This window comes from Paralichthys olivaceus, chromosome 4, assembly GCF_024713975.1.
Source record: "Paralichthys olivaceus isolate ysfri-2021 chromosome 4, ASM2471397v2, whole genome shotgun sequence".
NCBI classification, from domain to species: domain Eukaryota; kingdom Metazoa; phylum Chordata; class Actinopteri; order Pleuronectiformes; family Paralichthyidae; genus Paralichthys; species Paralichthys olivaceus.
In genome coordinates, this window is record NC_091096.1 from 19,411,251 (window position 1) to 19,483,339 (window position 72,089).

The following is a 72,089-nucleotide window of genomic DNA, read 5'->3' on the forward strand; positions in this document are numbered from 1 at the left end:
TTCATTTATTTAGAATTAGTTATGTTTTTTTCTGTGACAACTGTTAATATTTCCATACTCAACATAAATGCTTAGTGAAATATTAATTTAGATATAACTAATCGCATAATAAAAACTGACAATTAGTTTAGCTGCATTAGGTTTCTGTGATATTTCCTTCAAAAACTGCGCGCAATTATCTTAGTTCTGAACTTTTACGCATGATTCACGTGCAGGCTCATAATTTCCTTTTTTCATAAACCATTAATGGAGTCTGTGAAAAAAATCGGATTCCACATCCCGTGGTGCACATCACTTCTTTCTGTAAGAGTGATTACAGTGAGTGAGAAAAGTCTAATCGAAACCCCAGCAGACACTGATCCAGCCTGCAGGAGAGTGTGTGCGCGCGTGTGCGTAATGGCGCATTATAGGAGGTGTCTCTTACCTTTTCCGATGGATGCAACAGTTCTGCTTACTTTGACACTGTTTCACTTTGGGGACCGTGTGCACCTCCGTCTGAGGCGCACACCTGCTGCAGCCTTATACCGGCCGAGGGAGGGCTCGTCACGCGGAGCCTCATTAAAAGCACCGCGGGCAGAAAGTTGGCGGATTGATTTATTGAATGAATGTTTGATGTCCTCCTTCACACACGTGACCCGGCCAATAAGTGCTGAATGAACCGGGGGGGAGGGAGGTGGAAGGTGAACAGGCTTAATGTGTGTGTGATTTGAAAATATATTGATTATCCTGTATTGATGGTGTTCGGCTCATAATAATGCTGCTTAGCGGGGAGATAATCCAATATTAGTGCGAGGCGGAGGTAATTGACCCCATGCTGATAGAGGAGGAGAAGAGGAAAAGCCGGAGGTGGATGACTTCATGACTGGCAGGTATGAACCCATCTGAACACGACACATGTGCTCCAACGAAAAATAGAAGGATTTCAGCATTCATAATGTGCCTCTATGTTATTTCACCATGTGTATGATGGTTTGATCCTATTTCTAAAAAACATGTGACTGTGAAATGTCTTCTGTATCTTTAGACGACAACTTCTGCTGTTCTCCCTCTGACCGGCAGGGGGCACCACCAACAGCCAGCCTTGTGTTTTCCAAATTGGGCTACAGGTCATCGCCTTGATCACAAAGGACGTGAATGACACGCACGCACACACACACACACACACACACACAAGGACTGAAGGTAGCTATAGATTCTGTGTGTATAAAAGCTATAATTGTGTGTTGCACACAATTTACATTATACATCATTCAAGCGATGCATTTAATTTCTGTCTAATTTTAAATATATTGTGATAAATCTTCTGAGATGTAAACTATGATTATTCTTTGTTTATTATATTTTAAGCTATTATTATTATTATCATTATTATATTATTATATATTATGCTATTGATATCGTTGCTGCCACGTCAGCAATCTCAGTCTTGTGCTACAGGCATGTCTACATTCTCTTATTCAGCAGCGTGTTATTTAATATACTTTTGAACCTATAATTCACAAATCCTCCACATAATCACATAAATCAACGTGCACATTTATTTCTTATACGTTTCCTGACCACACATCTCTGAGTCCTGCTCCATGTCCACTCTTCTCATTCTGTCTGTCCTGGGCCTTGATTGTTTGGTCCTGTGTTGTTTTAAGGAGCAGATAAAAATCGGTCTCTTCCTGCGGTGTGACCCGCAGAGCCCCGCACATACAGTCCCATTAGCAGCCCTGTAATTTCACACAGGCCGGCCTCAGTGCACGGTATTCCTCCGCACATTTACACGCCACTTGACAAAAACAAATGTGAAAAAAGAATTCCTGCAATTTAGTGAACAGAGCCCGTGATGCGCATAACCTGTGTTTTTTGATTTTATTATTATGTATTTTTGAATATGTGAAAGATCTTGTCAGCGCGTGGATTTACGTGACTTCGCACGAGGGCTCGTTTCCCGCAGATCAACCTGATCAGTTGCTGATCCGCCGATAAATAAGATGAGATCTACAGCTGCTATTCTCCTGCAAAACCCACGGAGCCCATACACGATCCTTATACTACTGTTATCATCATCACTGGAATCATTCGAGGTGTGATCTGTATTATCACGGTGGTTCTTTTCTTCCCTGGGCTGAACACGGTGCAGCCTGCAGAGCGGGGCTGCGGTGGTTGGCCTCGGTGCGGGACAGGCCGCTGTTATCGCCGCTGATCGCCAGGTGCATCAGCTGAAAGGAGGAAAGCAGCTTCCACCAGAAACAATACACAAAAGAGCAAAGAGGAAAGAAAGCATGCGGTGCTGCAGACACACACACACACACACACACACACACACACACACTGTAGACTGTGTTATCTCACTGAGAGACATGTAATTCATGATGAGTACAGAGGTTTATTTGTTTATGTCTTTTTATTATTTAGAAGTTATTAAAATGTTTCCAAATAATGTGTCAAACTACCAGAACGTGTTCAATTATAGAGATGGGAATTAAATTATGGTTTAGTAACAGGTTATTATTATTATTATTGCTGTTATTATTGATAATTTAAAAAATAATTATGATAATAATAATAATAATGTTATTATTATAGCACCGTCGTCAGGGTCAAGCCAGGCCTCTGTGAAATATCATTTATCTGCCTCTCGTCTTCTTCCCAGTGCGTGTGTGTGTGCGTGCGTGTTGTTATTGGACTGCACTGTACTCTGCTCCAATAGCATCCCAATGGCGGTGAATGGGGAGGACTGAAAAAAAAAAAGTGAAGCCATGCATGCAGGAGTGGGAGGATCCATCCACTCGCTTCAATCTCGATCTCAGACTTTTTAGCAGCGACAGGAGCACAACCAGCCAACCAAGCAACCATCCGCCTCTGTTCCTTCCAAAGAGTTAGAGCCGGGACATCTACACACACACACACACATACACACACGCGCGCTCCTATATCTTTGGATTTGTTGTCAACTTTTTCCTCTTCCTCCGGCGCGTATGAGTGTGTGCTTTTTTTTTCACTCTCCCTCCTCCTTGACGAGACTCTTATTCCGTGAAGACATTTTCTCTGCAGCTCTCCAGTCTGCTCGAGGACGCCGAAGATAAAACTCGCTCGGTTCCTCTGATCATACAACAGGTGACTGACTTCTTTCTCCACGCGTATTGTTTGCTTTGCCTGTGACACGCAGGGATCAGTGGAGCCGGCTCACACTCACTCTCGCCTCCCAACTGTTGCCAGCATCTGACTCCACTCGTGTTTTTTCGCATCAGGTCTAGTTGTGTTGTTCTCCTGCCCCGCGTGTATATACACATTATATACATACATTTATACAGCAGCTCGTCCTCTCGCTGTCCCTCCACACAGCTCTCTGTGTACCGGGGACTTATCTGACCGTCTTCTTATGGATATTGCAACAGGTCTGGTGTCACTGCAGGAGCGACTCTCCGTGCGAGAACAGTCCGAGACTTGCATCATGCTGGACGGCATAAAAATTGAAGATCACCCCCTGCGATCGGGACAGGCCACGCTGGGAGTTATGCTCGGTAAGTCTATTTATTTCATATACTTTATTACCATTATTATTCACCAGTCGTACCTCTGTAAACCACTCTGAGATCACACTAGACTGCTACTCCTGCTTGCATGGAAGCCATTATTTCTGCATGCATGCCCACTTGCTGCTGATTTAGGTCATATTAATGCATTCAATTGGATAAAATGCCACATGTATTAATGTCAAATGTAGTTTTATGTCCATGCTATTGTCAAGGAAACACACACTGAGCTATCCAGACATCTAAATGCTGCATGCGTGATGGCCTCACATTACAGAAAACACTAAATTCCTCCATTGAAGCATGTTATTTTTTTATTCAAACTGACTCATCCACTCGCTCCAGCTGATTTTTTTGAAGCAGCCAGTGTTGAGGCCTTTAGTTTTCAGTCACACGACGCAGTCCTTGATTCAGGCCTCCTCTCTCTCCTCCTCTCCCCCAAAACACTCCTCATCCGTGTCCACCACGCAGGCTCCGAGTGTCACCACCCGTCCGTGTGTGAAGGATGCCAGCGGCCCATCTCTGACCGCTTCCTGATGAGAGTCAACGACTCTTCGTGGCACGAGGAGTGTTTGCAGTGCACCGTGTGTCAGCAGCCCCTCACCACCAGCTGTTACTTCAGAGAGAGGAAACTTTACTGCAAACACGACTACCAACAGTAAGCTCCTCTCCCTGCCCCGTGTTGTCTCCTCGCATTGCTTCGGTTGCTGTGCAGTGATTTAAAAAGAGTTGTTGTGTGATGGCTGTGGCTGGTCTGAAGGCCTTCAGTGTGTGTGTCTGCGTGTGTGTGTGTGTGTGCGTGTGTTTGTGTGTGTGCGCGTGTGCGTCACTCAGCCACTGTGTAGTCACATTTTCATTTAACATTTAATCAAGTGGAAAAAATATCCACCAACAATTAGATTTTTACATAAATTAACCTGTTGTTGCTTTTCAGTTGTACATCAATATTTACACATTTAATTTCTTAAATAAATAAAAGAGCACAATCAAAAATAAAATTGAAACATCATTTTTAAATTGTTTTAGAAAAATAAAATAGAATAATCTTTTAATAGTGCAGCTGAGGGATGTAAATATTTCCTGTGCGCTCACACTGGCTGGAGGACGCACGCATTGGTGTGTTATTATTGTCATACGCTTGGTTTTATTATTGTCACAGTGGCTCTCGATATTTCCACCTCTGTCTGTGCGGAAGCAGCATTTATTACTCGCACACGCAAAATAAGATGTGATCCACGCAGGCCCGTGAATGTGCGGGCGTCTGTGGCTTTGTATCCCGCTCTGTGTCATGTGTTTCCCGGCTGCACCTCGTGGCCTTCGCCCATGTATCAACCAGCACTTTCACACTAAATATGGAATAAGGTGATTTCAGCAGGTTTCTGGAGAAACTCTGAGACTTCAGCGCACTTTCACATTCGTTTTCCGAACAGCTTTTATTCTCTTAAGAAATAACATGACTCCATTCACCGTAAATATTTATTTCTTATTCATTATCTTTATTTAGCTTTTGCAGCTTTATATTTTTGATTTAAAAATTTGTGTCCAACCTATTTTAATTTTATCGTAGGTATTTTATTTTATTGGATATATGACGTGTTTTATTCGGAATAGGAGTCACTGCAGGAATTTCACGGTTCATTGAAAAACAATCTGCGCCTTTTTTACTCCATAGGAATTCAGTCTGAACCTGCGAAGCTAAAACGCGTTCACGTGGATTTATAATGACTGATAATTAAAGGTTCAGTCGTTTGTGCACGCGTGACTGACACACAAACACACACGCGCACGCAATCAAAGATAAACACTCCGGCCCAGAGGCATTCATAATTAAGTGTTAAATTACAAGTTACGCTTCTCTGAAAATATAAACTTATTGTGAGTCAAAATGCTGGGGTGCCATTACAACAGCAGAAAATATGATAACATTTATATTTGATAATTTGACAAATTCACACCAACACAATATTATTTATGTATTTATAAAAAAAATAATATAATATATATAATTAATAATACAACCATGAGGAAAACAATAATTTTGCAAGTACAAATAAATACAGAGGGAGTTGAGATTTGGCCCTTCCCTGTTTGTGTTTTGAATGGATTACAATAAAGTTTTACATTCAAAATCAGGCCTATATGTAACAACAAATATTTGAGTAAAATAAATTCAGTGGCACTTGTTACATTTTAACAATGAAAATATTTTCAGCATGACAGTTGTTATCAGAGCAGTGGTATAAATGTGTAAATTGAATTAGTGAATTATCACATAAACCCTGCAGAGATGGCAGATATATAGTGAAGCAAATATTGAGGCTATAGTGACACAGTGTGAAGCAATGCTGAGGGTTGCTGTTTGGCCTGCGAGGACCCCGGGGTGCCCCTGTGTTTCTCATCGCTTGAGCGCTTTTCATGCTTGTCACTAAATTTTCAGCTTTTTGTGTGCGACCTTTTTAACAATTCTACTTCGATTACCGACACATTATGGCTCTCGGCTAGATACCTTGCAAGCAACAAAGAGTTACATCTATCGCCATGCGTGCCATTCATCCAGCTTTGTGGCAGGAGTGTAGTCGACTGATAACAATGGAAAAATTCATAGCAGTAACCAGGGGATACCAGAGTCACGGCGTCACGGCTCAGAGGTGGCTGGAAGCTGAGACAGTCCGGCAGGGAGAGGGGAGAGGGAGAGAGAAGATCTCGTTCTCATGCCTCACTTAGCACTGTCCATTTTTTTTTTTTTTTTTTAATTTGAGAGAAAAGGACAGAGATAAACACGAGGAGAAAGACAGGATTTGTTTCGCTTCCAAATAATACTCTTTCCTGGCATTTTCTCTCTAGTTCCATATTTGGGTTTTATCTCACCATTTGCCCCAATTCTCTTTGCTGTGAGCCTGTGTGGCAGGTCCTAACACCCTGGCCAAACACAACAACCTGCTGGGCGCTGTTTCACTCTCACACACTGTTATTCATCACATCTTTTAATTCTTCTCCATCCATCCTTCTGCCTCCTCCGTTTTTTCGTCAACTCCTCCCAACTTGAAAAGCGTTAACAGGAGTATCCCTCCATCGCACAGACACAAGTATTTCTTCCTTTTTTGTTTGTTTATTCTATTTGCATTGATGGGATACTTTAAGATGTAATTGGCACCTTTTTGACTTTTATGACATCCATTTAAGATGCATTTGTCAGCCCACAAACTGCTTTGGGCTGTGAAGAGAGCTCCTAGCCATACAGAGGTCTACGTGCCTAATTACATTCCTACAGCAACTGATTCATGCCCCGTAATCAGCTCTCACTTAGCTATAATAAATCAAGGAATTGGCAAGCAGTCTTTTTTCACACCTTTGGACCAGGTTTAAGTGCAGACGGGGGAAAAAAACAATTGTGTACGAGTGTTATTAAAACTACCACCAACACGGTTCTACACATCCTGCTCCATACAGTGCAGTAACAAGATTGGATTGTATGAGGCTTTATCTCATATTTGCCTCATTTGATTTCATGAGAGCTGAACCCTGTTTTGATATAAAACAGGTATTTTTGTGAATAATTTCTGACTACTTAAAATTTAGGGGGCCCAACACATTCTCAGACAATAGATGATGTATTTTAAAGAGGGGATAGTACAATTCAATCTGTCAGAAGAGGATAATTTTGAGGAAATGGTTAGGAATATTTCAGAGCCAAGCTTGATTAGAAACAACTCGGCAGAGGTGTCAGTTGGACGGGAGCCGTAGCCGTAGAGGAGGAACAAGCTCGAACGAGACGGGTGGTATGTAAAAAGCAGAGTGGAATTACACCACCCCGAGAGAGTTTGTTGTGCCCTGGTGTTTGGAGGTCAATTATACATCATTAGAAAGAGGGAGATCTTTTCCCCAGAGGGACCTTTCCTCTAACCAAGCAGATGCTTTGAAAGCAACCATGTAATAAGGCCTATCACTCTACTGAAGTGTTGGACAACACCCCTGTAATGGACTGCCTTGTTAGAAACTGCCATGGGCTCCATCCACAAAACATAACATTAACTAGTATTGTATAGTATACACCATTCTGACTACACTTATGTTTTTTTTTCTTTCCATGCTCTATAAAGTTTTACTGTCTGGCAAAATGTACTTCTCGAATATTTTATTTGTAACAAATCCATATATGCCAGCATTCAGATTTGTCCAGATTTTCAGATTCACGTGCCATGAGCAAAATGAAATTCAGGTCACGGCAGTACGAGCAGAGAAAAACAACAGCAGCGATGAGGCCATAAAACCAGAGCTCCCAGAACCCGTCTCACCCTCGGTGAGTGCTGGACGATCCCCCGGTGTGCTGAGAGGTGCTTTTTAGAACTGTTTGGAGTGCCCTCCTGTGAAATTGTTGTTTTTTAATTAGCTGTGCTTGGGACGGTGCAGCAGTGTGTGTGCCGGATAGGTGCTGACGACTGGGTTTCTGTGTGTGTGTGTTTTTACTCACTCTAGGACACTCCCGCGTGGCCTGGCACTTTGTGAACGCTCATGCGCACTAAAATAAAAAAGAGAAGAAAGGGAAAGGAAAAAAAACTAGGATGTACTTTATGTTGTCGATTCCAGTCGGGTACTTTTTCAGCTCACCGTCCTCAGTCCTGCTAAAGCATTTCAGAAGCTGCTCCGTGTGTCGACGTGTGGGTGTACGCTCCTTTGTGGAAGACTTTCTAACTTTCAGCTACTTTCTTCGTCTTTTTGAATTTAAATTTTCCCTAAAAAGGATAAAATGTGTCTTTAGCCACTACGCTTAGGTAAATAAAAGAAGACCTCTACAGAGAGACAAATCTAAAGTTAGAAACACTAAGCCGGATAATATTGCTTCAGCTTGCTGAGATTTTTAGTGCTCGGCAAGGAGCTAGCTGAAGTTGGCCTCGTTCCTCAGTAAGGAAGTATTGGATTTTATGTCAACATGGCTCGGCCTGTCCCAGCAGCGTACTAGGATGCATCATCTGTCATCTTATGGTTTGCTAACTGTTCACTCCCCGGTACATTCAGACCCATTAAAAGACCTGTTGCAGTGCTTTTTTATTTGCACCACGATTCAAGCTGTTTATTGTTGGTACAATGGTGTGAAAATCCCATCTTGGCTTTTCTTGTTCCTGTGTCTGGTTCCCACAAGTAGCTCGGAGTGATAAATATTTGATTTAAACATATCGTTTACATGTTCTCTTCTGCGTGTGAATTCTGTCGTTATACATTTTACACTATGCGTCAGTAAAAGGTTCAGTGTATCCTGCTTTGTGTGATGCTGTCAATAAATCCTAAGAGAAAGTAGTTACATGATTAAATCAGGTGATTTCATGGAGGTTTATTTCCATATATTTAAACTTCAGTGAGGGGCTAACTGCATACTGGTCAGTGTGTGTGTGTGTGTGTGTGTGTGTGTGTGTGTGTGTGTGTGTGTGTGTGTGCGTGTGCGTGTGTGTGTGTGTGTGTGTGTGTGGCAGCAGTTGCAACACAAAGCACTTTGCAGGACGCTATGGGAAGCCACAGAGGCTCAGCCACGGTAATGCCCATCACCACTTTAGAAGCCAGACTGGTGGCAGGGGATGTGGAAAGAGGTCTCTGTGGCTTTGTGTGGGGGAGCTGTAGTGCAGGGGAGGAGAAGGATCTGCAGAGGGATCTGCCTCGTGTGCTCACATTACACTGGATGATAGCGGAGGGGTGCAGAGGAACTCAAGCATGCAATTTGTTGGTAGCCACAATTTAACCTCATCTCCTAAAGCCGGCTGTTAGGCAGCCAGTGGGACATGTCAGTCAATCGGGAATGCTAATCAGTGACGGTGGAGAGAAAGCCCTCGGCTCGGCAACGCAGTGATTTTCATTACAGGCTCCAAGACCTCGGGCCTTCAGGTTTATTTTCACAGCATGACAACTCTTCATAACAAAAAGGGAGGCAACCACAAACCATTAAATGCAATTTACAAATTAGATTTTGGCTTAATCTTTGAAACACTGCAAAAAGGCCTTTTAAAGTAGCCAACCGAGAAATACAAACACTCAGCAAATGTTTTCAATTTCAATTTGCCAGATTACACGTTAAAATCAGGAGGCTGAACATTTTCAGTGGTTGGATTTTTGCTCCGCTGAAATTATTCATTTCAAATATCATCTATGACGTGTTGGTTTGACATTCACTAATTAATTCCTGCACATTTTCAGTATTTTTTTAATCCTATTCCAGATATCTTTGTCTCCTTTTGCATGTGTCGTTTGCAAATAGCCCACACTTGTTTCTTCAGGCAGCCTGGTCAAACGTGCATGAGAAATTGAGACATGGCCTCTGCTGCTGGCTCGCGGTATCACTGCTGGCCCCAACTGTGTATATGTGATCCCTCTCTGGAATGTTTTTCCAACACGTAGGCTTTTCACAGATACACTAGAGAGGACTGGCATCATAGTGGCAAGTGCTGCATTCAGACTGTTGTGTGCCCAAGGCTTACTCTCACACTCTCGTCACACATTCTAGCTCTACATGGGAATGGGCAGAGTTGTGCGTTTGTCTAAATACACCCAAGGTTTTTGTGAGGGTGTGGACACGTGTATGTGAGTGTGTGCGTGCATGCGTGTGTGTGCACTTGCTTCCTCTCTCTGCTCCTTACTTTCTTTGTCTCTAATCCGGGCTCTTTCCATTGCTTCACATTCACTCTCTATATTTTAGGATACATTTCAGCGCCTCTTCCTCGTCACCACTTGTCAAATCCGTCTGTCTGAATTTCAGCATTACAGATTTTTGCACAGATACTACAAAACGCATTTCTTTGTCTTTTTCTTTCTTTACCCCTTTTAATCTTCATCAAATGAGATTAGACCCCAAATACTGGTATTCCTGCCCAAAGTGACTGACAGAGATTTGCACTTTTATCATTAAGTGTGACACTAAGCTGGTCAGAGCTTTGTCTTGAATGGAGGGTCTGACGGAAACAGGGGCTCCTAATCCTTTTATTTGTGTCAGGCCCAGAAAGAGGGAAGAATGGGGCCAGGGTAGGATGGGGCTGCAGAATGCCACGGCCCTTAGTCCCCTCCAGACCCGGCCTCCACAGCCAAGTGAGCATGAGACTCATCTTATGTGGTCTATGCACTCGAGCGGGCGCATATACACCCACACGGGCACAAACAGGTTTTTGCATCTAAAGTACAGTTTGCCTAAATACTCAATTGCATGCTCCCAATCATAAATGTATGGTGTCTTGTGCTGGATTGCACATGTTCGTCCACCAGTGCGTTCAATGAGATAAACACGAACGTGGACAGTGATTTTCCAGTGTGTACCAGCTCACACTCACAACAGAGCATGCGTCCATCTATGAGTTCATGGACTCCAATGGCAGGAGGTTGAGTCTAGGATGAGATTAATAAAGTTTGCCGGTTCCCTGGTCGAGGTCCAGCGCCGGGCCTTTTGTCTGCGGCTCATATCGGGTTGTGGGGTTCTTGGCTCCTTTTGTGTGTGCACCCTTGTGGTAATCCATCTCCAGCGGGAGTCCCCCGGGGCACTTTATTTACTCATTCAACTGTTTGGAAGTCTGTTAGACTGCAGATCAGATGCAGTGAGACCAATGTGATTACTTTAACCAGCACTTGCAGATTCCTGCCCAGCATCTCCTCTCACCCTGAGCTGGTGAGCTCTGCAGGTGGGGAGGGAGGAAGAGGGAAGGAGGGAGGGCCTGCCCAATATTCTCTGTTATGAAAATTCAGCATTAGGTACTGAAACCTCCTGTGCCCACACACCGTAGAGCTGACTCCCTTCTTTTTCTATCTGGGTGTTTTGGAGTTTGTTATTTTCTCCCTTGCATTTCAACAATACAACTTCTAAAAGTGGGTCCTGACTTTTTTCGCATTTGCCAGATCTCTCTCTCAGCAGATCGTAATTCAGCACCATAGCAAGTGTGGTGTCACCGTCTAAAAACATGTATGTTTTATTGCAAACAATGAGATGGATTTGGTTATCCATCCATCAACATAAAGCCAGAACTATGTGTTTTGGGCTAACCCCCATGTTAAACCACTGCAGGCTGTCAGCCTCTCTGAATTTACTCTCCATCTCTTCTCCCCCCTGGTGTAGCGCTCTGAATATAGTTGAGATCAGCTGCCAGCACCGGCATCTACAGCGAGAGCTCCCTGAACTGGCTGTTTAGAACCCGCCGCTGATTGGTGATGGCTGTCTTGGCAGGAAAAATAACGCCGTATGAAAACAGTGCAGATTGGGTTTCTGTGTGTCTGACTCACTCCCGTCATCTCTGCCGGCCCCCCCACGGCAAGTCAGCATGATTTGTGCATGAGGTCCCGTGACCCATGGAAGCTTCAAAAAGCAGCGAGGGGAAATATTTGGATGATCCTGATGGGGGAGTGGAGACGTGGGAGGGAGGCAGAAATGATGGGGGGGCTTGGTAAGAGCAGGGCTGAGAGCGGTGTAAGGCAAAGGCAGATGTGGAGAATCTGCAGTGCAGCCGTGATGACAGGGGAAGAGTGTGTGAGGAGAACACGCCTGCCCATCCTGGACTCTCAGTCCCTGGCTATCACCCATGCACTCAACCAAACCCAGGCACCCTCAGCCACCAGTGTCACTCAGGAGAAAGACACAGGGGCTTGAAAAGAGTTTGCAATAGTAGAGACATTTTATCTTCAGGTACCATGGCATGATACTGATCGTCTGTACCCCACCCCCCTGCTGCACACCCCCGATCCCTTCTCCTCTCCCTTTACCTTTCTGCAGGCTGGATATTAATATTTCCCAGAAAGCTGCTACAATTCGTCTTCTTGGGAAATTCCACAACTCCTGAACACTGCAAAATGATCTGGTGTCTATGAAAGGGATGGATAGGGGGATAAAACATAAAGATTTTTCAAAGTGGGTTTTTTCTGCGCGTGAGTTTCTAGTGCTCTCTAGGTGGATATTTCTATTCGGTTGTCCTGATAAGAAAAATGTGTTGCTCCAGGTGAAAGCCGAGTTGTTTGCTCCATTCGTCTAAATTTTCTCCTCTCGACTATTGTATTGTTTCGTGGCCTCGTGGCACATTATTTATGCACAGAATCTGCCTCTGGTGCCAGCTCAATGGAAACCCCATTGAACAGAAATGGCTGCAGCAGACGAAGGCTTAATGCAAAACCCAAACTCAGCAGTTAAAAAAGCAAAGCTGTGGTCGGAGGCAGCTTTAATCAGTCTTCGGCCTCTGTGCTTGTCGCTGCCTCCTCCTGAGAGTGGGTGGGTTGCCTGACCCCCTGGGTGTCTGTCTGCCTTAACGTTAGCCCTGCAGGCTTTGCCTCACAGGGGTGCGCCATCCCAGCCTCAGGCCAGAGTTGTGCTCTGAAACCAGAGATCCAGCTCTGTGTTGTGATCCCAGCTGGAGAGACAGCTCTGGCTCTGAGCGGAGCCCTGGCGCAGCGGGACGCCGGGGTCACCAGTGGCCTCTGAACCTCCATCACTCCGCTGTGCTTCTGCGCAGCACCGACCAGGACTGTATTATTTATTGAACCGCAGTCTGCGTTTCTTCCAAGACTCGGTCTCACAACAAATATCAGAGAACTGAAGTTTTGATGAGGTCATGTTATCAATTACATCGAGCTGCAGAGGTTAAACTTCCCAAATTGTTGGTTCTGTCTCCGCAATTTTCAAGATGAATGTTTCACATGACCTGTGCTGTCAGTAATATCACGGTGCCAAAGAAAATACAATGAGGCCGTGATCTGTTATGTCTATGTTGGATAGTTTCACTCCTAAACTTTAATCTGTAAAGTAACCAGAAAATCTGAGCTTCGGAAAAATGCCACTCTGAGTGTTTGTGGTGTGAAGTGTCTTAATGTCTGTGTTTTTGCAGTTTCTTAATACAGCATGTTTATCTCATGGCATCTTACACGTCCCAGCTTTACTTTACATTTAATCGAATTTTTTGCATTCCTGCGTGAATAATCCTGTGTGTGTGTGTGTGTGTGAATGTAGTGTGCCCACTTGGCGTGCGTGTATTAGGTCTGTCACTCCGCCAAGCATCGGACACGCTGTTGGCAGGCGACACAGTCTGTGGATTCTCCTCTTGGTCGCGCTGCTCCGGAGGCAGAAAGCGATGCGTGCCACCCAAACCACCAGTCTCCCCCCACCTCTCTATCATCAGCCGAGCGGCCCACTCCCTGCTCTCCTTTTCCTGGGCCCCAGTGCCTGAGCTGTGGCCTGTGGATGAGTGCTACATCCTGGCTGTCAGCACAGGGGTTAGCTGGGGATTGGCCTGTGGTGGAAGTGCAGTATCGGGCCCTGTCTGTCAGCTCCTCGTTCCACTTCCTCCCGCCCCTCAGCGAAGGCTGCCGTCGGTGGTGCAAACACACGGCGAGCTGTGACTGACTCATATCGCTGGCTTAAAATTGTGAGGATCGCCCTCAGAATAGGCATATTCATAGTCATGCCAATGAAAAGGGGTTGTTTAAAACCCTTTAAGTGCTCGGGTGTTGTGTTTTTAAACAGACCGCGAAAGCTTTGACAGATGGTTTACTATTTCGCCCAGTATTTCATTTCAGGTACTTTTAACTGTCGCTTTTTGACTCCCAAGGAACAACTACTCAACCACAGTTTGTATTTGCATACAGTTCCAGTTCCATTGAAAGCCTTTTTTTCTGGAATAAAAAAACTTTCCCATTCATCATATTGATAAATGTTTGCAAGATGTCACTCAAGATATATATAAATCTTGTGGGTCATATATTTTCTGCAGAGATGCTGATTTTATGCACATACGTGGAGCCATACCTCCACTCTGTGTGTGGATCGCATTATCTGGTACACACACAGGTACATACATGCTTACACACATGGACACACATCTGCAGTGCACATGGTCACAGGCAGGCCTACACATGTTGGGGGATTTGCAACTATAATCAGATTAATTGGTCCATCTCTCCTTGGAAACATCACATATACCTACGATGGCCTCTGGTAGCTTTCAGCTGGATGCTGCTTACACTAACCAGAAGCCAGGCAGCAGGCGCAAGGTCGGCAGGGTCACAGCATGCTCTCTGGCATCAGCATCTCTTTATGGCTTACATGTTAGAAAAATTATTACAGCACTTACAGCCTCGTTGGGTCTGACAGAGAAGGAATTTCTATCTGCTCCTCCTGAGAGTTCCTCTTTATTTAAGCAGCACTCTCTTTTGGTTAAATTTGACAGAGAGAAAGTTTTTTTTTCTTCACAACATAAACATGAAAGTTAGTGTTGCTTGGCAGAAGCTTCTGCCGCTTCAAAGACGGTGGCAAAACAAGCTTGGCCTTTGCAGCGAATATTATAAGTACATTAACTATAATCCTCAGTAACATTCTCCAAGCTGCATGCAGGTCGAGCGCCTCAGTGTGTTTTTCTTGTTGCCCACAAGTATGTCTATGTGAGGTACTATCAACACACATGCTGCCATTCATGATTTTATTGTAGGTTTTAGCCTCAATACAGCTCATACAAAGGAATATTTAATTCTGTAATCTCCTGTTAATAACTTCTGTTTACATATGTTTTAATAACTATCAGGCCACGTGGAAAACTAGGGGTCATCATTACCTGTGGCTAACAGTGTTGACGGTCATGTTATGGAGCTTTAAAGCAGTGATTTCCAACCAGGGGTACTTCTGCAGTTGAGTTACCATATGTGGAAAAATGAGACTGTCCCACCATAAAAAAAACAACCCCATAGGTCATTTGTGCAAGCAGATTATTACGAGCCGTAGTTAAGTTTTTACTGTCAGGCAACCTCCGGCGGTGTGTGTGTGCGACGGCATCTTTTCAGGAAAAAACCCAAAACAACACGTTTATGTTCACAAAGCCCTCTGGTGGCCATAATAATTATGACGTGGCAAAGTCAGCATAGGGGGGAGGTTGCAGTCAATGGATGGGTTGAATTTTCAAACAGGAGACCACTGTTTGACCAACTGTGTTTCTTTTAACCATCACTGTATTACCTTAACTGTATGTTTATTACTGTAATCACCATTAAGGTCCTTTAACTCTAGTCACTGCTACTTACTGCTAGAGCATGATCTTACCCAAACCTTATACCTAACCAAGTTATTCTGTGCCTAATCATAAGCAAGCCTTTATTATAGCATTGTAACATTCATGGAAGTGATATTTAACAGCTTTTCAACTTCAAAGAAAGTGGTGGTCAAATGGATTATTAACTTAATGTAGTAGATAAACAGCTGATACAGAAAGCTGAGTGAAGCACATGTGTCCAAACAGATGTGACGGAAATACTAAAAATACTAAAAAATTGTTGAAATAGCTTTTAAACTTAACCAAACTAATCAATTGTATGCAGAAAAAAACCCATCCACTATCATATCCACTACCTTCTACTTCTATTAATTTGATTAATTGAAAAATGCATTCAAATGAACATAGCAGGTAGTGTCAACACAGGATTGCATAAGGCTTTGTTAGTACATCAGACAAAAAGGGTTGTTCACCCCGGATGTACAAGTTTGAAATATGATATTTACACACATAAACCATGTTCATGTGCAGATAGTGTTACGTAAACTGTCATTCACAAATTAACCTTCACATGCTTCCTTATGATGCTCCCAATTTTCTCTCCGCTGGCTCTGCCTAATGTGGTAAACCCTGGGCTGCTGGCACTTAAGCCAAGCGAAACAACCCATTAAACCATATTTTGCAAATACTGCATCACCCAGTGCTGGTTTTTTTCACACATTCTGGTACTAATAAGCCCTGACACACCCTAAACAACCACACTCTCAAAGAGCACATCGAGTGTGGAGAGGCGGTTTGGTGTCCTGGGGAAGCCTGTGGTTCTGGAGCCAGAGAAGGAGTCGTGCCCTGCCGTCCCACAGAGATGACAGGAAGATAAGAGAGAGAGGTGGCCTCTCAGCACAAAAACATCCCACCAGGAACTAACCCTAACCTGGGGGAGAGACAGAGGGCTTCAAGACTCGTGTCAAAGTCTATCCTCACTGAGTGAAAAGGCTCAGGAAGAAGAAAAATAAACATTTACTTCTTCATCACAATGAGCAATAGTGAACAACTTCGAGCATGAATCACACAGTAGCCATCAGAATCCACTGTTAGATGTTCTTGTGGTATCACAAATATCCATATCGAGTTTATACTACAACAGCATGCCTCCCTGTGTCACAACTTTGGCTTTCTGACGTGCCGTCTCTTTATCAACTGCCACAGAAATAAAAGGGGGGAGAAGAACTAAGTATAGGCGACAGAGTCTTGGCAGACAACAGCCTCTGCAGTTATGACTTAGAAAACCGCTTATAGTTTGCAATATCTGAGGAGGCAAAGAGAAAAGGTGGCAATTTCTCCTTCACGATGCGTAATGAGGGAACCATAGGGGAGGAGAAACGGTGAGCGGTTTCTGGAAGCGGCACTAACACGGGGATCAGCGGCATTAAAAGAGATTTACACCCTCAACCCTCAAACAGTTTTCTTGTACTCAATGGTTCCTCTTTTACAGATATTTCAAGGAAGTAATAAACTGCACTGACAAGCATTCGAGTGGCTTTGAAACATCCCTCATGGGCAACAGAGCTCCATCACTTCTATCACGGTGCCTCGGCTCAACATCATTATATCCTGTAGCACTCGGCCTGTTTCTCAGCATTTGGCCTCACCATGGATATTATGATCAGCTTGTTGTTGTTTATATCAAAGAAATGTTGTATAACTAACTGTAATACCTCAAGTATTATGCTCTCCCCAAGGCTAAGTCAGTTAAGCATTTATCTCATTGTGAGTGCTGCTTTTGTCATGTGGTTAAGGCCTACAGACGGTTTTTCCTGGCGATTAAGTTCTTTTGAAGCTGTCTGCATGGTCCAGAATGAGGCCCTGCACAGTGTAAGATGTCATACTCCCACTGTGCTGACCAGCATACTCTGTGGGCCTTGATGTGCCCATAACATTTAATGGTACTTTGGCAAATGCTAATGGAAACTCTTACTTTGCCTAGCAATCACATTTCGTTTCCTTTCTTTCTGGTTGCTCTTTATTTTTATTTACCATAATTATTCATCTGTGTCTTTGATATACTTAAGTATGAACTCATGGCTGCGAGAGAAGAGTGGAAAGAATAATGCATTATCTGCTAATTATTAAGATTAAGGGTGGGATAAATAAACCAGAACTAAAGGGAACATTTGTCTTTAGTAAGACACGGTTCCTGGCGTTCTGCTACCCCTCAGCATGCATTTCTTTCTTTAGTCTAAGATGGCAGAACATCACAGATTTGGGATTTGGATCTGGGAGCTGGGTTTGGTGAGGTACTCAGGAGGAGGAGGAGAGGTGCAGGTCGTGCCGTGGCACGTTCGCCTCTCGGTGTGGGGGTGAGGAAACATCTCGACCTCAGGTTCAAGAAGAAAGAGCCTGTTTCTGATTAGTCACTCTAATGTGCAGTGATAAACAATTCCTGTGGTCTCCTGCTCACAGAGACATCACTGGCAGCGATTGAGTGTTTGCGGTGGTTTGTGTATTTGTATGTTCGCTCAGACACGCCGGGATTGAATGTTTTTAAAGAATATTTTATCAAAAATAGCATGTATTTTGATTTAGCTGGTTAAATATGGCCATCAGATTTATTTGTATAAGCTCAAACTGGAATAATGTGATGTTCCTATGGTGCAGAATGACATCACATTTGTGATTTGAAATTCAAAACATGAGGCTTTGTGGTGACTTTATTAACTATAGTAAGATAGTCACGTGTTTAAATGGCAGACTAGATAAAGAAGACATGCATGATACCTCTTGCCAAGTCTGCAGCCCACAGCAGACAGAAACCATAACCAGAGGGTGATGGAGCAGTTTGAAAACATTTAACTCAGAGGGTCTGGTGTCCTCTCTGCCCTCGCTGGTAACTGGCAACTTTATCTGCTGTTGCACTTCCGTGCAGATGCTTGGCATCGAGCCTCGAGGGTGATAAAAACGTCTTCAGAAGGTAAGTGTTTATGGTGAGAATCCATAAGGTTAGCAGGATCAAAGCTCTGTTGAAAGGACATTAAGCAAAGAAACAGGAATAATAAACAAAACAGCCAGTTAGTCATACACTCAGATTTATGACATCAAGAGACCATGTCAGGGAGAGGCAGATCTCTGTCAGGCTGGGCTTTTCTTTTCTTTTTTTTTATTGCTGTGAAAAAAAACAGCCGTTAAGTCCAAAAAAACAGGCCTGTAAAGCAAAAGAACAATGTCAGCGAGGAGGAGACATTTCACATTTAGCAAATGTACTTTAGGTGTCTTTTTTTGGGCACTTAATATTCTTATATTATTTTCTCTTTCGTGTTCACGATTGAAATGAGAAACATGAAAACCGTGTTTGACTCTCTCTCCCTCTGTGAATTTGTGTGAGGGTGGAGGAGGAGGAGGGGTGGTCGGCTGTCTTACAAGGAAAAGTATTCTTGTGTGTGTAGCTCAGCTTGGGCTCTACTCTGGTGCTCGTCGAGCAGGAACGGCTGATTGAGTTGACTGTTTTAGCTGAGTATGTTCACACAAGTGCCCCTTGAATACCCCCCAACCCCACGCTGCAGCACCATATTACACCGGGGGCAAAGGTAATAAATCAGTTTCACTTTTTGACCTCAGGAAAGTTAAATAATATATTTGTTGTTGTTGTTGTTGTTGTTGTTTTGATTTCACATTCCAATCAGGGACAACAATCAATTTCACATTTTTTTGCCATGCACAAGTTAAATTATATATATATACAAATATATATATATTGTTTAGTTTAGTTTTCTCATGTATTCATGTTTGTAAAGGGAGTGCACCTGGGCCTGCCACTCTCGCTCCGGCCGGTCATTTGCTGCAGGCTACAGCTTTAAGTGGGAATTATTACTCGGGAGATAAGTATGGAGATAAGCTGGTCCTTGCCTGCATGATGTATGAGGTGTCTGGACAGTGTGAGAGGTGCACCTGACCTGGAAATGAATAGTGTGAAGGTACAAGTGCAGCGCATGAACCTCCTTTTTCATGCGGCCCCTGTCTCGTAAGCGCAACACCCCAGATCACGACAGAGATATCAGAAGGTGCAGACGGGGTTGTATTTTGGGGGGATTGTGAGATTTTATCTGGTATTTAGGTAAAAACATCCGTACTTTGTATATCGTAGCGATAAAGCTGTAAGTAATATTATATTAAATTACTGGTGCAGGGAGGGAAGGTCAAACTATTTTTTTCCATTTTTTTGTACTGCAATAATCACCCTGTAATAACCATAGTATGTCAAAGGAATGATCATTTTCAACAATGTCATTTAATTATTTTCTTAGTATTTCATTTGCACAGGAACATTAAAATAAAACATAAATAAATGCTGCCCTCCCCTTACGCTTGCAAAGAAGTCTCCATTTAACCAAAAAATATTTTAAAAAATACATAACACTCATTCATTTTATTTTATCTAAAGCTGTTTCCTTTATAGATTGTGAAATCTGAACGTTTAGTTCTTTAGCTGCTTTAAATGCAGATAGAATTCAATGGTAATACAAAATGCACAAACACAGAATTGGAAGGGGATTTTTTTTCATGAAAGAGAAAGTGATTAGGTTGCTGCTTCACTAAGGTGTGTGGGAGAAACATTCCTCCTGCCTGGTATGTTAATTCACAGCTCCAGGGTTTGTACCTTTCCTCCTTCTTTGAAGTTTCTCTTCACGTTGCCTCTCTCGCCCATCAGGTGAACTATTGGCTGCTTAACCTTTTTATTTATTAGACAATCCTTCACATGTAAAAGATGATAAAGTTGACACGTTACATGCAGCCGTTTTGCACGTTGAAGAGCGTGCTTTGTTAAACAACCCAACAAATTTGAGCTTTAAATTCGATGACAGTTTACATGCCAAAGGAGTTTGCTCATTGGATGGCTGCCAAGACTGCAAAAAGAATCCAGACCAAATCATCATGATCTGACTCACAGTGTCAGGGAAGCAAAGTACAGGATTATTTTGTGTTTACCTATCTCCGTCTCTTCTTTTCTATTTTGTGACCTACAAATCCCTTCAATTCATTTGAGTCATTTTACAACTTGACGTGTTTCAGTAAGTGGGAGCACATTTATGCTGGTTAGCTCCCTGGAACATTTCCTCTCATCTGACAACATTGGTTTTTATTTCCTTCCTCTTCTCTCTACTAAGACTCATAATCAGGCCTTGTACTAATGTCCAGAGAGGTAACCCGCTGTTATGATTGAAGCGAGCACTGGTGGTTCAACCCAACGCACAAAGAGTTATAGGTGGCCGGTCAGCTTGTCAGTCACGTTGGGTGGTTTTTTAATCATTTCATCTTTGCTGGGGGGCTCTCCTGAGACCCCTGCAACGTTTAGCAGTCTGCAGCTCAGGACCCCGGGGCTCGTCTAAGCCCTGCCTGTATCCGAGCTGCCATTATTAGCTCTGCTCTCCAGAGCACGCCGCTCATCTGTCCCCTGAGAGGGCTGCTGAGAAATGAAGCACGCTGGCTGGGCGCAGCAACGGAGGGCCAAAAGCCCGACATGGAACAGTAATTACTCCATTGATATTCCTCACACAATAACACTGTCATCTCTCATTTGCATAACCTTGCTCGGCTCGCATCGGCAGATGAATGCATATGATCTCGTCAAGAGGCAGCAGCGGAGTTTTGATGGCACATGAGCGGAGGGGTTTTTTAACGTCCGTCTAGGTGCAAGTTTTATTTCAAACATATGGGATAAACTGTTTGATTATGATTGAGTTAGCAGAATGGAAACGGAAACCACCTTTCTACAGTTCTGCATGAGCTCTCTGGCTCAGCTGTCTTTGTGGTTTTGAAATATAAAGAACAAAATGGAGAGAGGAGGCTGTAGCAGGGTACGTGCATGTGTGAGTCGGCCTGAGAGGGGGATGAGGGGGTGGGGTGTCAGTAGTAGATGTCATAGGGCCCTGTCTCAGTCCTTGGTTAATGGCCATTGGTCATAGGCTGTCTCCCCTTTATTTCTTTTGCTCTCCTGCTCTATCCTCCCAGGTCTCCCGCTGGAGCAACGCCCTCAGGCACCGCATCATTTATTGCTGTCAGGAGTCACAGGGGAGAGGTGCTGGTGCTGGTGGGGAGGGGGGTGGTACAGGAGGAGGGAAGACAGGGAGAGGATGTGCTGCAGAGGGAAGCCAATGGAGGCGATGGGGAGAGGCAGGCACGCTAGACTGTCAAATCTCAGTCGTTGAATATTTAATGGAGCCTGGAGTGTTTATTTAGTTAGCCTGTCGATTTTTACCGCTCTGTCAATAGCAGCTCCTGTGTAGCCTGCTGATGATCTTTAGTGTCTCTTCCCCCAGGAGAGGCCAGGCACTAAATGCAATTATGGATTTTCCTGCACCGCAATGTGTTTGATATTTTTACTGATCTAATTTGCAATCTGGTAGTTTATTGTTTGGCATTTTAGTGGCGCTCAAGTGGCGAGGCAAATTTGATTTCCCCTCATAATTCTTTATAACTTCATTAATGCTTTTAGCACATTGGCACGGATCTTAAATAAAGCTAGAGAATCATCCCATGGATGAATGCATTCCTCATTTTATTGTCTCCATGCCCCATTCTTTTTACCGATTCTGGTTCTAATTAAAAATCATCCTAGTGGTGTACTGTCTTTGTGAAATATGAAATCATAATCCTATTTGAATAGCTCCCTTCACAGAGGCATGCGTATTTATCCCATACACCCAGATCTGTTGTTGGCAGAGGGAAACGGGATCAAAACAACTTTCTTTCAGTGGCACTCGGCATCGTCAAAGACAAATGAGCATATTAGCACCGGAGCAACAGAAGTAACAGGAGCAAAATAATGCGGGTGATTGTCTCTGAGAGACACTGTGGTTTCATGTGTTCCAGTAGAGCCGTAGGATTTCTAGCCCTATGACGGATGTGTTAGTTAGAGGGGCAGCATTAGCCGTAATGCTGTTAGCATGTAGCCGTGTGAGTGATGTGCTAGTTAGATGCCCAGCAGTAGAGCTAATGGTGTTAGCGTGTTGAGCCTTCAGAGGGATGCAATCGGTTAGGCTGTGATGGATGAGTGTCATGCCGCGGAGGCCTGCAAGCCTCCTCATTCGCCAAGCTGTCAGCTTCTTAAGTGGACGTGCACAATTAGCGCTGTAATCAGAGACTGCCTAATCTGATGGTAGGCTTAGCATAGAGTTGGAAAAAAATGGCTCATCTAGCTAGTGGTGAGTGAATGATGACCGCTATAAAAAAAGGACGAGTCAAAGCAGTGTAAGGGAGCCGACGCTGATATACATCTTTCTGAGCCATTCAGTATTCCCACAAATGTACAGTAAGTCGGTACATGATGCTGAAACTTGATCCCGGTCGACAATGCACTGACAGAGGAGGAGCGTTACTCCACAACACAACTTCCTCTCTGTTTCAGGTAAAAATAAAATTACCCTTAAAAAGGATTGAGTGATCTGTCATCAGCGTAGTTCTATGCTGCCGAATGACGAATGCTGTCATGTGTCATAGAAAGCAGAGAACACATTCCACTTCTGGGGTAATGAGCAAGGCACATCTCACACTCAAACACAGGACACATTCACACACCATTGAGTTTCCAAAACAAACAAGAGGAAATATCAAAGGCGGAGAAGGTACTGTAGCTAAGGCTGTGATCTACTTTAGATCAACAAAACCTGTTCTCACTTGGCCCCGTGCTGTGCACAGACACATTGCTGTCATTACTGGTTATATCATCAGCTACACTTGGCTGCTTCTTTATGATACAGTTATTGTATCACATTGATTCTGCTTTGATCTGATTCAGTTGACATCTTGCAAAGAATTCTTATTATTCAATTAGACAGTTTTTTGGCTATTGCTTACAATTATTCTTGAATCAATCAACAAAATTGCTCTGGTGCTTCTCCAAATGATGTTCAAATAAATTGCAGGAATTTATGCGATTTGAAGCACGGTGATTAATTGGTTGAAGTGGATTTGAACGAGAGGGTTGAGCTGATAGCTGAAAGTTGCGGCAGGGGTACGTTTGAGGTCTTGATAACAGAAAAGCAATACAATTATCCTGTTGCAAATCAGATTATTTACAGTGAGAAAGTGCTTAAAAAGCCTCAGTAGATGCTCTGCACACATTAAACTCTGCTATAATTCTGTCTCTTTTAACTATAAATTATGAGACCTGCTGTATTGTTGCCATATGTACTTTCCATATATACAACAAAAAAACATGTTGCTTTCATTTGCAGCAATTCCTGCAGTTGCTACTGTTAAAGCCCAGTTTGAGCGTAGGGTTATTATTTTGTGAAGATGTTACTGACAGCAGAGATCCCCTCTCTAATTGTCGACTGTCATCGAAGCGGCTGCAACCTTCGCCCCTCCCCTCTCGCCTCGTTTGCGGTTTCATAAGATCACAGACCCTCTCAGCTACATCTTAATTACACGAGCAGAGAGGAGAGCTGTTTGCAGTCCGGCCGTGTGTAAAATTCATCGTCCTTATCAGCTGAGAAGAGATGAGGAGCGAGGCTGAGGAGGATTTCTCTCAGAGCAGGAAATGTCATTTCTCTGTAATAGTTTATGATTCATCCCTCCACCTTTGACTAAGTAATGAGGGATGACAATTAGAGCGGGCCATGGGAGTAGAAATCAAAGGGCTGAGATTCCCCTTGGCAGAGTCAGGCCTGTCTGAGTGTGCTTTCAGCAAACTGGATCCAGATGTCGAGGTCTGTGCTGCCATAGGCTGCTGCTGCTGCTGCCGCTGCCGCCGCCGCTGCCACAGCCACACAACAGACTCTTTCTGCCAGCCAGCCAATCCCTCAGCCTCTATGCTTCCAAACATGACAGGAGACTCTCCCGGTGAGAGCCCTGAGACAGAGGCCCCCGGTCCAAATAAAAGAATTCCAACTCACAGCGCTCACAGAACCAAGGGCTGCAAAGTATCATTTCTGTGCATGCTGTGATTTATCTAACCCTTGGTTTGCGTCTCTATCCCCTCTTTGTCTTCCCCCCGTCCTCCAGTGCTGTACGTGTCTCTCCCTGCTTTACTGTGCATGTGGGCTGGCTGGTGGAGGCAAAGCAATGTTATGTGTGTAAATAGGCTTTTAGTAGGTGTAATAAATTTGTAGATTGACATGAAATTGTTGCCAGAAAGCCAACAGATATAAAATTGATTGATTTATTTTTGCTTTAATTATCATCCAACTTTTTTTTTTCCTTGTACATTTCTTGAAAATAAAACAGGTCATAAATTTGATGTGTCTGTTGGTGAAGGGTTGACGGTGGGGTTTGAAGTCGAGGGGGTCGGGGTTTGTCATTCAGCGCCGTGGCAGAATCAATGGTCCGGTGTGGCAGAGAAAGGACCAGCAGAGCGCTATTGATATGTTTAACAAATTAGCCCTGATGACGGCAGGTGTGGTTGTGAACTCTTGGGGTCAGCTCGTCATATGGTCGCTAACAGACACGATATTGCCGCGTGTCCTGATCTCTCCATTCCCTCACAATGGCATTAGGGGCACCCCAGGGAAATAAAGAGTCCCACTCCCCTGTCCCCAGTGCTCTTCAAATTAACTCCCCAGAAGGTTAAGCTCCTCTGATTTATAATTATTCAAGCCCACCACAACCACCCCCTCCACAGCCACCACCAGCCCACTCCTCGTCCACTTCCCAACCCCTTTCCTCTCGCTTTCTTTTTTCTGGCACTTCTCCTGAGTGGCACTTGGCTTTTTGTGGGAAAGCCCAGGAATTAGATTAGCTAAGCCTGACCTGCGAGCGTGCAGCCAGATGATGGGAGCGGGATTGGACTTGATCTCTGCCTGTCTAGCTGTCTCTCTATTCAATCTAGCTGTCTGTCTCTCATACGGCCTGTTATTGCTTGCGAGTGTCCCTATGGATGAGACATTTCCAGCTGCAGCTATTCAGCAATTGCATATATGGCCCTCGGAGGAGCGGCCAGTGTCAAGAGTACATCTCGCTTGTGCGGACACGATTTGAATGATGAGAGGTGCGATTGGCCTTCAGTTCTCCCTTTGTGGCCTTGTGACAGTCTTGGTGATGGTCCACTCATTAAATAAGTGAAAGCATCAAACAAAGAATAGTGACTGTTATGCAACGATAGAGTCTTTCCACAAACTGTAGCTGCAATGGCAAAACATTCTGCTGCACTCACATGATCACAGTCTGAGGTTCTCTGCTTGAGGATCATTTTTTCTTAATATCTGTGATCTTAAGAGGAATTTTGGCGGTCAAAAGCAATGCACTCAACTGCTTTTAAAAGCAGCTTCATTTCAAATAAAATGCACCATGATTATCCATGGTTGTTCAGGAATTTGCTTTTTCTGAGTTCACTAGGACCCTGGATTTCACTGGAAACCATAGTTTTTGAGTCTAGGGACAGAATATTAAATGCCTATAAGTGGTAACGAAGATAACTAAGGATACAGATATCAATTAAACCTGAAGTTTTCAAGCTCAATTCATGCAAAAGCAACTCCCTAATTATAAATACACACTTTTAACCTCAGTGTTGTAATGGTGAATAACACCTAGAGAATCACTTCCACTGAGGCAATGCAAAATCAACCATTAATAGTTGTCACAGTTCTCAATCAGTGTGGATCTTCTTTGGAGGAGCCTGTGTGCCTCTGAAGTCAATTGGGCTCCTCTGGAGATCAGGGGTAATGTAATGAGGGACCACTCTGACTCCTCGCTCTACAATCACATAATTAATCTCCTGATTCCACCACTCACCATGTCATGACATATGCCTTTGTGTTTGGTGCATAATGGTGAGGTGTTCTGTGTTTCCCACACGCCTCTGTTTCGGAAAACGGTTATAAAGCCCATTTCTTTACAGCCTGCAGAGGGATGCGTACAAAACAACACTCCCTTTGGGCCCTATTAGGAGACAAAGGAAACACACACACTTCTCAAGCAGGTACCCTAATAATATGTCGGCAATTTAGATAATGACTGGGAGTGAGATAAACTGAAGTGTGTATTACAGGTAATTGGATCTGCAGTGTGTTGGCTACCTAAGCATCTATGGGGATGTGTATTGTTTGCTTACAAGGGGCACTAGGAGATGGACTGTCAATGATAAGTATTGTAAGGCTTTCTAGCATATGCAGTAATAATGGCTGATTTGAGGTATTTCAATCGCCCATAGCCACAGCCATCATCAAAGCCTAAAGCGAATCAGAACTGGCTTTGGATATCTGGACCTGGACGAAGCTGATTTCCAGGCTCTTGCGAGAACATCCAGTTAGTCAGAGGATGACAAAATGTAACACCCAGGGCTGTCACAATGATCAAGCTGGGAGAGTTTTTCTTTCCCTTTTTTTCTCCAAGGCAAAGCGTAGAAAAGTTGGAACCATAATGAGAGTTGTCAAGCCTGTGAGGTGGAGCACAGAGTATCGCAGGTGGTGGGAGAAGCGCAAAGGGCGTCTTCTGGGACCTGGAGGCTGGAGCTCCTTGGCCTTTAAAGAGATTACCTTGGCAGTGTAAGGAGCAGGTCCACCATAGGGTTTAAGGGGGAGATAGGCCAAGCAGCCCATTACCAATACTACAGAGGAACCTCATAAGCTTCATTAATAATCTGATGATGAATCACTACTTTAATTGGACCTTTATAGCTGTTGCCTAATCCCTTGTCCCATTTTCTCATCTCTTCATCTGGGTTGATAGTTTGTTTTTATTTCACACAATAATAATTTTTTTTAATTGATTACATTTCCGCTGCTTATTTCATGAAGCATGGGTTCGATAACCAGGGATCGTTGCTAATGCAGTGCCTCTTTATTGAAGTGCTCCTTTCTTTCAAACTAGTTAATTTGCGATCTTTGTTTGTATGTGTCCATATGGTTCAAAGATCTGTCTGTTTTAAGACTACACACAGGGTCAGATTTCTCCCACCCTTAATTAGATGAGGGATGGTCTAATTAAATCAAATTCATTATCCTCAGCTCTAGAAATCAAGAGGCTCTATTGGAAATAAGGTTAGGCTCCCCCTCATCCATCATGCCCTAACTAACCAATTTACAGGCCAGCCTTTTGCATGAGGCATTATTACCTTGTCATAAACACTTACCTTTAAAATCCCAGAATCAAGCCGTGATATGCTAAGCTTTTATCACATTAGTTTGTGCTACTGTGTCAGCCTCTTTCTGCCCAAGATGAAGTAGGCGCCAAATAATTATGTTAACCACATAAGGCGGAGACAGTGCAAACGACTGCTATTTAAAGGTGGCTGATGATTCTGTATAATTAAGACATAGTACAGTTCCTCACACAGAAGAGGGATCCAGGACTTTTCTGTGGCCAAACAATGAAAATTTAAAAAAGGCTCATACTGGCTGAAAAGCATCATATTTGTGTGTGAATGATTCCACCTCAGTCGTGTTCTTGTTCACTTGGTCTCACTGCTGCAGCTGTGAGTCACTCTGCATTGATTGTGCAGGAAACAAAAAAAATACCATCTTGATTATTCTGCCCTCGACTGCTCTGAGGTGACGATCCCTTTATAACACGGCTTGTCTTTGATATTCTTGATGCCAAAAGTGATTAAAATTCTTTATTTTAATAAACTGTGGCAGCAGTGTTTCACAGTTTAAATCGTTGAATATTTATACCCGATTATTGCCGCTTTAGCATGTGAATAGTCGGGTAAAGATGTTAGGCAGCTCTTCTCTAAAATTTATAACAGTCCACCATAGGGCCACAAGCCCTTTAAATGCCGCTCGGTGCTGGAGCCATATTCTGAAACACATGAGGCCTGTCCTCTGATCTGTGTTGGAAAGTGAATTAGTAAGCTCCACTCTAAAGCCAGTGATAGCAACGGGCTGAGAGCAGTGATTTGTTGGCAGTGTATATTACAGCCCACGGTCAGGGAGGGAGGGATCACAGAAGCATGTGTGTGTGTGAGGGATAGGACAGGGGGCCTTATCACTCAGTGTTTACTCACAGTAAATTGAGTTGAAATAATAGTCTTTCTCTGAGGCCAAACAATGGAGCAGGCTGCAGGCTGAGGGCCCAGGCTGGTGCAGAGCTGGCCTGCGCCACTTCAAAATGAAAGACTGAGCCCCGGGCCATGGGGAGGAGGCTCGGCGGGGAGAGGGGAAGGGGGGGTGGCTTTATGTGGACAGCTACACCAGTCGCGGAGCAGACACCCCTCTGACAGACACCTGGGTAGGACAACGGAGAAAGAGAGGAGCGTGGAGCTGGGGAGGGGAGGAGGTTGGCGGGGGTGGAGTGATGAGGCCTCGGGGCTCTGTCATTAGGTTGGTGGTAGAGAGGAAGATGACTGCCCTGAGGACAGAGGAGCGACAGGTCCCGGTGGGACAGACACCGCAACCTCTCATTCCCCTGGGTCTGCACAGGGACTGGTGGGACATGTCAGTCTGTTTAGACCCCCCCACACCCTGCCCCGCTTCGACACGCTCACATAACCTCCAGCTATGGGTGAGCTCCAGGACTCTAACCTGCAGAGAGACAGAGAGACAGAGAGAGAGAGAGAGAGAGAGAGAGAGAGAGAGAGAGAGAGAGAGAGAGAGAGAGAGAGAGTGTGTGTGTGTGTGTGTGTGTGTGTGTGTGTGTGTGTGTGTGTGTAAGCAACAGAGAGGCAGAGGCTGAAAGAGAGAGGCGTAGGGAGCAGATCCATGTAGTGCACAAACCCTCGGATGCCATTGTCTCTGCGTGTGTGTGCTTCAGCTGCACCTCAGCTCTGCCTCTCTTCCCTTCATTTATCATTCTGCAGCATAAAGTGCTGCAGCAGCATTATAGAAACAGCTGCTTTTTTCAGACAGCCAGAGAGAATGGGCTGCTCCCCAGCACACAAAGACTCTCCTGGCCCTAAAGAGAGTGTAAAATCGGTGGGTGAATACAAACCTTTTTCCTCGCTGAGAGGGCTGACCACGGGTGTCACTGTGGCAGCACTCATTGTCATTGTAGCTGAAGACAAATAAGGATCCATATCGGCCCAGTCATGTGCACAATGAGTGGCAGGGGCACCAGTGAGATCGGCCTTGTTCACAACCAAATATGCATAACTACAGCTGCTGCCGCATCACGGTCTCCTGAGGATTCACATGAGGCGGTTAAACCAGGCCTTGTATGTATGAGCCATTGAGTTGAGGCACCTGTATCTCTGCAGACCGCAGTGCATCACAGTGTCAATTTATTGAGTCCTGAGCTGAAGGAAAGGGAAAACAAACCCTGTCAGTGCTCTTCCAGGGGTCATAACGCAGTCACTAAAGGGCTGTGGCAACACCACTGAGCTGACTGGAGGTGAGCGCCGCAGGGCCATGCAGATCCGCTGTCGGTTGGTTTGCAGAAAGACGTGCCGTGCCATGTATCACCAGTCTACACTGTGCCTTAAAGGCTCCACGTGGAGAAAAGGGAATTTTGTCGAACCTGTTCTCTTCCAGCTGGAGAGATGAGATTTTACACTCCGCCAACCACATGACAGACAAATGTTCAGTTTGTGTGTGTCTCTGTGTGGGTGTGAGGGAAAGACAGAAGAGAGAGAGAGAACAATCAGAAAAGACATCAGACAAACTCCTCTGCCAGACCTCCTGGGGCAAAATGCATGCTTGAGTACTTGAAGACGTGAACAACATAGTTTCACAGTAACATTAGCTGCTACGATGGAGAGAGAATTTCCCTTTCAAGATAAAACACACAAACATGCACATACACAACACGGGTTGCAGCAAGTCCAGACAATTCAATTATTGTTCTTTTAGACTTATTTGCACCTAGGGAGGAATTTATATCTTAGACAACAATAATGTAATTATAAATGAAAATATTATGGACTGTTTTTTAAAGCTACATATTTCAGATATAGGAAATAAGATGTAAGTAAATGTTAGTATTTTAAGCAAAATTTACTAAAGTACTCATAAATCAAAAATATAGCACCAGGGAGTGTTATATTATTTCATATAATATTATTTGATTATGAGAATGATTTTGGTGGCGCTAAGTTTGTATGATGTTCGTTTAAAACAATTTTTTTTTTTAAGGACCTAATATTTTTAGTGATTCACATATGTAAGTAAAAAATATCTTTAGCTGTAGTGAAATAAAAGTTTCACCTCTGAACTGTAGTAAAAGAATCACATGGCAACCAAAATTCATAAACATATATATATATATGTAAATTAACGATCTGTAAATATATGTGAATATACAAAACAAAACTTAATTTGTGTAATAATTGGAACATAAATCAGTGTCTAAAATTAAACAGAAATATAAAACTGCATTGAACTGTGTAATTGTAAGACTTTTAACAACATCTATCATAGGTGTGCTGGTAGATCTGATTGTTACGTTCAATGTTTTACAAATATTTCAGTCTTTATTTCTCTGCATCTAAAGTTCACCAAGAAAATCCATGGTAGATAAAATGTGGAGCTCTTGGCATTTTGTTGAACACAGTGTGACTCTTTTACTGGAGCTATAGATCTTTTTCTTCTTCTTCTTCCAATATAAATTCACCACTTTTATGTTTGACTCCCTCACTCAGACACTCTTAAATCAAACCAAGACAGAATGAATAAAAAAGGAAAATAATAATGACTGTTCAAAATGACCTTCCTGTCCCTCTCTACCCCCCTGGTATTTGTAGGTGGTCTCAATAATGTCACTGATGGTCTTTAGTGAAACAGCAGGTTTTTGGTTTGCTCTGCGGTGTATGTGCGCCCCTCTGTCTGTTTGACACATTCCAACACTGCGCTCCTCTCCAAGGCTCCTAACTACCAGCCAGTCGCCATGGTTACAGCCATACATCCATGCCAGCCCTTCACACTCAAAGACATATTTGTTTGGCTAGTGTAGCGACATTCCCGACAAAAAACACAGCTTTTTAGCATAACACCTGCTAATCTTGGGATTTAGCTCTTTGAAGAGGGTTGCTGATCAGAAATTCAAATATATTATTTGAATGCTAATCTGAATGTTAATCCCTGGCCCCCGGGTCTTAAAGCATCCTGTCTTTCAATAACAATGTTTATTTTTGTTTTATTTGCTCTCCCTTTTTTCATTTTCTCTCATCCCCCGCTCTTCCACCCCTCATTTAGATCTGTAATCTATTCCCTCAAGCGTAATATAGGTGGAGTCATCTTTTTACAGTGTGTGGCAATTTCAAAGCACTGATGATTTGGATGCCGCTAAACAGACGATTATTATCTGATGAGTCTTTATGGTTAAGGTCGTTCGGGGTGAAATTCTTGCTATCGATCCTGCTTGAGTGATGTGTCCCACCACAGTCTTTCTGTCTCCACCATCTTCTGGTTTTCAAGATCTAATTAAGATCAAAAATGTCCCAATCCCAGAGAAAGAAGGATGAAAATCGTGACGTCCATTTTTCCTGGAGAAAAGGCATCATTTTCATTCCACTTCTTGTCTATTTTCCTCTCCGTTTCTTTGCTATTTTCCTAGATGTTATCTGCATGGTTATGTATCTCTGTGGCTGAGCGTTAGCAACTGCAGCAGATGAGTGGGCGGCTGATGTGGGTGTTTCAGTTTGGATAAATAAATGCAAAGAAAAAAAAGGGATGAGATAATGAAAGACAGACTAGACCAAAACATATACATCCTTATAAAAGCCACCCCTGCTTATTGACATATCTGAGTAGTTAACATGGTGTACATTACTTTATAATTGCGTACTGTAGCTGTGTCTTCTACTCTGTGGACCTTTCGCCGTGCCTGTTGTTTTTTTTTATATCTGCTTCTATAGAGCTGACTTTTGTCTCGGTGAGGATGCAGACACAGAGAATCAAGGGCAGCGGAATCACAAACACACGAATCCGGATCATGTGAACAACGTCTAATTCCTGGTTCCCTCACATTCTCTCCCTCCAAACTAATTTTGGGCTTAGACTGAATCTCTGTTAAGTAAACAGGGTGCCCCCCATACAACCTGCCCCACATCACAATGATCTGCAGATCATCTCTGCCCATTAAAACCTGGGCAAACACTTTACTTCACACCAATATACTAAAGATTGGAGGAAGAGAAGAAGGGAGAGGGGGGAAACACACAAGTGCCTTTTTTTTCTCCAGTCTTTCCCAGATTGTCTCTCTTTCTCCTTTTCTATCTATTAATCCAGTATCTTTCAGGCCTGGTAAACTCCTCAAGATGGACATTGCTTGGTTCAGGGTGGAAAGGGGTCAAGCTCCATTGGCCCCTGCACAGAGCTGTGGAATTTTTCATTAGTGCACAGCTGGGTCACAAGTGGCTCCAAAGCCGTCTTAATATTGTGTAGGCCCACAGATTAGGAGCGGAGAAAAGAAGCCAAAGCATGATGCTCTCTCCACCAGACCCTGTCTTTGCATATTTGCAGACTTGTGCTTTAGAACACCTCATATTACTGTTTGTTTTATTTCTTAGACCCAGAACCTCTGGGTCAATAGTAATTATAAAGCCCTCCAATCCAAATGTTGTTTTTTAACCATTCCAGCGCTGAATCTGACGAAGATGAGTCCATTTATTTTCTCACAATAAAGAAAATGTCCACGTGTCAGGTCAAAGCTTCTTTTACTTCATGATAGAAATATTTCACAATTTGAAATTATTATTTGACTGTGGAAAATAGATCATAGTTTTTTTATTTTCCAAAAATAGTGATAACCACGATGATTTGTTTTTTCTTTTAATAACAAAAGAAATCCATGTATCTGTTGGTAGTTACAGCCGGCCATAGCTCTATAACATGTGATAGCCATTACACTTATTGTAGCCATCACTCTCTCTGCTTCCCCGTGCTCTTTCAGAGGCGGCAATCACTCGCAGTGGCTCATCGTGCGAGGCCGAGCCCTCAACAGTGAGCTCTGCTCCACCTCACACAGATTAGCTTGGAAGGGGCGGACAAACAGATACTCATAGAATTATTAAAAATCTGTGTATAAAATGTGTGCATCTGTATGATATTAATTGGTGCTATTCAGGCCTCGGTTGTTTGCTGTTTTTTTACGGAGCACCTCGTTGTGAACATGTCATGTCTCCAGCAGTGATCATCCTTACAAACAGGGCAGAGAAAAGCACTTTATAAACGCCTGGTAATTCACAAACCTCCTAATTTATTTGTTCAAGGATCAACACGGCTTTGGGGACAGGTAAAAAATATGCAGGAAAAAAGCCAAAATGGAAAAAAACACAACATCTTTACAATAATTTCCTCACTGATGTTGTTGTGCACGTATTGTTTGTTCTGAGCTCTCAAAACTGAGCCTAAATGCAATGTTGCACTCATTTTACATACTCAGGAACACCAGCTGTCCAAACAGCATCATGTGTGCCTGCCTGCTTACTCTTGTATTTAGATGTGTACTTAGCCTCTTCTGCTGCCCAATACACTGTCCTTTTCACTCCATGAGCTTTGTTCTACCTGTGTGGCTGGGGAGGATTATTTCCATGCTGTTTTCCCAGTGACTCATTAGCAGATACATGTGAAGGAGGAGACGCAGCGGGTTGCTTGATGCTGCAAGATCATTCTCTGCATACCGCTTTTAGAGCTTTGTAGGAACATGCAGTATTGACTGTATTTAGCGTTATGTGTTTTTTCTCATTCAGTCTCCCCTGAATAAAACACTGGCCATGAGAAACATTTACTTTAAGACAGACTGGTCAAATATTTTTTTTAAAAAGATACATGCACATTATTTGCATGTTTTCAGACTCTTGCATTCAGTTACTACACCACGTTTGTTTTATACTTTACTTGAAGTGTTGAGCATCTGTGAAACACACAATCTGTGGAATGAGATCATTTGAACAACGACTTAAGGGTTAGGATTTCTTTGTGCAGCTGTGCCGTATAGCGTTATGTACAGATATGTCTGTCTGGCCGGGGACTCGTCTGAGGAGCTGCTGCACATTCCAGCACATAGGAGATCACGCTGCCGTAGAAATGAAGTGGCCGTATTTGTTTTCACAATAGCAGACGTGTGGGATAGACGATCCTGGAAACACTTTGCTGCAGACGAACTGTAACCACCATCTTTTTACGCGCCACTCGCTATAGCTCTGCTCAGCAGCTTTTACTAAGTGTGCTCCCTCTGAGATGTAGGGCAGGTGCATATGCATACACCAACACATCGAACACGTCCCTGCTATTATCTTCGCTATGCCAAGTGCAATCAGCTCGTCTCCCTCCCTCCCCTGTGAGCTCGCAGGCAGCCGCTGCTGCGCCTCAGCGCGGGGAACAAGAAGAACCCTGTGGCCAGAGCTGTGTGATGAAGAAGGCACCTTTGGGCCATTAGTGGTGTACACATCTCCCGTTAATGTGTTTTACTTTTACCTGCTGGGAGTTTAATTAAAAAACAAAGAGCCTCAATTTAAAGGCCATTATTATGCTAATGCAGTAAGCACGAGATGGTGATTAAGCAGCTTTTAGAGCTGACTGGAGCTGGCCCTTGGGAGCAGAAGGATGGCACTTTTTATTTGGCTTCATTACTCTCTATGAATCTATGCTCCAAAGAGAAATGCTGATACTATGAAACAAGGTCAGCTACTGAGATCATTTATGAACAAAGTGTTATCACTACCACTTTTTTTACTTTTCTACTCCAGCAGAATGAGAGTTTGCTTTAAGAATGGAGGACGTTAAACCGTAGCTGGATCTGTTTAAATATGCAAATCAATTGTGTCAAAGTGCGACTTTTTTATTCGGAGCTTACTTTTATCATCAATCCCTCTGCAAGCAATCAATCACTGGTATTAGCTGTATTCAGGTCGCTATTTTTAGGTCAACATGTAGTGTCTGCTGCATTTAAAGGACAACAGGACCAAACATAACAAAGCAATTTTCAAGATGTTGAGACGAAGTTGAAAAGGTTGGCCTTCGTTCATGTGCAGAGAAAAAACATCTGGGCATCAAATGTTTTCCTCTTTGACCAAAGCTCTTGATACCGTTGCTAAGAGGCAATTTTCACATACTGAGGCGTGTCCGGTGACTCGCTGAGAAGTGACTGCGGCACACTTTGGAGACCTCTGCTGCATCTGTGAGACAGATCCTTTTGTTGTCATTCCAGACAACAAACAGAACAAGAATCCACCTGAAAATTAGCTGTTCATTAAATACAGGCATCAAACATTTCTTTCAGATGTATGTGAAAACTGTAAAACTAGAGTGGCACTCAGTAGAGCGCAGGCCGCCACCAAGGCTCAACAGTCAGCCTTAATTAAATCAAGCTGCACCAAATTTTACACACTTGAAGTTATTAGTTCCATGAATGTGTGATGTGATGTGAGATTTTTTATGATAAAAAATTCCCCTGATCCACATCAGTAATACCAATAGATTCTTCCCTGACCCATACAGCATCTAAATTCAATCCAGTAGCTTTTGCTTAAACACAAACAAACCAACAAGGAAACAAATGGACAGGGGTGCAAATGTAACCTCCTCCAAATGCTTTAATGCCATGAGTTAAATGAGAAGATCATTTCAGAGCTAAAGATAAGGCTTGAGCCAGCAGCCAGTTTGTACCTGTAATTATAATAATTTACGTTATTGTTATTTGTTTAATTTTGACAAAAAATTAACAAGATGGAGTTTAAGAAGTGATCATAAACCTGAATATTTCTGTGAAGCTAAGCTAAGCGGCTGCACTTATATTAACAGTCTAACCCTGTTTTCAGTCTTAATGCTAAGGATACATTTAGTCAACAGATATGAAAGTGTGTCAATCTTCACACCTCACTTTCAGAGGACATTGTACTTTCCCTCTCACATCTGATCTGAAAACAAAGAAATCATTTCCTGTCTGGTTTGATCCCACATTTAGCTTGTAGCCAAGATATAGCCAGTAGAGAAAATATGGAGCGTGCACAGTTGACCGATTGCTCCACGTGCCCTTCATCCTGCCCCGGAGGCCCTTGTCTGACCTGCCTCCCAGGCCTCATCTCTCACCTCAGCAATGATTGGCATGGCCACAGGTTTCCTGCCCAAACACGAGAGCCCATCTTCAAAGTAATGGCTTACAGCTGCTGCCTGGATAATCCTCAACCCCTCTGTCTTTGAAGGGGTGCGGTGACATAATAGCCCGGGCTATTCTTTCCACAAATTGTTATGGTATTTCTCCAAGTGTTGTTCAATAGCAAAAGGGGAGTAGGTGAGATTGTTGCACGTGTTGCTAAATGTAGCATGATTATCAAGACACATAAGCAGCTCTACGCTCTCGCTCCCCCTTTCCCCCGTTCCCTCTTATTCCTCTGGGTTTCTTTTATCCCACCCAGTCCTCTTGATGCTTATCACTGCGGCAGAAGCATTAAATGTAATGTCTGTAGAAGGGAAATCATTGGCAACATGTGGTGAGAGCTTAAGATGTTGTCACACTTTAAGTTGCCTATAATCTGTTCAAAGGGAGAGTGCATAGTTCTCTAAAGTGCCTGGAAAAAGGAAGAGAAGAAGAGCAGCGGAGAGGGTGAAGTCTCTCAGCTGCACTTGGCCCGGCTGAAGTGTTCATCAGACAAATAACTGTCGGTCTCTGTTGGCTTCTGTCTTTTTCATCGTGCCCTTTGTTGTTTTCTTTCTTGCATTTGCTCAAAACACAGCTTGTAGCGTTACAAGCCTCAGCAGTGTGATAATCTGTCTCGGGGAGGGAGAGACAACCATAGATAACGAAAGAAAAGGACAGACAAGGGATTACAGGTATGTGGACACAGGATTAAAACCAAGGACGTAATGATTCCTTTGGGAGAGAGTGATGTGCTGAGATGGGCTCTTTTTTCATTTATGAGTCCAGTTCTGGGGAGGCCTGGGTAAATATTGACAGTTCCCTCCGCTTGAGATGCAGCCATTGATCCACACAGGAGGGTCTCATCACTTGATCTGCGCACTCAGGTGTGGGAGGAGGGGAGAGCGAGAGCCAGGACGCGGCGTTGTAGTGCTGGTGGTCCTCTTTGTGGTGTCTTTTATAAACAGGCGAGCTTAAAGGTGCTGATCGGCCTTGCCTCTGCGACACTGGGAGTCGTGTTACCAGAGCAGCTGAACGACCAGAAAGTGGATTTGAGGTGGATACAGGTCTTAGTGTGACGGGTCACTGGGATCAAGTAGAGGCAGAAAGTAGTGAACGATCGCCCTAAATCACTTTAAGTCTGATTCCAGACACACTGACAGCTTCTTTGATATCTTTAATATCCTGGTGGAGCCTCGCAGAAAACTGCAAAACCTCCTCTCCAGCTAATGTTATCAGCAGCCCCTGTCGATTTGTTTTTCTATATATAAAATCATCATTTACATCTTCTCCGTCTGTCTCCTGGTGGCGTGCTGGCCCACTGGCCTGGTCCTCAAACCACTAATCAGGTAATGTTGGGGAGGCTGAATGGCGTGCCTCCCCCTGGTCAACCTTCACTGCTCACACAGTGGTGTTGTTTTAAAGAGCATTCTTTAGGCGCTGAACTTGGAAAGGTATTAAAGTGGGATTAGGCTCCTCCACAATCCACTGCTTGTGTCATTCAGGGAGTTTGTGTTCTCCTCTCCCCACTGCCACCTCCCCACTCCTTCTCTGTTTGATTGTGGCGAGCCGCAGGAGTGGGACTGACTGCGCCTTTCAAAGGAGAGGGGTAGGGTTAAATCCCTAGTCCACTGCTCCCTGCTAATTCTCCTTGTTCCTTAGAGAGGGATTTACTTCTGCTGCCAGCTTCTCAAAGGCCTTCTCTGCCCATCCGAAAAGTCGCCGTTGCCTTCCTGTGGAGGTGTGGTTGCCATAGAAGGGGCGTCACGCATGGCTATTCCATCTGAACCCCGCTGAGAATGGGGACCGGGGACTGAAAACAGGCAGAAAGTCCGGATTAGACCCGGGGACAAAGCAGGACAGGAAGATTCCAGAAGGGACGAATAGGAATTACAGCAGCAAAAATAATGCAAAGTGACAGAGAGGGGAAATAGAAAAATAATGGCTTACAAGATTAGACTCGGAGAGCAGAAAGAAGAAAGGAAAGAGGGCTGAATGAGAATGTTTTCATCTAGATGAGAAGATTTAAAAGAGCGGTCGTAGGTGAATGCAGAGGCCTGGACATATCAAAACCGTGCTAACAAGTAATTTCCTCAACCTTTTTTTTTTGCCCTCTTTCTTTGCCTAAGCCGCCGATCATTAGCTAAACATTCGAGTTAGAGCTGGGAACTTGTCTTGACAGATTCATCACCTCTTTTCCCTGATCCCAGCATGTAACACACTAATCCTTCTAAAAACTGGAAACAAGTCCCGGAATATTCCGTTTTTCTTTGCAGAAATTGTAGTGTTGTGTTGCTTGTGTCTTTTATTGTTCGGTGACCAAACTTGGAGGTTTGTTTAGAGGCTACATGCAGGTTGGCAAGTCGTTTGTTTGAGAAACATTGCAAAATTTCTTTTAGAGGGGATTATCCTTCAGGTTTTTTCATAGTTGAATAATAATCCTCTTGACTTATTGTAATAAATGAAAGATTAAAGTACTTTATGAACCCTGGAGACAGCTAATTCTGATATCTCTGTTGTTTTGCTGCCTCATGATGGTTCAAAAGAAAATAAGAGGCTGTAGCTGCCATGTTCTGATCCAGATACAGGCTGGGATTTTCATTACAATGAACGATATTAGTTAAAAGAACTTATCAATTCTATGAGATGTCATTTAGATAACATAAATTTCTGCCTTGCCGATGCTGCTCTGATGAGCAGTAATTATTTTCAGGAGGCTGTGCAGACGACCAAAACCACACTATCTTGTTTCCAGCGTGCACACAGCTGCTCATACACATGCACTCACATGTGTGAATGCACACACGCCGCAGTATCACCACTCAATCAGCACCTATAACAGCATTACCATAACAAAACCTTCCTTTGGTCTCCCCTCCTCTCATATTTACACATTATATTCATCACTATCGCTCATCCCTGTCCCAGACCAGCACATGATGTCAATTGCTCCTCTCGCTGCCTCCCTGCCTCGCACAATGAAATAGATGTTCACCACAAATAGATAGGCGGTTGCCAGCTGTCTTCCAGACCAGGGCAAACAAAGAGGCCGCTAATAAATCCAGCTTTAGGGCTGGACAAGATCAACCACACTCCCGGCCTTCTTGCTGCATTTAATGTGGCTTCTTCAGAACAACAGAGGATGAATTAAATGCCTCTCAGTCACCAATAAAACAATGCAAACATCTTCCTGAAAGGATATCAAAGAAGATGGAGGTGTTGTCTAGGAAATGGTGATCGAGGCAGTGTTACACCACAGAGGCATAATATTAGACAGTAAGATGAGATATGAACTAGACTCGAGTGCCGCCCAGTAGTCAGCAATGAATCATGGTCTGTGATATTGTATCTGATGCATATAAGTGTCGTGGTTATGAAAGAAATGTGTAAATTGCCAGTGAAGGTCTGATTGGGATGAGCAGGGTTTGCTCGCTGCACTAAAACATGATCCAGCTCCTTTTTTGAACAGTTTCTTTCAGAGGAGTCACCTCCTCAGCTGCACACATGGAGCAACCAGTGCACTTGAGTCTTAATCAAAAACCCTCCATGATCAGCTGAAGTGGACAAAATAAAGATCTCACACGCCTCTCTAATGAAAAACTCTTAAAGTGAAACTGTGTAACTCCTGCTGAACAGCAACCACTGTGGCAACAAGTGCCAAGTATAAGATCATAGTAAAGGTTAAAATACAGTTTAATTAGGAAGGACAATCATGTCAGTACACTCTTTTTTTTTTTAAATGAGCCGACATAAGTCAGCATAAAATACTGGTTGAACCAGAGCAAGAAATTATGGATCAGCATTAAAATAACAATCTACAATTTTTGCTCAACAGCGTTCACTGTGGTCACATGTGACAAAACGCATGCTAATACATACCATAGTTACAGCACAAGTAAAGAAGAGGGTTCATTAAAAGCTACAGTGAGGCTGTTTTTAACTAAACCCCCGAGTGAACAGAGCAGTGGAACATTTCAATTCTTATGTGTTGATCTTTTTTATGTACTACTACTTCTAATAATAATAATAATTATAATAAACTTTATTTAAACACCATTTTTCAAAACATAGGTATACAAAGTGCCTCCCAAACATAAAAGCAGAAAACATATAATGTAATTCAAATATTTTAACTACTAATATAGTTTTTAACTAATTGTTACATGTTAAAGAGGTTAAGAGACGATGGATAAAACATTTATTTAAAAGCCATTTTATAAAAATATATTTCTAAAGGGTTTTAAAAGAGGACACTGCTGTAGATGTCTGACAAAGGGAGGTTATTCCACCGTCTCAAGTCCTGCCCTGGTTACCGAGGGTAACAGCTGCTTATCAGATCGCAAAGTGTACAAGCAGCGTAACAGGGATGAGGAGGTCGGCTATAGATAAGGTGGTGAAAGGCCATTCAGTGATTGAAAAACAAGTAGCCAGTGCAATGAGGCAAGAATACATGTGATATGGTTATATTTTTGAGTTCTTGAAAAAACCCTCGCCGCTGTGTTTAGAAAAATCCCTTTGGAAGATAGAGCAGGTCGTCCACCAACCAGAAAGGTGCTAGTTCTTGCTCCCACGTTCTGCGTGCTTGTGTCCTAGGGCAAGATACTGAAGTGTAGTGGACAAAGTGTTGCACATAGATTCACGGCATGAATTTGTGTGTGAAAAGGTGAATGGCAAAACTGTGGACCTTTGATTGGTCATCAAGATCAGAAAAGTCATTATACAATATATAGGAAATAATGCAAAAAATGTTCTCTCAGGACAAAATGTTCTCTGTCATCAATCCACCTACAATCGTCTGTTTTGTCTCCTTCTGCAGGTTGTTTGCGACTAAGTGCAGTGGCTGCATGGAGAAAATCGCCCCCACAGAGTTTGTGATGCGCGCCCTGGAGTGCGTCTACCACCTCAACTGCTTCTGCTGCTGCGTGTGCGACCGTCAGCTGCGGAAGGGCGACGAGTTTGTCCTGAAAGAGGGTCAGCTGCTGTGCAAGATCGACTACGAGAGGGAGAAGGACTTACTCAGCTCGGTCAGCCCCGATGACTCAGACTCAGGTGAGCCCTCTGCACCCTCTCGCACCAGAGTGAGAGCAGCACTGTGGTGCGATCATCGTATGGCACCAGGGTGTTGTATTCTGTATGCTCTGTTCCATCACAGCGGTCGCCAACATACACATCCTCCATGATGATCCTGAGCTGGATCTCACTTGTTGAAGCACTATATTATCAACAATAAAAGAAGCTACAAATACTGAGTTAATTTGGCCTTAAACTAGTTGCCAGGCATGTGAGATTTTTCATGCGGCCCCAGCAGTAAAAACATCTAACACAGCTCCATCTGCAGCTTTTCAATGGCTGATTTTGTAGCATTCTCATTCAAGTGGGGAGCGTAGGTTTATGATACAGTAGGAAGTGGAAACAGGACGAAGCCAAGCCGCCCTGTATTAATGGCTTTCCATGCGTGGGCAGGATCTGGTTCTGGAAAGAATTAAATCACTGTATCATGGTGAGTGACAGAGGGATTTGGGGCCTTTCTACAGAAAAGCCTGCGCCTCCACTCTTATCAGCTCTAGTGTTCCTCGCCCATAGCCTCCACACACAATGAGGCTTCTCGCCAAGCCTCACTGTTCACTACCATCTGGCTCACATTTAGACGTGCACAAAAGCAGGGAATTTGTCAAATACATCTGTGCCTGTGTCAACTTTTGTCAACTTGTGGGAATATTTGCTCTGCCTCTTCCACAATCGGTCGTGTCCCAGTGTCTCGCGCCGGCATGTCCTTTGTGCACGTCTCCAAATTTCAAGATGGGGAAAATGTTGACATGAACAGAGGTTAACCTCGGTATGCAGCAGCTGAGATGTAGGTTTTCAGCGGAGAAATGTCGATACATATCAGAACCAGATGACAGGAGACACTGAGCCATCGTGTGGGTGCCTCTTCTCGCAGCCAGCAGACTCCAAAATCATTAATGTTCATTAGTGGCACTGCTGCTCCTGATTTGGAAACAGTTGTTTTCACAGTGATAATTCATGTTTTTTTATTCATTGATTTAATTCCCATGTTATGTTTACAAAGCTTAACAAAGGCCTTTGTTTCAAGTGTTATTGAAATGCACTGCAGAATTTTGCCGCAGCATATTTCACACTAAACGTCATTTTTTAGTTAGTATTTTAAAAAATGGAAGTGAACCTTTCATAATGCAACATTTCAATCTGTGAATATGGAGGTTTCACATTGTTTTCCAATAGAAAAATGTCAATGATCTTTATAAAATATTGACAAATTTATCTCTACAATCATTGGAGAGTATTGGACGTGTTGTCATTTGTGATAAATGCAAAGTTCTATATGATTATCTCATCTCAAAAAAATCAAAATAAACCATTTTATTATTTAGTTTTAATGGCACATTGTAGGTTAGAAACATGACGTTTATACTACTGTTACTACCTGGAACTGTAATATCCTGTTGCTGCTTGTAAAAATCTAACAATCCATATATTGTCATTATTTTGAAATCTAAAACAGAACAAAAATTGCATTTTCTTGCCGTGTCTCAGGAGATGTATTTCTCATATGTACTCGTGTTGCCTTTTCCATGTTGTACTCGTTGTTGTGTTCTTATCAAAGATTGATTTAGTGTAAATCAGACAAAGCTGAGAGCAATAAATTCCAAGTGACGCAGTGTTCAGCTCAGTGACAAATGTGCATATTTCTTTCTGCTCTCCAAGCGAGAGCCATAGACTTCTGTAAGTCAAATCGTACATGTGGCCTTTTCCTTTGTAATAAATTGATAAGAAAGTATCGAAAACACATGTGTCTCCTTTGATTATGCACTTGTGGTGTGTGAATCTCCCTGAGCTTGGAAGAGCGAAAATGTATTAATCTGCAGGCTGTCACTGGCTAAAAGGGTGTAGTCAGTTCAAGCTTGTGCTGATGATACTGAAAAAATGACTCTCTCCACAGAGAAAAGTGATGATGAGGAGTTGGACATCAAGCCAGAGAAAGGGATCGGAGGCCAGGGCAAGGGGGATGATGGGAAGGATCCCAGGAGGCCCAAGAGACCACGAACCATCCTGACCACTCAGCAGAGACGGGCCTTCAAGGCCTCCTTCGAGGTGTCCTCAAAGCCCTGCAGAAAGGTACGACAGAGTGAGGGAAACATTTAAGAAAACTCTGGTTTGTGTTTGGAGTAATGAACACATGGAGCTTTAGATGCCAACCACGAGCCCTACAGTAGTTTTACAAATAAAATTCTCAAATTAAAAAAATCTCCCCCACCTCAGAGGCGAGCTTTGAAGTGGCGAGCAGCGTTCTGTTCTGTGTTAGAGAGACAGGCTGGTGTAACGCAGCCCGCCTGCACCAAACATCATACTGAGATACAGGAGGACGGCCTCTGTCCGACCGCTGCACCCGCTCCAAAGCTTTGAAGAGGCAACAACCAAGAGTTCCAAACAGACCACTGTGCTGCTTTCATTCAACATTCACAGAAATCAAAAAGGCAACGTGGCCTGTTGGGAAATGTTTAGAAGGAGAAAGTAGATCAGAGTGGTGTTGGTGTTTTCTTGTGTAACGCTGGAAATCTCTTGTGTTGACGTGTTCAGGTGAGGGAGACGCTGGCCGCAGAGACAGGACTCAGCGTTCGGGTGGTCCAGGTGTGGTTTCAGAACCAGAGAGCTAAGGTGAGAGCAGTGAACTCACAGGATGAAATCAGACTTACGTGTCCACATTCAACAGCCTTATTCCATCTTAAGAGTCCAGCTAATAAATCACCACAAGTATTTGTGTTAAATTTATCACTGCATTCCTTTCACAAATGCATTAAAAAAAGAGCGAGGAGTTGCAACTCTAGCTCGCTCTTGCATCAAATGTCTGTGCCCTCCCCTTTTTCTGATTATTATCTTGTGAAAACCTTTGATACTTGATAATGAAGTGCACTGAGATACAGACTTTAAGCAGTTCATTCCAGGGTGAACGGCGAGGAGCATCCTTTTTAAATTAAAGACTGCATGTTAGTTTTGGGAGTTCCTCACAACTTTGACTCCTTCCTTTCGTTTCAGATGAAGAAGTTGGCAAGAAGACAGCAGCAACAACAAGAACAACAGAATTCTCAGAGACTTGGCCAAGGTACGCTAGTGCTCATACCCTGCAGACACAATTGAGGCCCTCTGGCTCAAGGCTTCTTCCTCTGGGAAACGTTTTGGCTGCATATTTAATGTATCTAACGTTTAAATTTTTACAAATACAAAGCTCCCTTTCACTCAAATATGCGTTTTGCTTATTTCTCATTCACCTGGATGTTCAAGTTTCACTGCACAAAATGATGCATGTCCAGATTTTTGGCCACTTAAAAGCAGGGCTGGGCGATACAGACAAAACTGTTACCACAATTTAAATGTTCAAATTCAAATATTTGTAGAGATGCTATTGAAAATTATAGTTAGTGTATGTGACGACATGATTTTGTGACATGATGAGAAGCCAATCATTGTGCATTTTAAATGGAAATGTATTAATCGATTAATCAGTTTTTCCAATGAGAGACAAGGAGTTTGACTTTTTCAGAATTTTTAACAATCTAATCTAATTCTGCAAAAAACACGAGACACAAATTGCTTGATAAAGATTTTTGAGATGTCAAAAACTTGTCTGTGATGGAAGTTTTCATTGCATCATAGCAATGTATTGTTTGAAATGTTGACACTTCTTTTGAGTGATGACTGAACAAACACTGCAATAGCACTGAATCAGAAAATATGAGCTTCCTCTGCTGTGTATTCAGTAACTACACAGAATAACAGATTACAAACAGGTTGCTGTATGAACAAGAACAGTCCACGTCACAGAAAGTGGAGCGTTCTCTTTGGAAGCCAAACAAAATGAACGACAGACGTCATTTCACAAAGCCACTGCAGAGGAAAGAGCAGGGGGATGGGCTCCAGTCATGAAGCCACAAGAGCTTTGTGTCCATCTCAGCAGTCAGTTAGCCAAGAGCTGTGTTTGTGAAGGGAATTATGAGAGAAGCCACAGGAAAGACTACTGTAGGTTTCCATGGTAATACTAACAGGGAAGTGATCCGCGTTACTGTCGCTGTTCCTCCCTTTATTTTTGTCAGTAATTTTTTGTTCTGCAAAACTGTGACTCAGAGTCAGGTGAGCTTGTGAAACTCAGGTATTAAAAAGAAAACACATCTCCGTTATCAACGCCCTCATCTTCGCCAGTTTTCCCCTGTGCAGCTCCACCTTCCTGTTATTACATTTTCTCTAATGGTTTGTTCTCATTGCTCCACAGAGGTGATGTCCAATCGGATGGAGGGAATGATGAACTCCTTCACACCGCTGGCTCCGCCACAGCAGCAGCTGGTCGCCATGGATCAGAACGGCTACAGCACAGACCCCTTCCAACAGGGGCTCACCCCCCCACAGATGCCCGGGGACCACATGAACCCATATGGTGAGCATCCACTGGCTCCCACCCCCTCCAGCCATTCATCCCCCTCCCCAAAATACCCACTTCTGCTCTGGAAACACACACACACATGCCTGTCCCTTGATCAACCTCATAGCTCCCCAGTGTGGGACATGTGTTCAGGCCACAGCGCCCCCTCCCCTGATTTCAGCCGCGCGGCAGAGTCTTACGAACAGATTCTCCTCCCACATGAGATAACACAAGCCTTCTCATAAGCTGCTGGGTTTTGAAGTTCATTTTCAAATCTGTTTAATATGGTTTTAACTCTCTGCCTCCAGTTTGGAGACATGCCCCATTACCCAACATTTTTTCTTGCTTAAGATGAAATGCAATCCTAGCAATGATTGAGGGTTTTGTGAGCTAATGAATCAGAATGGGAAAATAATAAGTCTCAGATTTTTGTGTGATACAGGGAAGAATTAAAATACTTAGAGGAGGGAGAAAAGAAAAAATCAGTCAATCAAGTGTTGGTCCACAGGATGTAACTGGAATAACATATTTCAGAGTGATGTCCTCAACAAGCCCCAGAGGGACCATTTCCTGAAGTTCATAACTTCCTTATAATTTGCCTCCATTTAGTTCTTCTCGGTAGTAAGAACCCAAGTCCCTGGTCTCATCACTCTCCTTTGGTTTGGGGAAAAGAACAATATTGGCAAGGCATTAAAAGATATGTCTCCAAACACTGTCCCCATTTTGTGCAACACTATCATTAAGATCCAGAGTGTAATAAAGTTAACTATTCCCTCTAGAGAAATAACATGTTGAGGTTTTATGAAAGGCGTAAACAGTTGCTATTAACCAGATCTTTTAGGAGGTTGCCCCTTGTTTACATGCTCCCTCACAGACTGCAATTGTCCCAGGGAGGGCAGCAAAAAGTGAGCTTTGATGATATCGAACTAAACAGTTCTTACAATTGTGATGACACACAACAGCAGTTTCTCAAAGTGACTATTAGTAATTATAATTTCCCAACGCTGCTGTAAATCTCAAATACAAGATTGCGTTGATTTCATAGTCAGAGAGGGGCGTTGTTGTGGGTTTTCTTGTTGTTGTTGTTGTTGTTTTTTAATGACGCCTCTGCAACCGGATCCTGACGCATTTCTCTGCATCATCTCTTCGCAGGAAATGACTCCGCATTCCATGACATAGACAGCGACACGTCTTTAACCAGCCTCAGTGACTGCTTCATGGCGTCGTCGGAAGTCAACTCCATGCAGGCCCGCGTGGGGAACCCCATCGACCGCCTCTACTCCATGCAGAACTCTTATTTTGCGTCATGAAAGAGAGAAGCGAAGAAATCGAAAAAAAGAAAAGAAAACATCAGCACAGAATAAACTGCCCATCTCAATCTGAAGTGCGATGGCCAGGAGTTTCTACACAAACACAGACACGACAGAAGAGACGCCTCCTCGCAGCAGCTCCTGGTTTTGTGCGGAAGCTTCCTGAAAAACCACTTGTTGTAGGACAGACCAACAGATTCCTGGGGAAAACTTAAATATTGTTAGACATGATTCGGCCGGATCCATCACAGGAGATGTGTTGCTCTTTTCTTTGTTCACTAAAGGAAAACAAGTAGATAATGAAGCCACTGATTACACACTCTCAACCCAAATAACAGTGAATTTATAAAGTGCATGATCAATTGTAAACTTAAACTTTTTGCAAGCCCCCTCCTCCGGTTAAGATGTGGTGATGTCTGGACTGTTTCTTCTCTACGCAACATGGATTCCCATGTTCACCGTTAGCATTTTGATCACTTTCAATAGGTTTAGATATTGTGTTAATAGTAAATAGATGCAGCATGTCTGCAAGAGTGACTGTACATTTGTGTAAGTATGAGAGTCTGTGGTGAGAAAGAATTGTTTAGAAGCGAGAAGGGAAAAAAAAGGAGGATCATTTGGTGGACAAAGTAGGATCAGTGAAGTGTAAATACTTTCCCCAGGCAAATTGGATGTGCATGTTAAAAATGGAAAGCATTCTATTTATTTAACTATAACAGGCTCTTGAAGGTACATATTAAAAACTGAAAAGCTTTATTTAAAAAGGAGAGCATTTTTTTTGTTGAGCAATTAGTGAGTTCATGAGTGTCACAACTCATCTGTATGCTTTTTAATATGAAGATTAACCCTTTTTGTTTTTGTTTTCTTCAGCCAAGCTGTAAATGAGCAATGTTGCTATTTATTTCGTACAGACCATAAAACCTTTGTTGTCATTGTCATATGTGCATTCTCAAAAATGTTAAAAGTTGCTAATTGACCAAAGTTGACTGGTTTGATGAATAAACAATGTCTTTCTCCTGATAACATTAAATAAATGCCATTCAGTGATCATTCACGTGGTGACATTTCATATACATCACATGCTCCACTAGTTGTATCAGCATCCTGATGACTTCAAAGTCATATTGCACTTATGTGTTTTTCGGAGCAGTACACTAAAATATTCTGCTGCTATTTGATGAAATACATGAATGCTGGTTTTAATATCACATTTATTACCAAATGTATACATAAAAAGAAATACATAGTTCACAACACCACCTAGTGTTTCAAACAGTCTTGGACCTTGCAGGGCCGATGCTTACATTCAATTTGGGATGTCTCTAAATAATGACATTTAAAACAACAAAAGTTATCACCCTCTTATCAAAGGTGGGAATCTGGAAAAAATCTATGTTGAAACTAAATCTCCAATCTATCACGTCCTCTACTATTCAGAGACGTCCCCCATCTTCTTCTGTCCCTCACCTTTCACACAGACACACACACACACACACACACACACCGTTTAAACCACTGGCTCAGACAACCGTCTGTGCAACGATTTGCACGTCTTGTGATCCCCTTGTTCCTCAGACATGGCTTAACCCTGGGACTGGGATGACCACGGTCTTTGCTCTCGCTGGTGGCGGGAAGCCTTTACTTCGTACGACATTTCTGTCGTACAAATGTGTGTGCTGCTACTGGAGTCGTTGCTCATTGTCAGAGTATGTAGATAACTTTGCTTTAGAAAGCTAATTGGAATGTCGTGTGACGTCGGGCTAAAACTCATTACACTCCCAATTGTTATACCTTGTGTTTAGTGCTACTGTAATTAGTCAACTTTAACATGCTAACAAGCCAAAATACCTATTTAACCTCAGCATTTTAGCATGTGGATGCTAGGATAATAGAGCCATCAGCATGGACTCCTGTAAATATAGCTACGACTAATCTAAACAGCACAACCTGTTTACTTCAAAGCGCATATTGCAGACACTGTTTGACTTCAACCGGTGAGCTGACATTCATCCCAAGCTTGTAGCCCTTCCAGTGTGTGACACCTCTGTCAGAGAATGAGGACGCGGAGGCATGAAACACGCACATGTAGCCAGGGTGAGGTCGAAGAAAAGTTCAGGTGACATACCAGTACAGCTGCACGACTCGAGCGAGCCCCACCTATCACCTCGGGGCTTGTCGGGCGGTTTTTTGGAAGTACCATCTGGGTGCTCCTTCATCTCCCTGACAGCTACTCAATGTGGCCAGGCAAGCTTCCATCCACTGTCTGTGTGGTAACGTGATCACGCAGATAAACACTCACGGTGTTCTGCGTAACTATGTCTCTATTCCTAATGCCATATGCATGACAGCGTTCTATAACCCTGGCTGCTATTCCTGAGCTGAGGGAGCAAGTGAGATTATGAAATCTGTTGTTTAGAGTCTGAGCACAGTGTGGTACATCTATATATCTCTATTATCAGGACTACGATCTGACAGCCAGGTGTTGGAATTGTTGCCCACATTAAACTGCCATTTATCTTTGCTTGTCATAGGTGAACTTACCTAGAAGCACCACAATGACATCATTTTCAGTCTGGAACATGATTGGATGAGATTCAGGGCACATATAACTGTAAAGTATTCACGGACGTTTTCTATCTTTTTCTCGTCACCTGAAGTTTACAGCATGAGGAAACTTTGTGAAGTTGAACAGAAAACAGGAAGAGCTGTGTGTCAATATGAAAACTTTTAGGACAATATACATGTTTGTTCCCGGTTTCTATGTATAAATATATATATATATATATATATATATATATATACACACACATGCCATATATATATGTGCGTGTGGATTTAAGTGTGAAAGATGTGAAAGACTGAGTAAACACATGCAACAAAAGGTGCCCATTTACAGCAAACATGGATGGGGTTGCCGGGCACACGCTGTGTTTGCATGGGACAGACAGGACAATTGGCTTGAAGCTCTTCCTTGTCAGGGCAGAACAGGTGAGCTTACAGAGAGGTGTCTGTGCGTGGACGAGGACAGAAGACGAGGACAGAAGACTAGGCCACTGACGCTGTGGTGGAGATGTTAGAGTAAACCTTCTACATCCATAAATTCTCCTGCAGGATTTTTTTCTTTTGCAGTCACAAAATCATACAATTAAATAGTCAAGAATAAAAACTTAAAATTAAGAGGTCATAACCTTGAAAAAAATGGAAACACGTTAAAATAGCTGATCTTTAATTCAGGCGACACAAGTTAAAGCACATGCGTAAATGAAACAGACAAAACTGATTTATACCTTAGGGTATGGTGTCATATGCAAATGTCTTAATAGCAAACCTTCCTTTTTCTGTTCACTTCCAATCTGTGCAAGCGAGGGTGTGAACAAAACATTCGCATTGGCTTTGCTTGGAGTTCAACTTTGGTGACATGCGATATTCACATTCGCTATGTGTGACCGTGCCTCCTTGTTGCTATAACAATCCATACTTTTACAGAAGATTGCAGTAAATAAAACTGTATAGCTGCAAATGGAGAGAAGGAATAGCATTAGTTGAACAACCTCTTTTCACACACCCTCAGATGAGACCAAAACTGTTAAATATGTACGCCAGTCTTCACTCATTAACAGGAAACAGGCTTGGTCACTTCGCTGTCGAGAATCAAATGAGAATTTGAGGCTGGTGCCAGATGCAGTATAAAAACTGAAAACAAGGGGGAGAGTATCAACAGAATTTGCCTAACAGTAAATTTGGTTGCCAGTAGATTGATATTAACCACAGGCCTGACAGCGATATGAATTTTCTCATCCCACTCTCAAGAAAAAAGCAAAATAAACATAGTTACTAAATTTGGACTGTTCCTTTAGTTTCACAAGCGTTCATCACCATTTTTCCAAAATATGCAGAGTCCCACTCAGCTCCACCCAGGCTCTGGGCACACAGCATTAGTTGGAGCAGACAGAGTAAAAACAGAAATCCAAATTGGCCAGGATGCATTTTATTATCCATTTATACCTTCACACTCTACATCCTCGTGCCCTCTCGCCTTTTTTCTAGCTTCCTCTCTCCATTTGCTCCAGTTCAAGGAGATACGTGAATATAACCTATGTCACTCCTTGTTCGCTGGCACCGGGACGTGAATAGGCCAAAGAGGACTCTCAGAGGTTGAGGTAAGCGTGGCCTCGATATGAAAACAGTCGCGCTGAAACCTGAGCTGAAGACACACACACATGCACCAACTCACATAGTCCAAGTCAAGAGTCAGCCTTCAGTAAACTGTTCGCACATTTACTCTTCTGCCTTCCTGGCACCACATAGGAAATGAGCCTAGTGACAATATTTTCATTAGATAACCAGAATCCGCAAATTTTCCACCTGAGACACAATTGGAGGTTTGTGATTCGTTTTCTCTCTTCGCCGGTGTCTTCTAATGCCCGACCCTTGAAAAACATACAAAGCTTGATTTTCTTATTTGAGGTCATTTAAAACAAGACTCTCAGCAGCTGCTGAGTAAAGGCACAGCGTGTTCTCAGACAGCGGCTGGAGAGAGGTGGCAATGAGGCTGCGTATCCCAGCCTCACTTCATCACACTAAATCAATCAGGCTGTGACACATTCCAACCAGGCAAGAGTTTTATTTTGACAGGGCCATTGTTTTGATTTTACTTTACTGGTGTAATTGGCAGTTGGCAATTTACTATTTCTCCACATCACTTTTTCAACAGACCAATATCACTTTATTTAATTTTTCTTTTAACAAACCAAACCTCAATTAATTGTTGCTTCACAGGACTGGAAACATTGTGGCGTTTGTGGGTTTCAGTACAGTCTAGATTTCTTCTCATGATTTCCCAGAGTTCACAGGAGTTCACAGCGAGTTCCCAGTGGGAGCGCAGAAGAAGGGGGGGGGGGCTTTTGGGTGTTTTCGTTGGGCATTTTCCATGGCGCGTGGTTAATTGTTGAGGGAGACTTTTAACCAGAGTCTGACACATAGTCTTTGAGCCTCTAGGGCTCGCGCATAATCAAATGACAGACTATGCCGCGGGTTTGACCATAGAGAGGGGACAGAGCCAAACATCCGAGCGTGCCCTCACAGCGGCGCGCTGCTTTATTGTGTCAGTCAACAGCACAAAACACTGCCGCCACTGAATGAGGCATTGTTTGCATACTGCAGGTCAAGCATAGATGCAGTAACAGTGGTATACTGTTACTTTGTGGATTCCACAATGGGACACTATTTTACTGAAAGACCACAAGTGACGCAACACACACGCATTTTTATAACGCTCATAGAGGAGAAATACAAACTCCTGCAATCAAAAAGACAAATACGAATACGGTTGGGGTGCACTCTGTAACATTCCGTCCTCTCATGTCTAAGAACAACTGACCATTTGAACTTCTCCATAGACATTTCTTGGACATGTCAACATATTGCTGCCACAGTTTTTTTCACCTCCTGCCTGTGTTGCTGTGCTGGGAAAAAGATGGTGTGGGATTCACCTCTCTGCGCCCAGGGGTGCAGATAGAGCCCTGGATAGGACTTGGTAATCCCCACCACTATTGGAGCCCATCTGTTTTGGTTTTCATTTTTCTGCATTATTAGTGCTTATTGGTACATGGTCTAGGAATGTAGCCATAGTGTTTGAAGTGAAGGAGGAAGGTGATGCCAGGGGCATTAGTGGAGGGAATGATGACCTTAAGGTCTAACACAAGCCAGCACTCCTAACCTCCAGGAGCCTCTCCCTTGATGTTGGAATCCAAAGTCCTGCTCTCTCCCCGATCTCCAACGCCCTGGACTTTGCAATTTGCCATTTCATCTGGCAATTGATTAGAGTCACAGTCATCTGCGAACATCTCTGTCTTTTTTAGTCCGACAATTAAGCAAATAGGCCAATACGCATACCGTTTGTGTCTTTCTTTACAGAAACATTATTTCTCAAATCGCAACTTTTAAAACTACTTTTATGTTGAGTCAGTGTGATATGTTTTGCTGCTTATTACATTAAAAACAGTTTTTGTGTTTATTCATGTTTTTTTGTAAAATTCCACTTTTTTTCTAGTAATATTATGACTTTATTCTTTTGATATGAATACATTATTTTTGAAACTCCCCTTCCCCTTTAAGTAGCTGTTATACTCCTTCTTACACTAATGGCATCCATACTAATCCATACACAGGCATGGTTACGGTGTGATTGTCATCTAGCATCAACCAATGGGTGCAGGTGTAGATCGGAGTGCAATGTCCTCAAATTCTCAGTCAGGCTCCGCCCCCCTCCTTTAGTATGGTTACAGCTGATTTCAAAAAACCAAGATGATGCTGTGTAAAGTGGTGGTCTGTCGAACCAAACACCACAATGTTAAAAAAAAGCTGACAAAAAGAAGTCCTGCTGATCTTTGGATCAGAACTTTTAGTTAAGTAATATTAGGTCAGTCACTGTAAGAAATTGAATTTCAAGAAATTAAGGCTCAAGCAGATGTTCCAATTATCCAATTCGTGATTAATTTGATATAATGAGTATCAGCTCCAGGCTATACATATGTAAGACTGCCGATTAGAATAAACATTCAGTCCTCCAACTGTTGCTCTACTGGAAGATATGCTCACATACACATGTCACTTTGGCATTCTCCTTTAATAAGGACTCAGCAGCAACATAGGTCAAACAAGGTTCCACTCACGTGAGGTGTAGTTATTAATTAGTACTGATGTGTTTTATAGATCATGACATGCAAAGCTAAAGCGTACCTGTGTATTAAGTTTCCTTCTGGCAAATACACAACACTGAGCAAACTGTTGTTTGTCAGCGGTTGCTTGGACGTGCATTTGTCAAACTGGAGCAGAAAATGAAATCTGTCACTGAGGCAGATAAAGGCAGCAGTCACATCAACCACAAGAGCTGGAAAAGAGTTAGCAGTTCAGGTTACTCACGCTCTTTACAAATCGTGTCACTGAGGTCATGAGGATACGTGTGCTGCTACTCCACTGGGATGTTTACTTCCTTAATGTACTTATATGTTTCATGTATCTATACTTACAACCTAAGTTGCTGTACTTTTAGTTGCTTTTCACTTTTACTCCACTACATATATCAGATACTATACTGTACTTCCTACTCCTACACCTATCAAAAGTACTTAGTAATAAAAAGAAAGACAGAAAAAAATCTAATGTATTTGCCACTGCCGAGACTCAGCCATTATTTGCTGTTATGTGTGTTTTCAAATGATTTCATTAGAATCATCTGCAGCTTTCTTTATTAATATGACTGAGTCTGTCTTGTATTGAACAAAATATACAGTGGGTACATTTAATGATTAAGTTGCATTTGGAAATAGGCTGCTCTCAGAAAGTACCTTTACTTTTGTTTCTTTAAGTACACTCACAAGTAAGTACTTGCTTACTTTTACTCAAGTAGAAATGTCAATGTGGTACTTTTTACTTGAGGACATTTCTATCTATTTATTTATACTTCTGCTTCAGAAAAAATGTACTTATGCCACTATTATCCTCCGCACAAAACCTGGTGCAGGATCATTTTTACCAGTGTGATCCAGAAGACTGTTAAACTTTGAATTCACACTGACTGTTTTTTCCCTCCTCAGTCACCTCTGGTTCACACATGACTTGAGAGTTGCAGGTCTCACAAACATGGCCCCTGGATGTGGGATCCGGCTGCAGGACGAGGTGATCCCTGAGCTGTAGATTTAAGCTCCTGGATGTTTCGTCAGAACTCACCTGTGAGGCTGATAAATCACTCGCAGTGTACCCTCCGAGCAGAGAGTGGACAGTAAATCTGAAAGTCAACAGCAAGTGAGCACTAAACCAAACTGTAAGGAATTCTGAATTTGGCACACTTCCCTTCGCGTACGCTCCCCTTATTATATACTCTTAATGACTCCAATGAGCAGCTCTCTGACCTGCATTTGCTCTGAAAATACAGCTTTAACCTCTGTTATGAAAAGTTGTAAAAGAAACGTCTGTCAGACAACATTTTGTTTGTTTATATAAATTAGATCCAATTTGAAGTAATTTCGAAAGACCTATATAAAACTGTAAATCAGTATCGGCTGAGTGCCACACTGGCTAATGCACCGACATGGTCTAATGACCACTGGGCCTCATTTTGACCTCACTGACCCGCTCTAAGTTGATAATCAGTATTTTCAGAGGACCGAGGTTAGCACTACTCTGACCTGCTGTGATCTTTTGATAGTGGCGAGAACCAACATGATTATCAGTTCATCATGACAATTACAATCCATATTGTTACATATGAATATCATTTGTCAGTCGTATCCTCCTGTCCCCCCTCTAGAGACGGAGCTGCTCTAATAGAGCTTTGATTTGGAATGCATTGATTAGCCTCGCGCTCTCCTCCAGTTAACAGCACACAATCAGCCTTTGTGTGTCGCAGCTTTTTTTTTTGACAGTTTTATTATGAGGACTAAAACGGGTCCCTGATCAACCACAAGACGAGCAGCCTCCTCCTCGCCAGCTTTTCAAAAGGTTAGTAAATTTCACCATATAGATTTTTTGGTGTCTCCCCCAAATGTCATGGCTTAATTATTAACTGTGGGGCCATTTTGGAAAGAGATTTGCACTTTTACAATATTGTCATGCCTGGTGAGGTTAAGTGTTGAGAGAGCGAGGAAGGCCATTGTCCTCCCCCTGTGTTTAATGAAGATGGATTTAGAGATGAAATGTTGGGTGTAATAAACACAGCGTGACCTTTAAGTCCTTACTATGGCTGGAAAAACATGTTGACGGCTTGTACGGACAAATAACATGGATTTCAGATTTTTCTTAAATGTTTACAGGATTTTTCTTTTTCTGATTGTGAATTAAAGAGTGAAACTATTAGAATTTTAGCAATATATTTGTGTTAACATTACTGGACCATGGCATCATCACCTTCATCAAAGGCTTTACCTTATGTTCATTGCGAGTAATGTTTTCTCCTCCTCTTCGATAGTTCAGGATCTATGAGTTCTAACTCGAGATTATAACCAGTCACGAACAGCAGAGGTCACGACCTCCCCGTGTGGCCGTTATGAGTAAATATTGATTACACTGCAGTCAGTCAGCTAAGTGGAGCCACCAGAGCAGAACACAGCCGTGCACTGTGTTGTTTTTTGAAAGGGAGTAATATCTGGCCTAATCCCAGCCTCGGCCCTGCCCTCACCCCAGCCGGTGCACTTCTCTCTGCTGTGCACATCAGCATGTGCGGCTCTGCGTCGGGCTCAGGTTTCCCCAGGCTCCTGCTTGGTGCAGTCAGACCTTCACGGCAGCGGCATATCTGAATAGCCTCCTGAAAACTCAAAAGTGTTCTTGCCCGGGGCTTCCTTCGGGGCACGGACTGGCCGACTCCCAAGATGGTATGGCAGTATTTGAGTTCACATGTTCTTCACCCCCACCTTCATACGTGTCATCGGACTGGCTGTGCCCGCCTCAATGAAAGCCCTCTGTTGACTTCCTCTGCTGACAAGCGAGACGTGACCAGCGCTGTGGCGTTGAGCGCTAACCACTGAGCAGGGCCATGAAATAGAATAAGCAAAACTCTGTCATGGAAAACTTAATGTTGCCAAATTCATGATATACCCTAAACTGAGGTTTTCTGTATTAAACAGGCTCTTTTTTAAATCAGGTATTTATGAATTAATTAATGAATTAATTTGAACAAAGATCTCTGTTTTGTTGAATGAGGCAGTTTTAAAGGAATAGTGCCATTGTTTGCTTTACACCTCGCTCATGTCTGTATTGTAAGATTTCCACCAGCAGCTAGTTAGCTTAGCGTTAAGACAAGAAACGGGGGGACAGCTGACCTGGCTCTGTACGAGGATCAGTGAACTTCTTCCCAGCACCTCTAAAGCTCATTTATTAACACAATATATGAGGTTTGTTTAAGTCATACAAAAAATTGTAAAAGTCATTACGTAGGTTCACAGTTTACATGTCTGAGTATTTTATGGTCAGGAGCAGTAATCTCTATTTAACTCTATTAAGTTCATGAGAATACACAGAATCTGAGGACATGGGACTGTGATAGTCTGTGTGGAGCAAAAGGAGGAAAACAGCTATTTACATTTTATTGTATCTGCATTCATCTGCACACAGCTTTCAGTAAAGATGGTCAAAATTTCGTCTGGACCAAAACACCCACAAAATTATGTTTATGTGGAGAAACATTTGACTTGTGTGGACTAGTCGGACTGTCAACTGTGTAGAGTGAACAGAAGTCAGAGTCTTAACCTGAATACCGCTGACCCAAGCCCCAAAATATTGTCCGTTACCCACAGAGGCTAATTTGCGCATGATCTAAAAGATTGCTGGAGCAGTAACTTTCTGAAATCTGAAATTCACGTTCTGGTAGCCAAAATGTTTTTTTCTCAGTCTTTGTGCTAAGTGAAGCTAACCAGCTGCTGGTCTGAAGAGTGGTATCAGTCTTCTCATCTAATTCTCGGTCAAATGTCAAACTGCTGCTTTAAGTTGTTGATTTCAGTGTGCTATAGCGCAGACCATGATAAAAAGGTTTCATTATTTCATAAATCCCAAGACAAGGAGAGGATTTGGAGCCACACAGCAGCAGCGGTGTCAACCTTCACACTGACAGAAGGGCCTGGTTTTCTTCTGCGGGTTGTTTGGGAACTGGAGGCTCAGGAGGAGGCAGCAAGCCCTGACAGAGAGAGCTGCCATTGCGCACAACAAAAACCTACCCACAAACCATTGCCTGTGGCTTGCCCTTTGAAGGTGCATGTCTCTTCTTGACATTTCTTGTCAACTTGCCTTGGGAACACTGGAATCCATCTTCTTGGTCCAAAGTTTGCGTTCAGACTGTCTGGGATCATGCAGAAGATATAACCACTTCAATGTCATTCAAGGGAGGTAGAAAGCCATTAATCCTCCATGTCAATTAACTATTCCAAAACCCTTGGCCTTAAATATATTACTTTGACAGCTTGAGGTGAAGTTCAAAAGGCTGTGATGCAATGTCTTATATATAGATTACTTTATACAAATGACTGTCGAGTTGTTTTTATCGTTCTCTGCCTCAGCGAATAGACACGCACCAGGGCTGACGTGGAACATGTCGTATTTGTGTCACTCCAGCAATTGGAACAGAGCAACATTAATAGACCATGCGGGTTGTAACACAATTAAAACATAAATATGCAAAGTACACGGGGCTGCCTGTGCCATGCTGTATCTGCAGAGACAGGTGCCAGGCATCTTTAGTGTTTATGGCAAAGATCCTCCAGCAAATGGCATCACGGCGAGGAAACTAGATCAACATGTGATGTCAGCGAACACGACTTCAGCCCTAACACGTAGATGATCTCAGCAGGAGTTGGCCCTGGTCAAAAATAATTTACAAATATGTAGAAGCAACTCACATTTCTGCATCAGAAAGTAGACTAAGCAACATTGCACAAGACCAGAGTTCTCTTTTGAAGACAAAATCAAACATCATCCTCTGCTTCTTACAAATGAAATAGTAATAATCATCGGCTGCCCTGTTTTATTTCTTTGATATGGAAGGAGGTGTGAAAAACATTCTGCGTGTCTGAACAGAGAGCTCAGTTAGCTCCGAGGCAAGTGCAACAGAAAGCAAGCATGCTCCAGATAGTGAAGGCTGACAGAGTCCTGTCTGTCGGAGTGATCCTGGTCCTCTGACATGTCTTCGTGCGAGGCATTCGCTCGCTCCCTCTCTCTTTTATCAGCTTCATTCTTCGTAGTCTTGTGTTCAATTTGGCTGATTGAGCGGACGGTTCCAGTCGCTGCCCGGCAATTTCTACGGATGTACACAAATTGTCAGTCAAGGAGTGACTGTTCAATAATATAGCCTTTTACAGCCAATGCCCAAGGACCTGTAGGCCATTACAGGGCCATTACCAGTGAAATCCTTGTCTGGACAAGTGGAGGGAAACTAATGTGTTGCTGTGACGAAAGGTCCTCATTGTGAGGGGTTGCAGCAGGAGCGGAGCAGGAGGAGATAGGATCAATTGCAAATTAAGCTCATAGCTGTGAGGGGTGCGAGTGTGTTGCTTTCTGCCTATAGCACTCACCTTAAAAAACAAAAAAACAAAAAGGAAGACAGAAGTTTGTCGTTTTTTAAGGTGTGCGTTCACTCTCACGCTATTTCATCAGATAGAAGTTTCCAAAGAATTTGTAGTGACACATGTAATAGTTCTCATTAGTTAAAAAACTATCTGGATGTGTTTCGGAATAAAGATTTACACAGAAGCTCACACCCATTAGTGTTTAGTGAAGAAACACTGCCGACACTTAACAGTGGAATTATGAGTCAGATTGTTATAGTTGAGTTTGTGAAAATAGAGGTGCTGTATCTTTTTTTTCCTCCGCAGTAGAGATGTGACAAATTGGGGTAAGTTTGGTTTTAATCACGATGCTGCATTAATGTACAGGAGACTGTTTTTCATCGTAAAAATTAGCTGTCTAGACAGACAAGCTTAATTCTGGACTTCCACATCTGTCTTTATTTTTCTACGGGTTTTAACTGTCTTTCAAAATGTGGTCTCCAAAATTTGCTGGGTGTTTCTTAGTGCGCCCACGCAAATCTTTGCTGCAGGAATAATACACTTACTTTCATATTTTATTCTGTGGTTTACTGTAGACTTTCTACCTGATGTTATGGTAAACAAATACGTACACAAACACTGTACCTCTCAGTTCTTTTTTTGTAGAAACCATAAATTACACTAACAAGTCACCAGTGATGAGCTTATGATGGACTAATAATGGAAGATTTAAAAAGCAGCCTGTTTTCATTCTCACATAATCAAAGTTAATCAAAACGAACAGCACAGCAGAGAGAAATACATCTGCACGCTAAATGACCATGACATTAAAGTGCGTTCGCTCCTCTGTGGTGGAGCAAACATTGTCGTTTCGGAGGGGGAGGCTCCTGTGTCTTGGATTAATTAGGCGGAGGAACTCCCAGTTTGAGGAGCTTAGCATGTGCAGGGTGATGTTTTCTTCGCAGTCTTTTCCACAGGGATAGGTTTGCACTCATCTTTGATAGTTAACCCCATGTGACCCTTCCCTAGAGCCAGGCCCACTCCCACCTCACTGCTCCTGCTTCTCATTAGAGCTTGTCCACTAGTCTGACTGGGTCTAAGTAGTCCGCCGGCCAAGCCATCCACGCACTGGTCTATTCCAAAAGATATAAAGTACTGTGTGTGTGTGTGTGCGTGTGTGTGTGTAATACTGTACACTGTAATAGTTTTTAAGCAGGTTTGTCAGAAAATAAAATAAGAAACATTTAATTCAAACATTTTATTGTCAGATTACAATGCATGCTTACATACAGTTTAATTACAGTTATACTGGCATGTACCAGCAATAGAGAGCTGCATTAATATTTCACAACTTTCAAACTAACTCAACGGACAGATTACAACAGCACTGAGCTAAACTGATTTGAATGGCTAAAAGTTCCTACATCACATGGATCATGTATAGTGGTGGCAGCAAATTGGGGGATATGACTACTACTAGATGGCTCAGATATACAATATGCCTTATATATACTATTCACAGCAACAAACCTCTATCTTTACAGTTGTCACTGCTGCTGTGATCATTTCTGTCAGACATTTTCATTTATGTCAGATGCTGACTTTTCTCATGAGTGTTGTGAATATTGTTATTTTGTTGATGTGCTTCACACGACATATATTGCTCTTCTGCCCCCCCCCCCCATAAAGTTTTGTTTAGTGTGTGTTTTTCCTCACCCCTGTTGAAGGTTCAGGGCAGAAGTTGTCGCACCTTGTTAAGCCCCATGAGTCAAATTGCGATTTGTGAAAATGGGCAGTACAGTTTACATTTGATTGATTGTTGAATAATATATAATTTACTACATTACTACATACATGCATGAATTTTACCTGCACAAACTCTATATTATCTGAATGAGCTATGTGAGATAAGACGTTTTGGCAAAGAGTTTTTTTTTACCACAGATGCGACAGGGTTGAAACCACAGCTGAGTCATTAGCCTGTATCGTTGCTATCTCTGTGTATGATGAGACGTGAATTTGCGTGACCTCCCTGGGGCAGCACAAAGGGCTGGATTCAAAGCAGGGCACCCAGGGGCCAAGCTGGCGGCAGGCCCAGCTGAGGAGCACCAGCCAGCCACCACCTGCAAATACTGCTGCTCGCCCAGTCTCCCTGGATATGAACCCCCACACCCACCCACCCTCCCCTATACTTCAACAACTACCACCCCCACCCCCCACTGCTCTGACAAGCCTCATCTGCATCCCATTCATATCCTGCTCCAAATATCAGCCCCGTCCATCTCATCCGTCCATCACCCTGCCTAAATTCTCTGTGACGGCAACACTGTGGCCTCAGCTGTGAACACTGTGTTCATTCTGTCACCGTGCTGCCGCCAAGCTGATTTTCAGATGCGGCAGTGACACAGATTTTTCCCTTTTTTTTTTACATCTCTTAGGTGCCAAACTGTAATGTTTACAGATTAGGATTTGGGTCTGCAGGCCACTATTGCCATTTTGTTTCATTTATGATTTTACAAGATTTTACAGTCGGTTTTTGTGAAGAAAAAAAAATCTTCAGCATCATATTATAGATTTTCACAAAAAGCTTGAAAGTACAAATTTTCATAAGATGGTTGGGGTTTCTTCTGAGAAATACAGTCTCAATCATTTACTTGACAAACTGAAGGTGCTGATTTAAAACAACCAGGTTTCTGTTTCAGTCAGATGACGACAGCTGTCTCAAGACAAAGTGAACTTTGACACTTATTTCAGCTGCTGAATCAAAACAAATGTTTATACAATATTCCTGCCTGAGAGACAGACTTATCAATAAGGGTTTGATTATTTGTCTTTAACCTTTCATGTGTTCAGCCTCCACAGAGCTCAAGTGTTTCTCTCTGGCTCAAATAGTCACTAGTGTGCTTGTCTCTTAGTTCAATAGTGCCCCCTGGAAAATAGTTTGTGTACTGCAGCTGACGAAAGTGTGAGTGAGTGTGAAAAGATGGCAGCCCCCTGGACCAATCATTTAGTCCTCCTCATGTCTGCCACTGCTGAAGTTCTGAACTGTCAAATATTGCATTGTAACTTTGGACATTTTAGATTTAAGACCTCACATATAAAAACATAAAAAATAAAAATAAGATGGCTTATAATGACTATGCATGCAACTATGGTATTATTATGATTAGCTGACTCGCTAATAACTCTCTCTTCATAGGCTCTGTTTTTCTGTCAGTCAACCGTAGTTTAAATTTTCACCTTTGTTATGATCACTGTTTGCAATTCATTTCCCGTCAAACTGAGATGTCACAACCCACATGACCCTTGCCCTTGAGCAAAAACAATATCAAAACATTGAGGCGGGAGGACAGCGGAGCCAGACAGAGAACACTGGGATGCCAGTTCCAGACAATAAGAAGGGCGAACCGGAGGATGGTAGAAATTCTCCTCCCAGCTGTAGACCTTGTCGGATCCCTATCCTGAATTCCTGAGCTGTCTGGAGGAGCCCTCGGGGCTCGCAGAATGGCAGGGAGCATTGTGGGAGTCTGTCCTGTTTCTGTAAGCCCAGGCAGGGGGTCCGCGGATGAGAGGGGGGGTGATAATGCTGCATTTTTGACCCCCTCGTGCTCCCGCTGTCTCTGCCCCAGCGTCTGATTCACGCCGAGGCATCGGCAGCCCTTTAGACCCGTCTCCTAGATTCACGCCAAGACTAATTCACAGGTTTCTTGTGGGCGACAGCGTTTGACACCCAGCATCAGTTTCCAAGGTGGACTAATGGGAGAGTTCATGGAAGGTTAAAGGGTTAGTGTGCTTTACTACTGCTCTAACCTTGATCATCAAAGTAATTATGAGGGACTGAGAACATGCCGGGGGCTATGAGGCTGGCAGAGCAGAGAGTGTGTGTGTGCATGTGTGTGTGTGTGCGTGTAAACCTTCATACGTGCGTTGATGGCATGGGTGTGTCCACATATTTGCTGCCAGAACACCAGTTAACACCCAAACACTTGAACCTTGATTATATTGACAATAGACAATAGAAAACCATATAACATCGTGGCATATTTTGACGCTTTTGGCTGTTGTGGAGTAATGTGTGGCTCTTGTGTTTCTGAGGTGTGGTGTTTTTCTCACAAGTGAATGTAACGGCTCTGATGGGAAACACGTTGTCTCCATTTCTGCTTTAGCAGAAATATCAAGCCACTGGTAGAGACACTCTAAAAAAAAAAAAAATCTAACAATTGGTCTTTATATTTGAACCTCTACACACTCCTGCATTACACTGTAAATACACACTTGTTGTAATACATAACACAAATTAAGTTAAAATACATAATAGGGACATTTAACAGTCACATTCTTGAAGGCAGACACTGACACGAGAGGAAAACTTCACATGGCTCCTATGATCAGTTTCAGGCTGTCACAGTGCATGAGAGCTGACATGTCATATCTTGTGTGTTCATCAACATGCTGCAGTTATTGTGGAGGCGCAGACCGCAGCTCTGTGTGTGTGCAGGACCAGTTCGGCCCTCTGAAGGGGGTGGGGGGGGCGGTTCTGGAGGTGATCCATTATCAGTAATGGGTCAGGGTCACACAATGGGGGCACTTTGTCAGATCTGTTGGGGATGCACTGCGGTAGGCAAAGGCCTCACTTTGATCTCAGTGCGTATGTTCACCAGAGTGTGCCATGTCTGAAAACTGATCCGCTCTCTGACATTTCCCTCCCATAACCATCTCAGGAGCCGTATCTCTGCTCCAAATAAGAAAAAGAATCACATAGGAAAAGATGAATATTGTCTAGAATTGACTCTGACTTCCAGGGTCAAAATTACAGACCCATGCTAGTAACAACCAACGCAGACAATATCTTTGTCTTTGTTATTGTCTCTCCATTGTATCAAAGATAAATGGGCTGTTAACAGTTGGTGTGTGTGTGTGTGTTTGGTGTGTGTGTGTGCATGAGTGCGTGCAAGTGTGCATCAGTGTGTCTCAGATACGAGCCCGGACAGCCCAGTGTTTGTAGTTTTTGTAGTCCTGAGGGCCCCCGGTGGGTGTGCTCACTTTAAAGGGCCCAGTGAACTGTGAGGACTTGAGACATGAGACTGTGCCGCCCAACTGGCCCCAGGACACGGGTTCACTCGGAGAATGTGAGCTGACCAGGGGAACTGGGCCGAGACGGGCTCCCACAAACCTTCGCTCCATTCCTCAAGTCAGCAAGCCCAGCTGAGAGACACTGTGCTCGCTTGTTTGGAAGCGATGTACATCTAAATCTACGGCATTTGTCACAATCAGCGTCTGAGTCGCTGTTTTCTTAACAATTTAGTTACACATTTGGATCAAGCTGAATCAGTGTTGACTTGTTCGAATATTTACATCTCTTCCAAAAAGTAAAAAATTATATCACATCACATCCTCTATATCAACATTTACATAGATGATCTAAGTCAAAGGCAGCTAAGCCCAGTTGGTCTTTTAAAAGAACAAAAACGAAGAAAAACTGATCCAAGCTGCTGCACTGTGTCACATGTTTCTTCATTATGAGGAACATAAGCGGCGTCATTCGTTTTTAGCAGGTTCCTTATGAAAATAGACCCTCACACATACACTCTTTACTCCTGTTTCAGTAACATTTACCAGAAACTAAAGCGCCCAGCTGATGCAAATAACTTGACATTTTGTAAAAAAAAAAAAGATTTATATCTGTAAGATGGATTTGAAATTAGGAAGAAAAGGTAATGGATAATCAATGGTGTGTAAAAGTTATGGATAAAATACATTTCTAAACTGGTTCAGTGGGTAAAAGGTTTAAATAGTTACCTTCCCTATATATCCAAGTGTACGGAAATTGAAAAACACAAGAGACAAAGTAATGTGTTGTTGGTTTTAGAATTTTAATGTGGTTTGTTGACAAGAGACCAAATTCAATATCACCAGACTCATGTAGAGTGATGAAGACTCTGACATCAAAGACCAAACAGTAATTCTAGTAATTAATAGGGACCATTGCTGTCACATTCTTTTGAAAGTAATATATAATTTCTTTTGTAAAAAGTACTGACTACACAACAGGTATTAGGCAACATTTGAAATGATCAGTGATCAAATCCAGTTAAATCAAGTGGCTGATTGCACTGTAATTGCATCTGTATTTATTTTTTAATGAAGATCTAACAAAATGTTCCCCTTAACAAAACATTCAGTACATCACATTTGTTATGTGCTGTGAAAGATATTTTAATATAAATCATTTTTAAACTCCTGACACCAGTGTACTGTATGTGAGATTTATTTTTAGCCGTGGAGATGGTTTAAGGAAGCCCTTATAGATCGCACCCTCCCAGGAGAGAAGAACAGAGACTGCAGAAGCACAGCGAACCCCAGCTGAGAGTCGATATCAGGTTATGATGTTTGCTGTTTTAACATGAGCCTCTTTTCTCGTTTCTACTGTTGTTTCTTCTCTTCTTCAAGGGTAGACAGGCAGACAGGGCCTGGGGCCTGTATCTCCCCAGCTGGGATCTTAGGTTAAGCTCCAAAGAGAAAAATACCACTGCTGTTGATGTTTTCGGTGCATTTCCTTCACTGTGACTCTATTTTACATGACATGACTTTGTTGTTGTAATTTCGACTGAGGTTCCTTTGCTTTAACCAGTTCTTTAGACGCCAGTTCACTGGAGGGTCAGAGATTATAAAAACACTGTCAAAGCATGCCACTGAGCCAAGGCTGGTTAGTGTCATTTAAAAGTATAAATCTATCCTTGAGTGAAACGAAGCAATTTTTTCTACTGTATGCTTACATTTTTATATTATTGCTTTCAAAGAAGAAAGAAATACTAAAACAAATCTCCAATCAATTTGCAGTCACGAATTGTGGCTGAGGATTTTCGATCTATGATGTTGGAGAAAGAATTGAGGGCTCTACAATTTCTACAGCGACTGAAAGAAAAACAACATCAGCATTTTCTTTTATGGTTACAGAGCAGCATTCAGGTTGTGCTGCGGGTGAGGTCTGACGGATGTCAATTAAAGGGCTATTTAAATATTTAAGCAACAAAGTTTGCAAGTTGTCCCTTGGGTGCAGTTAAGAAGAGGTGGGGGGAGTAAAGCAGCCTCAGCTCTCCAAGGAGCTGAATGCCAGGCAGGCAGCGTGGATAGTTGGGAGGCATCATGGCTTGGGTTACAGTGTGAATTAAAGCTGACACTAAGAAGCGCTCCTCACAATGACCTGCAGAAAACAGCAGACAAAAGGCCCTATTTTAAAGCGGGACAAAGGGGAGGTTAGTGGAGATACCTGAGCCCGCGCTGGCCTAGTCAGCGTGTCTGTGGAGGGACGAATGACTGGTGCCGCGGGACCACCACAGCTACAGAAGAAGAAACGCACCAAAAAAGCACATTCCTGCACAGCCATAACACGAGAGAAGACACATGAGACAGACACACAGACGCATGCACAGAAGAATATCCTGAGCACAAGCTGTTATTTGTAAGACATCATTTTTTGGGGTATTAATATCAGTGTTGTCATGGGGATTGATGTGTTTCCCTGCTCACACACACACACACACACACACACACACACACACACACACGATACATGATTTCAGAACAGTTCAAAACAAAGACATTATCTGTTGTGCTCCCTGGAGAACTAAAAAGCATAATTAACCTTTTAGATCTTTTCGGAAATAGAACTTTCTCTGCATTGAAACCCACTCAATCATCACCACAGACATTTTGTGATGAAATTGACATCAACAAAAATACTTTTGAGTTGTGAGAGCGCTCTCGTAGCTACCCACACACACATACACACACATGCAAACACACACAGCCTTTGAATGCCTGTGAATGCTTGTGAATTCCTCAAGAGTTTGCGCTATCTCCCTTCATCTGCTGTCACCATGGTCCTCAGCATACTTTCACCTCTGTCCTAATCCCCCACTTCATCTGAAAGTTAGGATGACAGCTCTGGCTCTTGTGTGTGTGTGTGTTTGTGTTCACCTCTTCAATTTCAACACCATCCACCTGCTCTTGGAGTGGGGAGACAGCAGGTAGACAGGTACAACTACTCATTGGTGTAACTTGGATCTTCAATTCAAATTTAATTTCGATTCAATTTTATTTGTATAGCACCGAATCCTAACATAGGATTATCTCAGGGTACTTTACATAGTTAATGCTCAGTTATCCCATCAGGTTTTTATCAATATTTCTCATGCTTCTGAATTCATCTCTCTCACTATTTGATGCTCTGGTCACTTTTTTATACAATAGAGGATTTGCTTCTTGCCAAGCTGACAGCATCCTGGTTGAAGTAATTACTTTCTCCGGACATCTCCCATGGTGCAAAGTGTCCAGACGACAGCCACATTCCTAAACTGGCACTCTCAGGGTCACAGCTCACTCTGGTAACAAGCTGGACTGTTCAGAATACCATTTGAAATACAATATTCCCCCTCACATCGCTGTATGCTGCCTGCATTCGCTCTCTGTGTCTTCAGATAACACTCTTGGAACTTTCTTCAACACAGCGGAGGAGCTGGCGTCTTTCAGGCTGTTTACAATTAAGCCAACCGCTTAAGCTTGGTAGGATGGTTTGATTTCGCATTGTGAAAATAACAAGACCGTGACACAGCTTGCCACAGAGGAACCGTCTGACAAAGTAGTAGAAAGTAGGGGATGTAAATATGGTATGAAATTTGATATAAAACAAAAATTTCGGGTGTAAATGAGACAAACAAAAGTGTTGCATAGGACATTTTTAAAATATGGACTGAATGATGCAAATAATACAAGTTAATATATTTGAATATTATTAACTGGCACCATCTTTTATCAGAGAAATGCTGACATGTAAATCAGTGGGCAACATGAAACAGCACAAATGATATTATTCTGTGTATTTTCAAAAGCTATCCTCTTGAGCTGCTTTCAGACGTGCACTGAACTCGACAGATCCTCTGTATTTTAACACCAGGACGCATTTATCCATTTCATAATTCATGTTAAGTGTAATTTCTAGTAAAATATGTCACAGTAAATCCTTTTATTTCAGGATTCAATATTCACCGATTATTTTAATTCAGTAGATGATAATATGAATATTACAGGATGTTATGTAATAGGCTACTGGTTCAATTTCCAATTTCTTAATGACATGCATTTTTAAATTGAAGTTTGTGTTGACATAAGTTAATATTAAATGCACTGCATGGTAAGAGTGCACAGTCAGACAGTGTAGCCCCAGCAGGAAACCAGCAGCTTATATGTCTCCGGTCTCCACTGATTAACATGGATAACTTTGACCCACAGAACGGGTGAGGATTCCTGTCTAATTGAATTACTGTCAGTCTCCTAGCCTCCAAATATTGTCTTGAACTTATACCCTTCTCTGTTGCCAGAAACTATTTACATTATATACGCTGTGGATATATACGCTTCCTACTTAATTGCATTTTAATTTTAGGTTCTGGTACAAAGCATTATTGTTTTTTCCTTTTTCAAAATTTATAATATCGCTATATGTTCTTGTTCTTTACATCTGAGCCATAAAACATAATTTTATTTGATGTTCTTTACTGTCATGAAATAAAAGCCAAATGACAGAGGCCTCTAATATATGATAAAAGCACAGTGCATGCTGTTTTTGGGGAAAGAAAATCAAAGCAGGTTTGTCTGAAGAAGCATAGCAGACATTTCATGATTATATAGAACTGAACACCTGCTGTGTTTTGTTCCAACTATAATGCTTTAAGGGCAGATAATATAAATTCAATATGTGGGCATACAGTACTTAAACATAGACCTCTGATCTCGAGGAGAGGGAGGACAGAAGATGAAGGTGAAGCCCATCTCTGGATGAGTTCCATTCTTATGTTAAGGCCAAAGTTATGACACTTATTGCATGGCTCTGGAATGAGGTGCAAAACATGGCTGCCAGCCCTTCTCCCCCTCAGGCACTTAAAACCCAAAGGCAGAGCTTACGTGTCGTTTACGCATGTTTTCCATTTTGCATCATTGAAAAACACAAAATCACGACCCCTCAGCATTGCAGGTCCCCAGAGGATAAACAGCCCTTTTCGCTCTTGTTCGAAATGCAGTTCCCTCATATAAAATGCATTTCACTTGCATGTGCAACTCACACTTACGCGCTCATTGATTAAATATCATATCTCAAGTGTCCATGTCGAATTCCAAAGTGGACAGTCTAGGATTTATAGCACCATTGACCCTCATTGCTTTGCTGCTTCCTCAAGAGAACCTGCCACAGGCTGCGTGCCAAATGTTTTAAAATTTAAAGAGGTGATGAAGAAACTATCCAGAGGAGACAAAAACACATCAGGCCTGCCACAATAAGATTTTTCTTTTCCTTCCTTCCAGCCTCTTCTTTCCAGTTAATCTGTTTCGCCCTGACCACTCATTACCAGCCACTCCAACTTCTTTCTCTACGAAGACAATTGGCCATTGAAACTATTGGTTGTAGTTACATAAACCACCTAAATGTGATGTGTAAATGACAACAAGTTCCCTTGAACTCTGTGTGCATAGTGCAGGATGAATGAGGCTCGCAGAAAGAAAAAGGAGGGTTTTTTTCTTCAGGCTGTTTGCTGCAAGCAGAACACCTGCATTCTTTCCACACTCTTTGGAGGACTCTGAATTTGACCTCAGCATAAGACTAAAGGGTATCCAACTTCTTCAAAATGTCAGAATGCCACATAACTCTATTGTTTCTGACATGTTCTCCCAACAGAGGTTCAGATAAAGAAACACCTTTCTGAAAGTGGCGAGGCCGACATACCTTTCTAAGAGCTATGACGGAGACAAACTCCCATATTCTCACAGCAGCTCTCTGATTTGTCCACGCTCACTGGTAAAGTGATAAAGTACAGTGACAATATCTCTGGGGTGTCTCATAAATGCTTTGTATCGACCTTAAAGCAGTTGCTGACCACAAACAGAACCACAAACAGGGGAAGGGGGCATTTCTCCAGTGGGTAGGAGATGATTTTCTCCGGCAGGCACACAGGATCACTGTCTTGGTGCTCGAAGCTGACCTTCCACAGACAGCAACACCTTCCGTTTTTCCGAGCATGAAAATCTTTCTCTCTCTCTCTGCAGGATGGATTGGGTTCCAGGACTCTCGACTCTCCTGGGACTGACCCAACCCGGGGAACTGGGGGCTTTCATGGGAGATCACAGGTGCTTATATACAAAATGGCAATTTTCTTCTTCCATAATTCCATGTTACTGCATTACCAGATCTTATCGTGAGGCCAGTATCTCATTCCTGAGGTTTTAGATGTTAATGAAAGATGCTTTGCCTCCAGCCACTGGGGGCTGAATCAACAAGCCGAGGATTCCTGTTGGCCTTTGTAGGGGAATACCAAAGACACAGAGCGGACTGAGCTGAGGTCAGAAACAAAGCACTGAGCTGTAGTTGGAAATGCTGAGCCCAAAACAAGCTTGTATGCAATCTAGTGCAGTGGACCCCAACCACTTTTACCCGACATATTCTACCACTCATTCAAGTAGCTACCCTGACCCTTTATTGACACCACTTGTCCAAACATGTCTCATGTTAAACTGTATGGTAAAACTAATGATCATATAAATGTTACGATCATTTCTTCATCCAGTTGAATTGCATTTGCACTTGGAGTAGCATATAGGTGGAAGCTTCATATTTAGTGCCTATGTTACTATTAGCTAACAATTGATTTATTAACATTCTTTAACCAAATAATCTTAATCTTTCATCCTATACTAAGCATTTTACAATTCAAAATGTTATCCATTATTTTTTGCACTGACCTACTTTTAGCAATCTATTTCAACATTTATAATATTTTGCTAACTACTTTCTCCATTTATCAAAGGAGTTATTAGCAACTGTTTCAACCACTGAACCATTATCCCACCTTTAGCTATTTATTTCATCTATTTGTTAATTTCTTCCAACATTGATTATCCATTACTTTTGGCCCTTTACTTCCAACATGGCCATTGCTCAAAACTAACTGTTTGACCTCTCTGCTCTTGTAACTATTGCAATCATAATGAACAGTGTTCAATACTCCGGCTAACTCTGGTACAATCTTGTTTTACTTTTCTTTCTTTCTTTCTTCTTCTTCCCTAGACCTGCAGAAGTAAGATACAAGTACACCCGGTTGGAATCACTGATCTTGTGCACATGTGCAAGCTGACTTAAAAATATTAACTTTTTTATTTGTCCTAAGTCTAACATGATAATTATCTGATGCTGTCATATTGCGCATTTGCATGTATAAAAAACTAAGTACCAAAATGAGTGTGCTGGATCTATGTACACTGTGGCACAATAATACAAAATGAATGGCACATTATTCTTCTCATTGGAGAATTGAAATATTTTGATAATTACTTTTTATACCCTTAGTGTGCCCTGGCATCAGAGTAAACCAGCCTGAACAATATGTGTTGAGGATATGTAATTTCAGCCACTTAGGATCATTAAAAAGAGATCATATTGAATATCACTTCGAGGGAGAGAAAGAGAAAGCGAGAAAGAAATAAAGAAGAGATTTGTTTGTTAGTCAGTTCCGACCCTCTCAATCTCCTTAGCCTCGTGAAAGAGGGGGAGAGAAAGGGTCGGGGTCAGCTTTCTGTAAATCTTCTGATGAAATGTTGACAAAACAGCCAATTTTCTGTAATTTTGCTGCAGCCGTCTTTCAGCAGCTTACTCACTCAGAACCCCTTCATTTCAAACAGCAGCACACCGCGACCTCTGACTTGCATCTCGTCCCTGACTTCTTTGGCCTGGCAGAAAGACATAACAGTTGTGCCTTTTAGGTCAGGTGGACGCCGTTTAAGAAGCCAGCTTCATAAAGGAAGCCTTTGTC

At 42.7% G+C, this 72,089-nt stretch overlaps 1 protein-coding gene across 2 annotated transcripts; it reads left to right on the forward strand.

Annotated features, from left to right (window-relative positions):
* The first annotated feature begins 733 nt into the window (after nt 1-733).
* On the forward strand, nt 734-48,252 carry lmx1bb (LIM homeobox transcription factor 1, beta b). 2 transcript variants are annotated; one of them, XM_069524100.1, is made up of 10 exons: nt 734-869; nt 1,025-3,108; nt 3,390-3,515; nt 3,999-4,185; nt 41,274-41,506; nt 43,419-43,594; nt 44,057-44,134; nt 44,513-44,579; nt 45,744-45,905; nt 47,043-48,252. In XM_069524100.1, the coding sequence occupies exons 3-10, from the start codon at nt 3,446-3,448 to the stop codon at nt 47,198-47,200; spliced, it is 1,131 nt and encodes a 376-aa protein (XP_069380201.1). In that variant the 5' UTR covers nt 734-869; nt 1,025-3,108; nt 3,390-3,445; the 3' UTR covers nt 47,201-48,252. The 2 variants fall into 2 exon arrangements, with proteins under 2 accessions (XP_069380201.1, XP_069380200.1); XM_069524099.1 differs by having other exon boundaries at nt 1,025-3,515.
* The last annotated feature ends 23,837 nt before the right edge of the window (nt 48,253-72,089 follow it).

What these genes read in the sequence shown, in the direction of transcription:
- lmx1bb (XM_069524099.1), top strand. Translation starts at nt 3,374, where the DNA reads ATGGATATTGCAACAGGTCTGGTGTCACTGCAGGAGCGACTCTCCGTG. An exon ending in TGCAAACACGACTACCAACA is followed by an intron (nt 4,186 to 41,273) that starts GTAAGCTCCTCT and finishes CTCCTTCTGCAG; the next exon opens with GTTGTTTGCGACTAAGTGCA. An exon ending in TTCTCAGAGACTTGGCCAAG is followed by an intron (nt 44,580 to 45,743) that starts GTACGCTAGTGC and finishes ATTGCTCCACAG; the next exon opens with AGGTGATGTCCAATCGGATG.